The sequence below is a fragment of the Rhipicephalus microplus genome, chromosome 8, assembly GCF_043290135.1.
Source record: "Rhipicephalus microplus isolate Deutch F79 chromosome 8, USDA_Rmic, whole genome shotgun sequence".
Classification (NCBI taxonomy): Eukaryota; Metazoa; Arthropoda; class Arachnida; order Ixodida; family Ixodidae; genus Rhipicephalus; species Rhipicephalus microplus.
Genome location: NC_134707.1, coordinates 38,717,091 through 38,789,179, shown reverse-complemented (window position 1 = coordinate 38,789,179; position 72,089 = coordinate 38,717,091). Strand labels below are relative to the sequence as shown.

The window sequence follows — 72,089 nt, the reverse complement described above, 5'->3', positions numbered from 1 at the left end:
AAGACTGGCTTTGAGTAACTACCGAAAGGGCAAAAATGAAATAAGGAGGGAGGCATTTTACGATAATTCAAGGGGAAGCGCTTTACTGTTTGAAGCGAGATCGGGTTGCCTTAGAACGTGTAGTTATAAAGCAAGATTCAGTAAAGAAGAAGAACAATGCACATGCTGCGGGAAAGATAAGGAAACGGCGGAGCATGTTCCGATTGAATGTGGAGATATCCACCCAGGTGTACGTTTGGGCACGAGCCTACAGGAAGCCTTGGGTTTTAGGGACAACAATGGAAAGCTGAACACGCCTGCGATTGAAATAAGTAAGAGACGGTTAGAGTATTGGTGGCAGAAAATTAGAGAGAAAGGACAAAAATAAATATTGGAAAAATAAAATATGAACAGTGTGCCGTAAACGGCAGAGAACTTAAGCTGAAAATTTACCTTTTTTCCATTAAGATAGAATTTATCGAAGTAGAGGCATTAGGCCAACATAAAAAAAGAAAAAAGGTTTTTTTTTTGTCGAGCCTGGTGGCATACTTGTCACCACCCCGTTATAAAGGGGACGCTCATAGCATCCATTCAAGTGAAGGTGCAGCGTTGGGCGAAGGGGCGTTCTAGAATACGGCGGTCAGTATTGTCTGGGTAGCGCATCAGCGCGAAATGCAGCATGTTGCATTTTGCGCCGGTTGTCATCGAGCCGCGCCAACGGACGCTGGTCGCGCCGGTCACGCCTAGCGTCGAACTATAGAGTGCTCATATTTTGCTAACGTAGCACTGCTGTGCCCAGCGTGCGCGCATGTCAACAATACATTGGGGTATATTGGGCCCATCATTATGCTCTCGCGGCCGTTTTGCTAGCTCCACATATACCACATTTGGTGTTACGGGACGTCAATGAATGACGAAAGTATATGACTGGTGGAGACATGATAATCTTCACACACGTGTCATGTAAGAACATGACAACACACCACGCTCATAACGTGCTCGCGGTCGTTTCACTAGTTCCACATACACTAAACTTGGTATCACGTGACATGAATAGATGACTAAGGTAAACTACACATCAAAACATGATAATCATGACACGCAAGTCATATACGGCATTATTTACCTCCACCTCGACACGTTGGGCTGATTTTAAAAAGACATATCAACATTTCTCATTCGTGCTTCGCATATCATCGATTCGCACTCTATGTTGGTTCTGCCAATTTTTTTCTGTATCGCTCTCATTTGGAAAAAAACTTATAATTTTGAGGAACCAACAGTGACTTTCGTTAAAAAAATGAACAAACTGATAACAATAATGACTGCTCGAATCCCAAAAGCAGATTTGTCCATGCTATCCCCAAACTAAATGTTCCTGAAGGAGTTTCTGCAATATCTGACAAAATGGGAAGAACACGCAAAGACCACAGTTGGTGGCTTCATAGGTGCAACTACTGCGGAGGGTCTCTGAGTGACCATTGAAAACTCATTGAACTTAGTCTCGTACCTTAAGAACATCGGTTTCAAGTACACACTCACAGCAAATTTGAGTCACGACAGACTTGAGAATCTGTTTGGGATTGTCAGACAGTCTGCGGGAACCAATGACTGTCCAACTGCAGCACAATTTTTAGTGATAGTTAGTTCACTGGCATTTTACAACATTGTAAAACCACATAAATTAGGAAATTGTGCCCCAGAAGTTATCACTGCTCTGGCTTCACTTCCTGAGGTACAGACGGAAAGCAAGATTGCTGTACTCGGTAATTTGTTTGATGGAGGAATGTTTGGTGATGCTGAAAATGCACTGGAAGGTTTAGCTTTGCGCAGTATCAGTTCATCAGACTATTCATCTTCTTTGATGGCAAAAAGCCATGGAATGCTTATTTATTATGTGGCAGGGTACACGGTAAAAAAGATCCTAAGGAAGACTTCCTGTAATGAGTGTATAATGCTGCTCTCTGTGGAAAACGCGATGCTCTGGAAAATGATGATGCTTCTGAATTCACATCAAATTTTGACAATGGAGGTTTATGTACACTTCAGGCACTCTTAAGGATATTATAGCTGTCCTTGAGAACAGCTTCACGACATTTTTCAGCGTAAATAAGCTACACTAGCAAAGCGTTTTTGACTTTACCGATTTTATTATGCAGGTACAGGTGCCTGCACTAGCCTGCACAGAGCATGCACAGCAAATTACTTCCCTAATAGTAAAATTTTACATTCTTTTAAGGCTGCGCTTTTTTGTGAAGGCCTTAAACAATGAGAAAACAGCAAAAAAGAGCAACAAAAGCATTTGAAATTGCAAAAAATGCAAATAATTTTTCTACCTGTGCAATTTTTTGCGTTTATTTGCTTTCATAGCCACTTTTGTTCCCGCGCTTTAGTTTGTTTTGATGCTCGTGCCATTAATTTTTATAAAAAAAAGTTAACTGGCTCTTTCAGTGTCAACTGGTTCCATGCCACCTGAGAAACAACCTACACACAGTACCATGCATTCCTTTGATAAATGAGCCTGGGCAAAGCAAGCCTTTGCGATAGAAAACGTGTGAGAACGTGTTAATCGAACCACTTAGTATTTGCCAAGGGCGAAATTGCGCTGCAGGAAAAGAAATAATCCAAGAAATTGTCAAGCTGAACGCGCGCCCGCCCTTCGGTGACACGTAGCTGGTCGGCGGAGCGCCGCTCCCCAGCATTGATGGATGGATGAATGGATATGGCTGTACCGATTACATCGGGCGGTGACTAGGGCCACCATGCCGTAATACTTATTGAAACAAAAACAAGATTTATTTTTTCCTTTAAATAGTGAGGTTAAGGATTCTTCCTTTGCAGAGAAGGGTTTAATTTTCACTCGTGCCTTGACTTTAGCCACCAATCAGATAACCTCCTTCTAGTTAATTCTACCCGCTTAAAGTCTATTTTGCCCTCCCTGCCCCTAAACCCTAGTGCTTTGAAAAACTGTGCGCCATCATCCTGAACGATAGGGTGAAGCCCTTTACAGAACATTATCAAATGTTCGGCAGTTTCTTCTTCCTCTCCACACGCACTGCATACCGTGTCTACCTCTTCGTATTTGGCCCGATTTGTTTCGGTTCGCATGAGGACTGCTCGAAGCGCCACCACCCGTGTCATTCGATAAGCGTGCTCTCTCTCCACGGTGGAAGGCAGACTAGCCAGTACTCTAGGGACCCTAGCTGGGATTAACATTTATTGCATTCAAACCTTTATACTTTGGAGCCAGTCAGTTAGACATGGCCACTGTGCCACTGTGTCCGCGCTGCAATAAGTTATTCAGGCAAGCGGAAGAATACGTAGCTACTAGCACCGCAGGAAGAATACAATTTTTTATCCCCCTTCTTCTTTCTAGCTTTTATCTCTGGCTCTTCTGATTCATTTGCCCTTCTCACTTTTTTATGTAGGTTACGTCTGGTCCTTCTTTCATTTCTGTTTTTGTTTGAAAGCACTGTATTTCAGTATTATTTACAAGGTACAGTGTGACCAATCCCCTCGTCGATATGAGCCAAGGTCTCGTACTGGCAGACTTGGTGGTTTAGGTTGTCTTCGAGGGACTATTGGGCAGCTGCCCACTCGTGATAAGTTCACGTGCTACGTGACACCACACAGGCTCATAAAAGAGTGTGCCGAACTCGCCGCTATGGCTACAGATGATGCTGACTGACACACCCACGTTTCAATTGACATATATACCCAATGAAGTGGCTGGGAGGATAGCCACCATGGTGGATCAGTGGTAGAGCATCGAACGAGTTCTTCAAAGGTGGCAGGCTGGGTTCCTGTCCTAGGCAAGTTATCTTTTCACCCACTTTTCTTTCTTCACATTTACCTTACAATTCAGTCTGACTACCTCTCCTAGATGGCTTCGGTGTTAGTAAACAAACTGGCTCGCGCCGAACGGCCTACCCTAGCAGACTTCCGGTTCGCCACTTCTGGTAATGCTTCTTCAATGGTCCCGGCTGTGTTTTCGTGGTATGTATGAGTTTGCTGCTCTATTATTTATCGCGCATTTCTTAGGATATATTTTGTGCCACGTCTAGCGGTCACATTAAGAACTCGATGTAGTGCACGGCAGTTGCAGGTGTGGGCATTGCTGCAGGTAACACGGTTCGCGTGGCTGAAGGGAGCCCCACTAAATATCCGCCGTGGCGTTCCAATGAGCGCAGCCCTCTCAACCGTGTTACCCCTGGCAGTGGCCGCGCCTGCAGGAGCAGCTTGTCAGCGAACTTAATGGGGCCAGCTGGTTCGGCATGTTGATGTGGGTGTGCCTTGAAGACGCGGACAGAGAAATTGACAGCGCACACCTGCGTTTTCCTTTTCCGCGTCTTCAAAGCGCACCCACATCGTCTTCATGCAGGAGAGGAATTGCCTGACCCGTAGTGAAGTTGTTCAATTCATCTATTCGACTATAACTGAAAACCTTCCTTCTGTCAAACCCCGAACATATTTGTGTTTTTGTTCAAGCACACAACCTCAAGATAAAACGCTTATTTTCGTGCCTGTGTCACGCCAGGCACTCTTTATAAAGATTATTGGCGTTACGAATTCCTCGCAATTCGAAGTGTTCGTGTGGCCGAGAAAATATAAAAAGTACTGGTTGTGTGATGACATCAACCGAGGCTTGGTCACGCGAACTATTATGGTTTACTCACAAGTAAGCTATTCATAAATCAAACTTTAAAGTTGAACCCACCTAAGCCATGTTCACACCGAAACATAAATGAGCTAAAATGCAGCGATAATAATTAGCGGAAAAAGACAGGTGATTAGTCACTTCCTAGCACGGATGAGTGCCTACTCACTGGCGTCACCTTCAAAAAAATTAAATCATATGCAACGACAACGAAACGTGGACACCACGACGTATACAGTGCGGCGATTCATCTAGAGCTTGACTACTTTGTGCCCCATGTTGGTTCAAACAGTGTGTATCGTTATTATTGTTCAAGCTATACGAGCAACACCTTTGCAATACATTTTTAGTATTCGCTTTCACGTTTTGTTACCCATTTAATACGTCAGTACACGTATCAGCCACGAGCGGAAGATGACAGCGACTGATGTGTTCCCGGTGACCGGGACCTTCGACCAATCTAGAGTTTGAGTATCGTCTCTGTGCCATTAATGTGCAGCCAGCTTTACATTGCCTTTAATGAAGTAAGAAGAACAAGCCTACGCGCTCTTAACGGGAATTCAGTTTTCTCTCGTGATCAAAACAGAACGTCTTGACTAGCACATAAAACGAGTTCAGGCTTTCAGACTGCATCCTGGCACAATAAAGTTGTGCCCGGGTTGCGAGCGCTCCATCGGAATAATTTTATCCGCATAAAATATCGAAACACAAGCAGCCGCAGCCAACAACAAACGCTAAAATCACGCAAGAACAAGCTAAACCGAATGTTTCCGGGGGTGGTTTTCTGGTGAACGCACAATGTTGCCAGATAGATAGATAGATAGATAAATAGATAGATAGATAGATAGATAGATAGATAGATAGATAGATAGATAGATAGATAGATAGATAGATAGATAGATAGATAGATAGATAGATAGATAGATAGATAGATAGATAGATAGATAGATAGATAGATAGACAGACAGACAGACAGACAGACAGACAGACAGATAGATAGATAGATAGATAGATAGATAGATAGATAGATAGATAGATAGATAGATAGATAGATAGATAGATAGATAGATAGATAGATAGATAGATAGATAGATAGATAGATAGATAGATAGATAGATAGATAGATAGATAGATAGATAGATAGATAGATAGATAGATAGATAGATAGATAGATAGATAGATAGATAGATAGATAGATAGATATGTCGGGTTTAACGTCCCAAAACATCAAAATGATTATGAGAGACGCTGTAGTGGAGGGCTCCGGAAATTTCGACCCTTTACACTCTAAAAAAAAGGGAGCGAGAATGGAGAAACGGGCTCCGTTCCTCCTTCGGCGCAGCGACTTCCTCCCTTTCGGGCGCTTTACCCGTCGCGCCCTCTCGCGGCAAGGACCAAAGGAGCAACGTTCCTCCTTCAGCGTTCAAGTTACTCCTCAATCACGGGGGTCTTGCTCGCGCGCATGCGCACGCCAAGCCTATAGCCGGCCGCGGCCATTCTCGAGCGATTGCTTTTACCTAAGATTGTTGTAAGCAATGCAGGAGTGACGTTTTCTTTTGTTTTATTAGTATAGAGTAAAAGCCTCTCTTTTTTGATCGTCAGGCACTCGCACGATGCTCCGCACACTTCCATGTGTGTCTCGTGTTGTTTCATACTACCAATTTGTCACGAATACAAGGAGCTCTGCTTCCCAAGCAGTCTTGCTTTATCGATTACCTTAGAGTGTAAAAAAAATAATGATTTTTTTCGGTGTCGACATACTTGGTAAGCCCTCGCATTTTTAGTTTCGCACGGCACCAACAGCACTCATGAATTCAACGAGGCGCGTAAAAAAGCATCACACTTATTTTTTGAATAGTGTAGGAAACCTGATACCACTCTACAGTCCATGCGTGAAAGTACGATCATATACAATTGATAGAGTTATACGTGCCACTACCACCATATGGATGTTCTTTGCAGTTTACCCCCATTCGAATACGGCCGCCGTGGCCGGAAGTCGAACCTGCGGCCATCAGCATAGTCACACGACACCCAATAAGGCTAGGCTACCACGGCAGGTGAAAGCACAAAGGGAAGCAGGCTGCGAAGTTTCACCGAACGTTTATTCGCCAGACTAGATTACAACCATCAGAAACTTATTAAACATCATCATAACTAAACTTTTTTGTGAAAAGTGAACCAAGGACTTCTGTAGGTTAAACCAAATTCTCAATCGCATTTGTTTTGAATTGCCCATGCCAGCACTGCTTGAGAAGTAGGAAGGAATTATGCACGCGAGCAGTATGTCTTTCTCGTCCATGATTCTCCTTTGTCGTGAGAAACTCAACACAAAATGCACTTCTAGTAGCAACTGTGCACAGCAAGTAAGTACTAACGCTCACTCACCTTTGTGAAAAAAGTATTCCGAATCTAGAGTAATAACCACCACAGCCACAGCGCTTACAACAAAATTGTGGCACGCACTATGATTGCAAGTTTACACGCAAGGCCAATCGCGAGACGCGTCTGAAGCAGAAACGCATGCAGGCACAACATTCTATAAAGTTACAGTAAACTTGCGCACTGCAGCGATAGGTCCTCCACTCAAGTATGAGAGCTGCTGCGACGCCAACAGCCACTGTCATAGCTCACGAAAAAATACCGTCGGATGCGAGGTCATCGCTTATTTATCTCGCAAGACCCGCGTTGTAACGTACGTATACACTGCTAGGACGGTCGTTACCGCATCAAAAACATTGTCATTGAAGGGCTAGTGGTGTACTATATCCATGGCTAACGGTCACACTTGTGGTACGCACGTAAAAAGAATATAAGCAAACGTTAAGACGAAACAACTAAACGAGGTCGACGTGACCACAGAACACCTACCACGACGGAGACAAAGTTAGGTCTGCATGCTGCGCCCTCTCCAAGTAACAAGAAGAAAAAAAACGTGACCTCCGAAATGGCTAACGCGCGGCAAGTGTTTGCACTCTCAGAGGCTTCAAGAAAAAAAAGTAACTGTGGCAGTGGTCGACAGATGGCGCAGCGTTCGAAACGCCGTGGGCATTTCAAGTACGGCTTGGGGCATCCGCCTTCGTGAAAACCTGATAAGCTCTAGTAATTATTCCTTTCATTATTGTGCAACCATTGATTAACTAGGGTTTCCCTAAGCATCAGATACAATATATTTACGTGTGCGCATGTTGTGGTATTGATAAAAAACGTAAAAAAAGTGTAAGAAAACCTACTTGTAACCTGTGCCACTCAGGTCAGTTGAAATTCATCGCTATATAAGCTGGCGCGCTTTCATAGTAGAGTGTGAGTAAACACGTTATAGTCTGGACACTCTGCGTTCGGCTTCGGTGGGAGACGGACGTGTGATGGCTCGCTCCGTGCGAGGTGCTTCGGCGGCCGCTGCTGGCCGCGGTATTAGGTTCCCTTCTGCACCATCTGATTACCGGTTTGTGTTGCCTACATTGCCGTCGGGTGACAGTATGGAAGAGTGTGTGTTTGTGCACGGGGATTTGGAAAAAAGACCATACCGGTTGGAAGACTTTCGGGCCCTGTTGGAAGAAGTGGGAATCATCAAGGCGATCATTGGCATTGGAGCCTTCCAGATGAATCACATGTGGCTGGCGAAGATGCGAAGCAAGGACGACAAAGAAGCATTACTCAAAACAGGTGGACTCCAAGTCAAGGGTGGCCTCTGTGCTATCATCGACCCTATCCAACATGATGTAACCGTGAAAATCCACTGGGTTGATTTTGCGGTCTCGAATGAGAGCAATCGACAAGCGTTAGGTGAGTTTGGTGAAGTTCTGGAAGCTTCCAACGACAACTGGACCGTCGCTGGCTTTGAACACGCGATATCAACGACGAAAGTGATGCGACTGAAACTGAAGGAAGGCGTGGTGCTAGAAGACTTGCCGCACCTTTTTAAGATTGGAGGGGGCACCGTCCTTCTTGTGGCCTCGAGTCGGGCACCGCTTTGCCTAAGGTGTCACATGCAAGGACATATACGACGAGACTGCCAGACTCCCCGCTGTGGTGTATGCATAGTTTGGTCATGAAAGTCAAGATTGCGTCAGGAGTTATGCCAGAGTTACGAAGACCGTGCTGCCAACAGACGACGCCCAAGATAATCTAATGGACGCCGAAGAGGCTGAGAAGTTGGCCCCTGGCAGCAACGCCGTGGGACCCGACGCCGCGGTTCAGGCAACTGGAGAAGAGACAGGCGACGCGACAACGCAAGATGGCAAAGACTCAACGAAAGAATCCGAGGAGTTGGCCGCAACAGACGGCCAGCAGGACATTCAAGAATCGATGGAGGAAGATATGGGTACCAGTGGCGAGATCGCTACGCCAGAAGCCGGCACAAAGTCTGCGGAAACGACCACGGGACGCGGCAAGCGTTACCGAGTGGAGAGCACGGAACGCAACCTGAAACGCCCGGAGCGTCTGTGGCATCGCGTCACGGGCGCTAGGAGTAAAAAATATGCCCTCGAAACCCGGTCGGCGTCATCGTCGCCGGTTCGGGGACACGATCTAGACGCGTAAGACCCCGGTTTTTCCACTGCACGGTATACGAGACACGGTAAGCGCAGCATTGTAGTTTTCATCGTTGTCATCAACATGGCTAGCATGACTGCGCCTTTACGCATTGGTACGCTGAATGTACGTGGTCTAGGAACGCGTCGCAAACAGTACCAGTTGAAACGCTTGATGCAAGAAAAAGACCTTGACTTGCTCGCGGTCCAGGAGACTAAAGTTAGTACTGAGGACGCGACTGATAGCTTGGTAGCAGAATTTTCATTGGGGTACAATGCGTGTGTGAGCTATGCAGTGGGAGCATCAGCCGGATGTATTATTTTTGTCAAGAACTCTCTTGGTATTGTAGTGGAAGAGGTCAAAAGTTGCCTACATGGGCGTTTTGTTTTGTGTGACTTTTGTTACGGGATCACTAAATTTAGAGTTATCTGTGTATATGCACCTACAAATTCGAGAGACAGATGTTTGTTTTTTCGGGAAATGCAAGCGTACTTTGAATGTCAGAAATGTGTGGTTCTGTTGGGTGACTTCAATTGTGTTTTGACCCAAGAATATTGCACGTATACTGCTAAATTAGGTGATGAAAGCGTTGGGTTGCTTAGAGACAGCCTTAATAAGTACATTTTACATGACGTAGCTCTGTTTGCGATGGGTGGCAGTCGCCAGCACTTCACACATTTTCAAGGTTTGAGTCACGCACGACTAGATCGAGCATATGTTTGTTCTGAGATAGTACCTTTATGTCAGAACTATGACGTTTATGCTGTTTCCTTCAGTGATCATTGCTTAGTTTTGTTTGAGATAGGTAGAAAGTGCAAAAAGAAGTTTGTATGGGAAACATGGAAACTGAATACTAAGATAATTACGCACGAAGGGTTTGTAGATAAGACAAAGAAGGAAATCGAGAATTTTTTCGAAAACGCAGAAAGGAGTGCCACGGAAAGATGGGAATTATTTAAGCAAAAGATAAAAATGAATGCAATAGAGTGTGGTTGCTACATGCAGTACCAAGCTCGAAAACAGGAACGTGAGCTACGGGCAGAGCTAAATGATTTGGTGAATAATGAAGCAGAAAACCCGGGCTTATTCACACATCAACTGCAGGTTGTCAAAAACAAAATTGAATGTCTTGAAGAAGAAAAATATAAAGGCGCAATTATACGAGCAAGAGCTGAGAGATACCTCGTAGGTGAAGCCCCGACAAAGCGAGCCTTGTCAGATGGAAAGGCATATGCTCGAGCTCACGACATACTAGAGATAGAATGGAATGGTAAAATATTGTTACGAGGTTGGTTGCTTCTGAGCGAGATGTATTTGCAGAGTAAAAACTACAGGCAAGAGACACAATGGCTGATTGGCCCAGTCGCGCGCCTGTCAGTCGCACCTCTTCCTTTTCTTCCTCTCCGTAGCAGGACCCCCGGGCGTTGGAGCGCCGTCTCGGCGAGAGTCCGGAGAAGTGCGACAGAAGTAGGGTTTCAAGCGCGAAACATGGACAATGTCAACTAGTGACGAACTTGGTGACGTATTGGAGTGCAATGGCGCTATCTCGTAGGTTACGTCGCTAACTTGACGTAAGACTAGGTAGGGTCCGGCGTATCGGGACAAAAGTTTTTCGGAGAGACCTACACGGCGACACGGTGACCAGAGGAGCACGTGGTCACCTGGGGCAAACGTTATATTTCGATGCCGGTGGTCGTAGCGGGCTTTTTGCATATCCTGTGACCTGGTGAGGCGAGACTGGGCAACTTGACGAGCCATGTGAGCCCGATCAATGGCTTCGCGCGCGTACTCGGAAGGAGATGGCACGAGAGGCAAGGTTGTTTCAAATGGCAATATGGGGTCGCGACCATATAAAAGATAAAAAGGCGAGAATCCCGCAGTGTCATGTCGAGAGGAGTTATATGCGAAGGTCACATAGGCCAACGTTGTATCCCAGTCTCGATGATCATCGGAGACGTACATCGAAAGCATCTCTGTGAGCGTGCGGTTGAGACGTTCAGTTAGGCCATTAGTTTGTGGGTGGTAGGCGGTAGATAGCTTATGGGCTGTAGCACACGATCGAAGGAGGTCATCGACAACTTTGGACAGGAAAGAGCGGCCGCGGTCCGTAAGCAGCTGTCGGGGTGCACCATGGTGTAAGATGACGTCATGAAGAAGAAAATCCGCGACGTCAGTGGCGCAACTGGTTGGCATGGCCTTTGTTATCGCGTAACGGGTCGCATAATCTGTGGCGACGGCAATCCATTTATTTCCTAGTGTCGTCGTCGGAAAAGGGCCAAGAAGGTCGAGTCCCACGCGATGAAATGGTTCAGAGGGGACTTCAATTGGGTGAAGATATCCAGCTGGCAGCAAAGAAGGTCTTTTCCGGCGCTGGCAGAGGTCGCAAGTGGCGACATATCGACGTACGCTGCGGTACAATCCAGGCCAGAAAAATCGACGTCGCACGCGGTCGTATGTGCGGGAAACGCCGAGGTGTCCCGCTGTTGGTGCGTCGTGAAGTTGTTGAAGTATGGCAGGCCGTAGATGACGAGGGATGACAAGCAGAAGCTCAGGGCCTTCAGTGGTGACGTTGCGGCGGTAGAGGATGCCGTCATGCAGCACGAACATACGGGATTCAGCGTCATGGCTGTCAGACTGGATGGCGTCGATGATAGTGCGCAATGACTCATCCCGTCGTTGTTCGATGCGCATATCGCTGACGTCTGTAAACGCCATTACTCTGCTCTCCAGGTCAGGCGCAACGGGATCAGGAGGATCTACCGGATATCGAGAAAGACAGTCTGCGTCCTTGTGCAAACGGCCAGACTTGTAGCTGACGCTAAACGAAAATTCCTGAAGCCTCAGAGCCCAGCGAGCCAGACGTCCAGTCGGGTCCTTCAGAGAAGTCAGCCAACAGAGGGCGTGGTGGTCCGTAACGACAGTGAAAATGCGACCATATAAATATGGCCGAAACTTGGCGACGGCCCAAACTAAAGCTAGACACTCTCTCTCGGTGATGGAATAATTCATCTCCTGGGGAGAAAGCAGGCGACTGGCGTAAGCTATCACGCACTGTCTACCGTGGTGCCGCTGAGCGAGAACTGCGCCGATACCGTGGCCACTGGCGTCGGTGCGAACCTCTGTGGCAGCAGAAGGATTAAAGTGGGCAAGTATGGGGGGCGTAGTTAGGTAGCCGATGAGAGCGGCGAACGCTTGAGCCTGCTCAGGGCCCCATGAGAATGTGGTATCCTTCTTCAGCAAATCTGTCAGTGGCCGGGCAACGTCAGCGAAGTTTTTCACAAAACGGCGAAAGTAGGAACATAAGCCGACGAAGCTACGGACGTCGGATGTAGAACGGGGCACTGGAAAGCTACGGACGACGCGGATCTTTTCGGGATCTGGTTGGACACCATCGGCGTTTACAATATGGCCCAGAATGGCAATCTGACGGTGACCAAATTGACACTTCTTGGAATTGAGTTGTAGCCCAGCTGTTCTGAAGACTGCGAGAATTGCAGCGAGACGGGTCAGGTGGCTATCGAAAGTAGATGAAAAGACTATCACATCGTCTAGGTAACAAAGACAAGTAGACCACTTGTAACCACGCAGGAGAGAGTCCATCATTCGTTCGAATGTGGCAGGGGCGTTACATAGTCCAAAAGGCATGACCTTAAACTGGTATAAACCATCTGGTGTAATGAAGGCCGTCTTCTCGCGGTCCATTTCATCGACAGAAATCTGCCAGTAGCCGGACCGGAGATCTATAGACGAGAAGTATGTAGCCCCGTGTAGGCAGTCCAACGCGTCATCGATGCGTGGTAGCGGGTACACGTCTTTTCGTGTGATCTTGTTTAGGTGGCGATAGTCAACGCAGAAGCGCCATGTACCATCTTTTTTCTTCACAAGGACGACAGGGGAGGCCCAAGGACTACTTGATGGTTCTATGACACCTTTGTTGAGCATTTTGTCCACTTCTGCTTGGATAACTCTACGCTCAGTGGGGGAGACACGATAGGGGCGTCGGCGAATAGGACTGGCGTCACCAGTATTTATACGGTGCTGAACAGTGGATGTTTGCCCTAGAGGTCTGTCGTCGAAAGAAAAAATGTCGGTATATGACGCGAGAAGGCGATGGATGTCATTGGCTTGCGCAGGGTTGAGGTCGGGTGCAATCATCTCCGAGAAACGATCTGGCCGAGAACAGGTGCTGTTCGCTACTGGAGACTGAAGTAAATCAATCTCGGTGGTGAGCGCTGCTATTTCGAATTCGTCAGCATTAGATACGCTGGCCAAGAACATGCCACGAGGAAGCACTTGAGGGCACAAGCTGAAATTGAGAAGTGGAAGCGAGGTACAATTGTCAGTAACAGTCACAAGCGTATGGGGAATGGCAATGTTGCGGCTCAAGAGGACGTCGGCGAGAGGAAGGAGGACATATTGACCATCGGGAACTTGGGGCTGTGCGGTCAAAACGACGAAGGTGGCTGCCTGAGCTGACAGCCGCACATCCTGAAGAGAGCACAGGCGCGGCGGGGCAGTGGGGGGGTCAGCGACTATCTGAGGCAACTCTAGCTGAAGAACGCCTGTAGCACAATCGATCAGAGCAGAATGATTCGACAAGAAGTCCAGGCCTAGGATAATGTCATAAGGGCAGTGGTCAATCACGGCTAAAATGACAGAAGTAGTGTGGTCCTTTATACGTAAGCGGGCAGTGCACAGACCGAGAACCATCGGCGTGCCGCCATCGGCCACACGGAGCATTTGTGCAGCCGCTGGTGTCAGAACTTTCTTTAAACGTGTGCGTAGGCTTGAACTCATGACCGAAATGCTTGCGCCGGTGTCGACAAGTGCTTGTACAGGTTCGCCGTCTACTTTAACGTCTATTACACTTCGTCTGGTGGGAACGGAAAGAGGATTTGCTGCGGAAGTCGTCAATGCAGCACCACCTCCGGGGGCTGCATTTCTCAGTTTTCCGAGACAACGCGGCCGGAAGCCACGGGGGACGAGAAGCGCCGTGGCTGCGGCGAACGGGACGATGGGCGACGTGTTTGCGGCGATCGAGACTGGTGCCCACGTGGTGAAGGCGAGCGGCTGTACCAAGTGTTCCGAGAATGGTCAATGGCATTGGGCTCTTCGGCAGGTGGAAAGGTGCGGGCGGTATCGTCGAAACGGGTCATATTGGTCGTTGCGCGATGTGCCGAGGACCATGTGTTGCGGCAGTAACGGGCAATATGTCCAACGCGGTGGCAGTTGAAACATATAGGGCGGTCATCTGCAGTTCGCCACTCAGCCGGGTTGCGAGTACGTGGAGAAGACCGTCGGTCGGAGAAGGGCATCACGAAAGGGCGTTCGCTGACTCTAGGCGCGGTGACATGGCACACGGAATGCACTCCGATGTTTTCAAGCTCCCGGCGCACGATGGCTTGAACAAGAGGAACAGTAACAGGAGTGGCATCGGTACTGCGCGAATAGAACGCCGAGGGCGCCATAGCTTCCAGTTCACGACGAACAATGCGTGTAAGGTCTCCCGGCGGCGATGCACGTTGTGGTGTTGACTGGTCCTCGCAAGTAGATGTTGCAGCGGTGTTTGGGAGTCGAGCGAATGTTTGTAGAATGCGGCGACTTTTCACTTGCTCGAACTGACGACACTCTTTGATGATCGCGTCTACGGTGGAACAGCCCTTGCACATCAGGAGATTGAACGCGTCGTCGGCAATCCCTTTCAGAACATGTCCCACCTTGTCACCTTCTGTCATGTCGCTTTCGGCCTTTCGGCAGAGGGCCAGCACGTCTTGAATGTAAGCGAGGTATGACTCCGTAGGGGATTGGGCACGGCAGGCCAATTCCTTTTTGGCGGCGATCTTCCGACTGGCGGTTTTGCCAAACACCTCCCGCATCTTTGCTTTGCATTGGTCCCAGCTTGTGAGTTCTTCTTCATTGTTCTCATACCACACCTTGGCCGTGCCTCTCAAATAGAACAGCACATTAGCCAACTGAAGTGTGGGATCCCATCTGTTCGGCACACTCACTCGTTCAAACATGGCCAGCCAATCGTCAACGTCGACGCCATCGGTTCCGCAGAATGTACCGGGATCCTTGAGAGGCGTGAAAACGTACGGTTGCGACGCCATGTTCGTCGGAGACGCTGACGTTGACGCGGAGGGCTGAGCATTGGCCATGGCTGGAAGGGCGATGCGACGTCCGCTGCGGAGCTCCGTTGCCTGATGGTTACCCAGCACCTCTCACCAATATGTTACGAGGTTGGTTGCTTCTGAGCGAGATGTATTTGCAGAGTAAAAACTACAGGCAAGAGACACAATGGCTGATTGGCCCAGTCGCGCGCCTGTCAGTCGCACCTCTTCCTTTTCTTCCTCTCCGTAGCAATATTGAAAGAACATAAAGATATTATGAAAGCTTTTGAAAACTATTATCAGGACTTGTTTGCTTATCGCGAACCAAAGGAGCCGGGTTTTGTAGATGAGTTCTTGATAGAAATGCCGACACTTAATGCTGAGGACACAAATTTATTGGAAATGTCTATTAGTATAGGGGAAATTGAGAAGGCTATCGATGATCTCGGCATGGGCAAATCACCTGGTCCAGATGGCATTAATGCCGCCTTTTACAAGGCGTTCAAGGAGGATATGGCCGCCGCATTGCATGAGGTTTTTTGAGAGTCTTTAGATCGTGGAGCTTTGCCTCCATCGTTTAATCGAGCGCACACCGTGCTGATTCCTAAAGGGAAAGAGCAACATGTTTTACGCAAAGTGACAGGATACAGGCCAATCACGCTAACAAACGTAGATTATAAGGTGTTTATGAAAGTTCTGGCTAGGAGGTTGCAAGGAGTTATATACAAGTTGGTCGGGTCACATCAGACTTGCGGCATCAAGCGTAGGAGCATATTCACGAATATTCATGTTGCCAGGAGCATTTTGGAGTATTGTGACGCTGCGCTTCTAAAAGTAGCTATGTTGCAAATTGATCTAGCCAAGGCTTTGGACATGGTTCCACACAATATACTCTTCATGCTAGCTGAGTACGTTGGTCTTGGTGCGATCATATGTAAAGGTATTAAATTGGCATATAAAAATTCAACCACAAATTTAATTGTAAATAGAGAACTCTCACAGCGCATACAAGTACTTTCCTCCGTGCGCCAGGGGTGTCCTTTAAGTCCTTTGCTCTTCGCTCTATTTTTGGAACCATTGTGTCAGAAAGTGATTCACCATGCAGGGTTTAATGGTTTCAGGTTGCAGTCATGTGAAGTGCGTGTTTTGGCATACGCCGACGATATTGCCTTTTTTGCAGTTGATAGAGAGAGTGTCACTTCATTATTAAAAATCACTCAAAGGTTTTGTGACACGAGTGGAAGTTTAATGAACAAAGGAAAAAAGCATTGGTTTATGGCATGGTAATTGGGACCTTACGCCCAGTTCTTTTGGAAATATTCAGTGGCTCACGACGCCTAGTCGTTACCTTGGGGTACCATTGGACAGGTATCAAGACAGTGAAGCTTCTTGGCTTGAAAAGGCTGAAGAATTGCGCGCGACCGCTGAAGGATGGGGCGGTCGTGGCTTATCAATTTTCTCTCGGTCAGCTCTATGCAACGTATTTCTGGCTGCTAAAATTATGTACCTTTTGCAAGTACTTAGTTGTAAGCGTAAAACCATTCACAAAGTCCACAGGATATTCGCCACGTTCATCTGGAGCTCTACGTGGGAGAGAACATCTAGAACGAACTTGTTTCGGCGAGTTAAGCAAGGAGGGCTGTCTCTGTGCCATCTGTTTCTTAAGTAATATCACGTTTCCTGCTCATTAGAGACCAGAGAGACTCTTTTTTACGTTCTTTATTTCAAACAACGCTGTTACACCACACGCCTGACTTCTTTGTATCTTCAGACAGGCGAGAACGACACACCTTGTCACCGTTCTTGCGCGAAGTTGTGTTCTCATATCGTTTCTTAAGGGCGAGGTTTTCGATAGATTACCTAACTAATGTGAAAAGAAAGCGCCTTATGAAAGACCTAATACAGAATGTTTTTCCTGTGCTCCTGTACCGTTCAAGGTATGAAAAATCATATGGTCATGACATACTAAAGCGAGTGAAAAACATGTGTATACCACCCAATGTGAAAACCTTCTTTTTTAAACTTCATACGGGAACCTTGCCAGTAAAAACGTGGCTTGAAGAGAGAGAGATGTATGTGCCATGGGGAAGCAGCTGTCTCATGTGTAACAAGCCTGAGACCATTGAACATGTGTTTATTGATTGTAAGAACGCCATTTTCTTTTGGGACATTTTACAGAGAACTTTAAAAAAAGATTTACCTCTTACTTCATATGGAATTCGTTTTTTGCCTTGTGATAGTTCTGTGCAAAATTTGGATGTTATATTTGTACTTGGTCTTCATTCGGTTTGACGTAGTATGCTATCGTGCAGACACTGTGATGTGAGAGTTCTATCCGTTAATGAGTGTTTCGTGGAAGCTGTTATAAAAGTGCGAGATGTGTATAAGACCACCGACTGTAATGAAGATGTAATATCTTTGTTTGACGCGTTGTCAGGCATGAAACACGTGTAATAGTGATTGTCATATTAGCTTGACCTGTAGTCAAGAAGGCAATAAAGAAAAAAAAAGTAAACACGTTATAGTCTGGGTCGTTGCTGTGGGTGGTTGATTGTGCTCTTGTTGCGTACTTGTTAGCGTATACGCTAGTGTACTTGTTGCGTACTATCTGTGTACTATGTGACCATGTGTGCATGTGTAGCTATATGGATTGCATCAGCACATAATAGGCTTTCGGTGTCCGTAAGTGGTCTTGAATGGGTTGATGCGTAAACAATCCACAAGAAAGCTGTGATAATGGGTAATGATAAACAAATGCGGCAGTCAACTTTTTTAAATTTTGTTCCCCTCCAGATGGCGCCACCTACCACCTACTTCATTGCTATGACGCTCTCACACCTCCAGCTACTTATATATCGTTGAACATCTATCTATGAAAGCTGCACTACGGATTTGGAATGGTTTCGCTGCGATCGAGTGTACGGTTTGGAGGCACATCTCGCCACCTGCGGACCCGTAAGCGCATGGATAACGTCGCTACACTATGTGAATCTGCGAGAAATAAATACAGCAAGCCTAGCATGCACTCTTCAGGTGAGGGCTCTGCAAAAACCGTGTCTTTCGGAGTGAACGTGGCTTCGCTGACCGAACGAAACGTACTTGCTCCATCGTTCTCTTTCGCGATGTGTTCACCGCCACAGGTTCGTCTGCTTGTTTTTATAATGATTTCGTGCAATATCAAGCTCAGCGGGACCGTTTCTTGTAACTTTCAGTGCCGTTTACTCCTTACCAGTCGAGAATCGTTGCATTTGCTAAGCCTACTCGCTTCACCGGGGGGCAGCCATGTTGATTTTCATAAGGAGGAACGTGTTTCTCCGTGGATGAGGGAGCAACGTTTCTCTATTTGAAGACGAACATTGGGGACATCGCCGTTCTTCCCTAAATGGAGAGTACGTCACTCCATTTTTTTAAGAGTGTAGGGTTGTTTAACGTGCACCCAAATCTGAACACATGGGCATAGAGCATTTCCGCCTCTATCGCAAATGCAGCCGCCGCGCCGGGATTTGATCCCGCGACCTGCGGGTTAGTAGCCAAGTACCTTAGCCACTACACCACCTCGGCGGGGCCAATGTTGCCAGAGACCGGCAGGCTCATGCGAAACCGTCTATACTTTCTTTGGCATTATTGGCTGCTAGATCTTATTCATATTGTGTCAGAACACGGAAAAACGAGCCTTTAAGTATACACTTCTTTCCCTTATTCATTATCGAGGGTCTAGTCCTGGCAGAGTTTGTGCCTTAGGTTGTATACGAAAGACTATCGGTCAGCTGCCAGCTCGTAATAACTTCACGTGCCACGTGACGCCACACAGGCTCACAAAAAGTGTGTGTGTGTGTGTGTGTGTGTGTGTGTGTGTGTGTGTGTGTGTGTGTGTGTGTGTGTGTGTGTGTGTGTGTGTGTGTGTGTGTGTGTGTGTGTTAGTAAAACGTGTGAAAGTACAATAGAAATGTTAGTCTGTGGCTTGAGTAAATCTTAGCACACGTACGAAAAGTCACATTGCAATGTGTTTTAATGTGATCTATCAGACCTTAGAACTGTGTCAGGCTTTTACCAATGAACCGAGTCCCGGCCCATTGAACATTATCGTAGTGATCGACTCCGGTGAGATCTGTTCCAGCGGGTACACGTTTAAACCACCACTGCAGCAATAATCCCGCCGCCGAGCTAACTTACAACGCACACGGCCGAGATTCCTGTGCAAATTTTCAGAGTGCCAAAGCCTTGACAAGCACCGCGACACGTTTTCCCTTGTTCAGACGTTATTTAGTGCAAAAGCGCCCAGGAATGATAGTGTGATGGTTGCACCACTTAGTTTCTAAATAATGTCAGCCCAAAGTGACGGAAAAAAAAATATGGGTAAGTGGCGTTGGGGGGGGGGGGGGGGGGGGCGGGGGTTCGTGCGAGAAATTTCGTTCGGGAGCGGGGTTGAACTCTTCCACCCTCCCCTTGATATGCCACGGCTGCATCTATTCAGCTGGTGAAATAGAAAGGCGAGGTGGTGGGTTGGTAGGTAGGGTGAGAACAGAGAGTAGCTGCCCAGACATAAAAATGAAAGAGGCGGATGCTGGCAGTTGTTACCTGAGAATGCAGCAAACGCGAAGGTGAGCGGTGTCAGCAGGGCTGGCTTGTAAGCGTTAATGTGCTTTATGGTCTTCTTTCTCTCCAGGGGATAAACTCATTTCGCTTCGCTGATTTGTATCGAGAGTTGTGACAGCATCGTGACGTGGGAGAATAGGAACCGGAAACAAAATTGCGCTGCTCACCGGGATCCACCCTTAAGCGGTCATTGAAAGGGGCAGTTCATCACATGAACGCATCGACACGAGCTTCCCTGGTAAATTGATTTAGTTTCTCTTTTTGTGTCTTATTATAGAAAAATTAAAAGCACATATGCGTCACGATGCTACTTATGGGCTGTAGCGACGGCGGCATGGTTACTCCCCGGCATTGAGTGGCGGCACAAGCGGAGTGTGCAATAGCGGGTGGGTCAAACACACAAGTCCAACGCAGAATTATTTCGGTCATAGTGCCAGTTTCAGATGAGGCAGCAAGTTTGGTACATATGAGATATATATGGTTGACTGTGCATGATGGCTGACACACCCCAGATTCCTGAGACGCCCTACTCCACAGATCGAACCTCAACGCCCGACATGACAACATTACTCAAGCCCTTGTTGCTGCCGTATCTCTTGAGATTACAGTCGACGGACACTGGTGACAGAATTCTTTCTCTTGGGATAATTCAGACATGATACTTTCTCTTATTTTATAATGTAGTTTTTTTAGGCGCGAAGCTGCCTTGGGTCGAGCAATATTCCTTGTTCGTCGGCGTAACACGCTTGGCACATACCCACTTTAGATCGGCTATGTGCTACAAGGAATGCGAGTTGTGAGATGGCTGTACTTGTAGCGTCCACTAGATGGACGCACAGACATACGCATGGACAGATGTCCAGACAAACTAGCAGATGGTCCAATGAATAGATGGACGTATGGACGCATGAAGAGACGGACAGACGAATGGATGGACGCACGAACGTACGGATGGATGGACGCACGCACGCACAGATGGACGGACCCACGGATGGACAGACGGATGGACGTACGCTCGGAGGGACGAATGAATGAACGCATGGACAGACGGACGGACGCACTTATGGACGTATGGATGGTCGCGCGGATGGGCGGAAGCAAGAACGAACGGACAGACAGGCTGAAGGCCGCTTCGCTCCACTCATCATCATGCACTCCGTGGATATGCTGTGATTTTTTGTGTACGCTACGTGCTTGTAAGGGGAAAAGTAGTGAGCTGACAAACCAGGCGAGAAAAGGACGGGCATACTGGTGAATAGATAATGCGATATCTTCATCACCATCAGCCTGACTACGTCCACTTCATGACAAAGGCCTCTCCCATGTTCCGCCAGTTAAGTTTGTCCTGTGCTTACTGCTGCCAATTTATACCCATAAATTTCTTATTCTCACCTGCCCACTTGACCATCTCTCCCACTAACCCGTTCGCCTTCTCTGGGAATCCAGTAATTTCCCCTAATGACCAGCGGTTATCCTGCCAACGCGCTACATGCACAGCACATGTCCATTTCCTCCGCTTGATTTCAACTATGATATCCTAAACCCCCGTTTGCTCCCTAATCCACTCTGCTCTCTTCTTGTATCTTAAGGTTACACCTACCATTTTTCTTTGAATTTTCCGCTGCGCCGCCTGCCCTCAATTTAAGCTGAACCCTCTTTGTAAGTCTCCAGGTTCCTCCTCCGTAGCTAAGTACCGAGAAGAGGCAGCTGTTATATTTGTTCCTCTTGAGGGATAGTGGCAATCTACCAGTCATAATTTGAGAGTGCTTGCCAAATGTGCTACACCCCATTCTCATTGCTCCAGTTACTTCAACCTCATGGTTCAGCTCCGCGGTTAGTACCTGTCCTAAGTAGACAGAGTCTTTGACAACTTCAACTGCAGTATTACATATCTCGAAGCGCCGCTCTCTTCCGAGGTTGTACATTACTTTGGTTTTCTGCAGATTAATTTTTAGACCCATTTTTCCACTCTCCTCGTCTGACTCCATAATCATGAGTTGCAATTCATCCCCTAAGTTACTCAGAGAGAGAGATAGCTCTTTATTGAAAAGCAGAGAATTTAGCCGTCATGTGTTTGTCACTGACTTGCTACTCTGCATGGGGAAAGGGATTGGGGACTGAAAGGCAGAAGAGAGAGAGAAAAAATATTAAGAAATAGAATGGCAAGAAAAAAGTAAATATACACATTTTTATCTCGCTTGGGCGGGGACGTGTGCTGACAGCATGGCTTCAGTTTTCAAGGTGCCCCAACAGTTTGTCTGGCTGACTGATATTGTCTAAATACGTGAATAAAAGTTTCATTGCTTGCCTCTGTTGCGTGGAGCTGGAGAAAGGGCCCAGGACGCAAAAAACTGAAAAATTTTTTTGGGTTAACAGATGCATGCAGTGTTCATAGAGCGCACGCTCATCGCCATACGCTCGGCACTCAAACATGATATGTTTTACAGTTTCTATGGAGCCACAGTTATTGCAGTATGGACTGTGTACCTGACGGAATCGATACCATAAATTGTTTCCATACGCACTGTTCAGCCGGAGACGGCGATAGAGAGTTTCCAGGTGTTGAGAGATTCGGGATGAGAGTCAAGTCCTCATATGTGGGTCGATAGAGTGGAGGAAGGCATGATGATGTGTCGGGAAGTTCCATAGTCTCTTCTTTTCTTCGGAAGCAAAACTTTTAGCGAGCTGGGAAGCATCTGATTTAGTGAAGTAGGTTCGCGTGTAATTTTGCTTTTGAAGTCCTTTGCAGGCCGATTCATTTGCTTCTTCATTGACCAGTATACCGCAATGAGCTGGTATCTATTTAAATGTGATAGTGTGACCAGCGATAATAGCCAAGCGGTGTGCGTATGCTATATCAAATGAAATCGGAAGAATATTTGTTCTTTTTAGGAGGCTGAATAGTATTTCTAGAGCTCCCTTAAAGTCGGTAAAGATCACCCATCGGTTCGGCGTTTCACAAAGGATGTAGAGGACTGGTTCTTTAATTCCATGAAGTACTGCTGTTGTTGATGATGTCCTGCGTTGTAGCCGATAGCATAGACTTTGTCCTGTAGAGGGCCACATGACGAGATCTCCTGAGTAGTTGAGGCGTCAGTATAAACATGAAAATATTGAGTGTAATGCTGGGCTAAAGAGAAGAGAGTACTCTGTAGCAGTGAGGTCTGTGCAATACGTCTTTTAGCTTCATTGATTCCTGGGATACACTCTTTAGTATCAAGAGGTGAAAGTGTCCGCGGAATGAATCTTGGAGACATCAACTTCTTCGGCTGTCTGATAGCAGTAAGTTGCTGCATTTGCACAGCTTGGCGGAATGCTGAATTGCTGTGGATGAGATGTATACGGCATACAAAATGCTTCTTTCATGTATGACATGGCGGAAATGAGTGCGCAATATTTCTTGAGTGCAGATGGCATCTAGCGGAAGACGTTCTGCTTCCGCTTCAGTTCCCGAGCCTGATGAGCTTTTCGGAAGACCTAGACAGATTCGTAGGCAATTGTTTTGTGCGCCCTCTAAAGTGCTCTTGTTTGTTGGTGATAATCAGTGAGGCACCGGTAGGCAATAAAGCAAGATTCCTTCAATATACGCTTTCTCAAGCAGGACCATTGATCGGCACTTGCATCCCCTCGTGTTCATGCTGCAGCTTTTCTGGCTCGAAGTTTCTTCACCTGAGGAGACCGGGAAAAACTTGTGTCGATGACTATTCCAAGAAATCGCTGAGACCGTACATAGGTCAGTGGCTGGCCCCCGAAGAGGTGGGGTACTTGGTCATTTTCTTCCTCGTGAATGCCTAACTGTGCTCTTTTCTTGGGAAAAGCGCATACGCCGTGGCGCCAAATACGCGGAGAGGTTCTGCAAAGCCTTTTGAAGGCATTTTTTGGTAACAAAACGCGAACTTGAAGCACTCCAGATACAGATATCATCGGCGTAATTTGTGATGTGCACTCCTCACTGCAATATCCTTGTTATTTGTATCAGGGTGATGTTGAAAAGGAGTGGACTGAGCACTGCACCATGGGGTACGCCCTCCTCTACTGCGTAGAACTGTGTGGAACTGTTTGGAGTGCACATATTTATCTTCCGTTCCTTCAAATAGCTTTCAAGCTATTTATACAGTCTTCCTTTAAGGCCAAGACTGACCATGGCTGCCAGAATGGCATGTTGAAAGACAGAGTCAAAAGCTGCTTTGATGTCGAGAAAGATAGCTATTCGAATGCGTCCAACAAAGAGGTCCTCTTCAAGTGAAAAGACGACGGTGATGACACTATCGATAGCTGATCTGCCTTGATGGAATCCGTTCAATTCATGAGGAAATTTGTCGTGGCTTTCTAAAAACCAAGTCTTTCGTTTATGAATCATCCGCTCCATGAGATTGCCAACGCAACTCAGCAGGGTAACAGGTCCGAAAGAGGCGTAGCTTGTTGGCTGCTTTGGAGGTTTCAAAATGGGCACTATTTTAGCGAGTTTCCATTCTAAGAGAACCTCGGAAGACAGCCTTGAAGAGTTATAATATTCTAGGAGTCGTAGGCGGGACGTGTAGGGTAACTTTGCGATGGCTTCATAGCTTATTTCGTCGTGACCGGGTGCAGTGTGCCCGTTTGATTCGCTGATTGCGCTGTTCAGTTCTTCAATAGTGAATGGCAAATCCAATGCTGGCACTGTCTCTCGTGAGAAGTAAGACTTGTTGTTTGCGGAAGAGCTCCAGAGTATTGAAGTTGATAATAATAGTGTGCAGCATCCTTCTGACAGCTCTTTCCGGGGTTTCTGTTCATGAAGAGCAAGTGCGGTGAAATGGTGAAACTGTTGGAGTGGTGTTCGCATGCCTCTAAAGACCCACCATATTTTGGCTACTGGTTGATGAACGTACAGTGTGGAGCAAAAGTCGCGCCATCGTTGCCAGCTACGTTTGTCCAGGTAACGCCGGATGTGACGTTGTGTCCGACGGCACGCTCGAAGGTCTTCAAGACACTTTGTGTGCAATACTTTCCTTTCAGCTCGCCTGTGAATATCAAACACAGTTTTTCAAACTCTTCATCGTTTGACGGAAATCTGTAATTCTTAGCTGAGTGACGTGTGCATGCTTTTAGGCAATGAGACATCGTAGTGAGTAATTCTTCGTCCTTCGTGGCAGCAGGAATTCCTTTGCTAGCGGCGTCTTTGAATGCATGTCAATCAGTACATCTTGTAATTAATTTCTTTCATGACATCTTCGCACCAACAGCTGATATCATGATTGGGTAATGATCACTTCCCCGTGTTTCCAAGTCAGTGCACCAGTGAAAGTTACGGGCAACTGAGCTTGCTGCCAAGGTGACGTCGATGCTACTGGTAGTCGAAAAGCCTCGTAGTTGTGTGATGCTGCCGTCATCCAGAGGTTCAGGGGAATGTTTTGAGAGTAGTTCTGCGAGCTTGGCTCCCCGCGCACAAGTATGTGAGCTGCCCCAAATTTTATTGTGGGCATTGTTAGTGTTCGCAAATGATGTGTGGAGAAGGTGTTCATGAAATCAAATGTTTAAGTCTTGAAGCATCGACAGGCTTGCCTGGTTCCAGGTATACTCCAATAAGTGTTTATTTTTGTTTACCGATTGTTGTGACGGCGTACACATATTTATTGTCGTTGTGGGGTGGGATGTAGATCTCGGAGGCCGGAATATCTCTGCGAATGCCTGAGTAATCTGCTGATATGGCCAAGGCGTTTTGAATGATGAAAATAATACCCGTTTATTCTGAAATGTGGTCTGATTCGTGATTCAGAGATTATGATGAAAGGGAATTGGTACGCTCGCACCAGCTCTAGGCAATCCGAAAGCTTTGAGCGAAGCCCTCGAGCGTTCCACTGGAATATGGTGCATGTGCTAAATATTTTATGTATTGTCAGTTTAGGTGGCGATGTCGTTGGGAAAGCCATGATTGCTACTGTGAAGAAATACGCCCCTCCAGTGCGTGGGACGTTGACACCAGGGGCTCCATTGCAAAGATTGCTTCTACCTCTGGAAGACTTCTTGACGAGGGATTTGCGCCAACAAGGGCTTTGAACGCTGCACACAACATAGGAATCAGTATGCGTGTTACATCTTGACAGGTGTTTCCGTGTTGCTGTCTCTCGGAGATCTCCTTGTCGTTTTGCGGCGACTGAGACTGGTGATGGTAGTGCTGGCTTGGTGGGTCTTCTGAGGTATGTTGCGATGATTTTGATGAAGACGACAAGCGCATAAATTTCTCACGTTTCTTTTTAGTAACATGTGCCTACATGTTAGCAGATGTCTTTTGGCTTTCTGTCGGTTGTTCCTGGGATGCATACTCGTGAATACCACATCAGGGTTAGCCGGTTGTTCGTTCCGCTTTGGTGGTTTCCCTTGTGCTTGCTCCAACGTGCGTGCAAGTGTAGCAGCCATCTTTTTTATGTATCCTCCATATAAGTCCGGGTGTGGGCCACCGTAGTTTGAACATTTAGGTTGTGCTATTCACGTGCATTCCTTGTGCGAGTGAGGCCCAGCACACACTTTGCAGCGCACCTTACCTGTCCAGTGTCTCGATATGTGGCCATGCCTCTGACATTTGTAACACTGTGTAGCTGCCCCAACGTATTCGGCAACTGGTTAACTACAGAAGCCAAGCGTAACTCTTTCAGGTAGCGTTGAATCCTTGCTAAATTCTAAGATGACAGATCGACGACGTACTTCTTTGACTTTTCCTCCCTCTTCGGGTGTGAAGGTGGTCAGCCTCCTCGCTGAAACGACTCCTTGATACCGTAGATAGTCTTGTAGTTCATCATTTGAGTTTCTCAGAGTGGCATCTTGTATTTTTCCATAGTTCGCTATGTATGAGTACGGAACTCAGACTTCTACAGCTACGCCAGCCAGTTCAGTCACAGTGAGCAAACGGTTTGCAGCGGGTAGCGTTGACACTGTAACCACCAAGCTTCTATCCTTGTTGAAGCGATGGTTGAGAACTTTCTCTAGAGGCAACGTTACAACCACTGATGCCACACTGTTGGGTTTAACCTTCCACTTCCATAAGCTTCCGCCTTCCATGGTAGGTCGGAAGACGACAGGAACGCCAGTACCTCTTATTTTTGTAGGTTACAACCGTAAAGGGGACTTTGTTTATATGCTCTCCATTTTCCTCCGAAGGATCAGAGCTGTCCCTGCTCATCGTGCCGTCACTTGTTTAGGTGGTCATAGTCTGCAGTTCCCTCCACTGATGCTGCAGGAGTAGTACTTGCCACCGCTGCCATGGATGCGGCATCGAGTGCATCTGGTGGTGATGTTCCGCGTCATGGTGGGTACGGCGCAGCGCTTGGAAGTCCGCTTCACGTGTTTCTCCAGATGGACTGGAGCCTCTAGGTCGTTTCGGGTATGATGAGAAGGCCAGGAAAGCGATATAGACTGTCAGACTGAGAAGAATATTGAAAAAAATAGGAACTGGCCTAGCACAGCTGATGCATTAGAACTTCTTCGTCTTCATTAATTAACCAACATGAGTTACTCAGCAATGCAACGTCATCGGCGAAACGCAGATTACTAAAGTACTCTCCATTAACTCTTATGCCTATCTGTCCCCATTCTAGGAATCTGAAAACCTCCTGTAAGCACGCGATAAATAGCATTCGGGAGATTTTATCCCACTGCCTTACACCCTTCTTCATTGGTATTCTGTTGCTTTCTTTATGAAGCCCTGGGGTAACAGTCGATCTCCTGTAGACTTCTTCCAAGATGTTGATATATGCTTCATTGACGCCCTGATTCCACAGTGTCTTCATCACTGCTGATATTTCTACCGAACCAAACGCCTTCTCGTAACCAATGAATGCTATATATAGTGGTTGGCTATATTTTGAGCATTTCTCAATTACCTGATTGACAGTATGAATGTAGTCGATTGTTCATTAGCGTGTTCTAAATCCTCCTCGTTCGTTTGTTTGATTGAATACTGATGCTTTTATAACTCTGTTAGGAATCGCCTTTGTAAATAGCTTGTATACTACGGAGATCAAGCTGATCGGCCTGTTATTCTTCAAGTCCTTCCTATCTCATTTCTTACGTATGAAGATGATGTTAGCATTCTTCCAAGATTCTTGTTCTTTTCCCACCAGGAGACATCTCGCAAATAGGGTGGCTAGTTTTTCTAACACAATCTGCCTGCTATATTTAAGCAGATTTGATGTTACCTGATCCTCACCAGCAGCTTTGCCTCTTTGCATGCTCCCTGAGGCTTTTCGAATTTCTTCTATCATTACTGATGGGGTGCCATCTAGGTTACTCCTAGTTCTTATAGCAAGAAGGTCGTGGTTGTCCCGGCTACTGTACAGATCTCTGTAAAACTGCTCCTCTATTTTACCTATCCTATTCGCATTGGTAGTTATTTTGCCTTGTTTGTCTGTTGGTGCATACATCCAATTTTAGCCTATCCATACGGAATGCAACTGCCCATAAATTAAAGTGAAGACGGTGCTCACGCAATTGTTTTTTGTGAACAAAATTCAAGTACTAAACCTTTTATTTGAGAACATGTCAGTTGAAATAGGTGAGGGTTCGAAAAACACCAAAACTTGGAACTAATGCATTTTGAGAACCTGTTTATTGCTGCCAGATTGTGCCAGATTTCAGGAACAGAGATGTATTATCCCCAGTAACAATTATATCTTCCAACCGATCTAGCCATCGGCCCTGGACATTTGCAGTTTATAGGACACCACTCGTGTCTACAAGTCTGTAAGTACAGTAAAACGATGTTGCAAAGAAATGACCATCCATCACTGTGACGTGCCCAAAATATGAGAATCTATACGTGATGCATATTGAAATTTTTATATTCATCATTCGGCTGATAGTTCATCGTTACAAGCATAACTGTGAAGGATTTATCGTCCATACATAAGCAACAACTACATATACGCTGCTTAAGTAGTAACTTAGTACGTAGGTGAAAAATATATAGCCTTGGAACAATGTCAGCATAAGTAATCTGTACGAGGTGTCAATACGCCAATGTGCAAGCAAGATCAAGTGAGTATTTCAAACTCTTTCTCAAGAAACCTTGGCATTCACACCTACGAATATCCTGTCGACATTTCATTTCTGTGACTATGGCAAAAGAAACATAATTGTTGTTTGCCGTAGCTCATTTCTGTGAGCTTTGTGAATTTCACAATAAAGAAAACTGTCATCATACCTCTTCGCAGTTATACAAACTATTCCTAATTTTGATAGTTTTATGGGCACACCTTTCTGCATCGCATTTCTCACGGCTTCATAATAGTCCTGGTTAGAACTTATTCTATTCGCCAGAATTCAGGATGACACGATGTGTTCGTATTTGAGGTAAATCCTACAATTTGCTGGAAAAATAAACTCCAAACACATCAGACAAATATAAAACAAGTTCTCGAATACTGACCTATCATGTGCATCTTATCTGCAAGCATGGTTTGCAGGTCAGGTCTTCTATTTTTTGACATCCTGTTTATTATCTCAAATGGTTACCCCAGCTTCTATAGAGGGAAATAGTGACTATGCGGTGTTTATGTCTCACAGGAATTGTACTATACGAGCGCTGTCAATTTTACACGAACCAGTACTCGAGTGTCGGAAAGCCATATACATATAAATGTCCACGTTGACGGCAGTGTAAGGTAATCAAATTGTGACCGGAATTCGAGATGTCGTAATACAGTGAAATTCCAATACTAATCGTTCAATCATTGAACAAAGCCTGTGGGGATAGCACGGCTACAAGTACGCATGATAACGTTTCAGCGCAATATCGTGAATTACAATGTGCAATAACAGATTTCGCTTATCACATGTACCTCTACAAAAAGTGTTGTTACCTAATGGAGCAAATATAAATATGCAAAATCTCCATGGTACTTAACTTGTTTTCGCATGGGCATTAACAGTTTAACCACATTTAACAAGCGTGCTTTATATTCCTACAGAATCACTCGAGAGATGTCATCCTTGGCATAAGGCATTGACTTCTTAGGCGACGGTGGTGCAGTCGTCTAGCAGCTGTTTGAGCTGATAGTGTTCTCCTGATGAAAGATACTAGCGTACACACCATAATAAGAAAGCTCGCATTGCATAAGCTTGATGGTCAAACCATATTTTACCAGCACTACACCGCTGCACTTCATGTTCTGACTTGGAAGTCAAGAGATATACATGACCTCATCGAGTGTGTGCCATGCCTGGTTGCAAGCTCTGAGCGTCATGTGAAAGAAGCGCTTGGCTGAGCTGTGTAAATTTATCATAGGAGTGATCCTCAACAGTTCAGCCATAAGTACAAGTACGTGAACGCAGGCACTCAGGCTTAAATGTGGAAACCACAAAAAAGTGCATCCTCATAAATTCTACAGTGCCTACTTTAAGCATATGTGCTCCTGAACTAGTATAAAGTGTCAACCCGAGTCGTCATTAAGATAAGAACTTCTTTAGTAATACAAAGAGTGCTTCTCACCGACATCATCTATTCATCATAACACTGTAACTAAGCACCGCAACTTGACTGAATGATACGCCCATGCACTTCATCAGAGCCCGAACTGAGTTTCTGATCATGAACACCAGACCATGAAACTAAAAATAGAAAAAAGGCTGCATGAATAAATTATGTGGTCATTCGTATGTCTTCAGGCTTCATCTGCAGTATTTGATGGGAAATGAGCGAGTGAAATAACTTTATTACGTCTCCATTAGACGCTAGAGAACTCAACGTTACCTGGCTATGCCCACTCAGACACGGTCAAGTTAATCCTGACAGCCCTCGCGTGGGCCCGCTGGACGACCAGGATTTTAGAGGTGAGGTCTTGGGCCATACTCAGCTCTCTCAATTACTCTTGTTGGAAAGGGGGACCGTCAAAGGTACAGCGCCACAGAACAGGCAAAAAATCCGCATAACCACCCCATAAGGGACAATCAGGGCTTGAAAACGATTCGTGGTATATTGTGTGCAGTGCCGCAGGGCTCGGTTAGGGTCTTCGTTGGAGCAGTATGAAAGTAACAGCTTAGGCCCTACACAGTGATGAGTGTAGCAGGGACAGCACTTTTCTTGAGAGATAATGCTTACATATCTCGTTGTGCGTGCAGAGGCTTGGATCGCCCAGGACATGACGCGTTACCCAGCACACGGTTAATCAAACCTCTTGCAGCCGAATGCACCTCCTCGTTTGCAGTGATTATATCACCCTCAATTAGTCTAAGGTGGACAGAAAACCAGACAATGAGTGATTTTTGAGGTCATTGGCTTTTTTAAGGATCATTAGGGCCTGAGGAACACAATACCCATTCGCAGAAGGAAAAAAATGTGGTTCCACGGAAACAAGCTTGGTTTGAAAAAAACTTCGAAGAAAGATGAGCACCAAATAATTCTCGTTTATGAAACTTGAAGCCTAGTACTGAGAAATTGAAGTAAACGGGAGGGATAGACAAACCACCTTCAATACTCCGAATGGCCTATTCGAACTGAAAGTCTTGCTGGGAACCTGTGACGTTTCAACTAATAATGAATGCGATAATGTTGGGCCTAACACGACATCCTTGACTCGTATTTTCGGATGACTAAAGAAATAGTCAACTCCTTACAATGCGGTCAAAAGAACGTGGTGTGCCGACTTTGAGGTCGTTTTGGCTATAAGCCTCTCAGCGGCTACAATTGTACTTCAACTTATGGGGTGCGTGACACACCATGTGGTTTTTTAAATAGCTTCAAACTCAGTTTGCACACAAGTGCATGGTTTCTGATTTGAGAGGCAGGGTTCATTTAACTTATTGTTTTGCGCTTTGCCGCCAAGCATCACTTTGTGGGAGACACTACCATGCTAAGCAATCGTCTGACGTGCCGCGCATCATGCAGGACGTACGTAAGGTGTATTTTTTGCCTAAAACGAATACTACCAAAAAGCAAAGTGCGCACGCCTTTTTGGTGTAGCATTTGATTCTTTACATGCAAGAGTTGAAGCTGAATAATTGTAGAATCATTTTGTATTTATTTAGAGGCCATTAGGAATTATTGCGCTAACAGATAAATAGCTATACATCCAGTTATTTCCTTTTTTAAATATAGTTCTGAGTGCTTTGAAATAATGTAATATGATGATGGCACATCTGCAGACAGTGCATCACGATTACCACCTGAAGGCGATAATAAGTGCTTCAAGAAACCCTCCTCAGGATCATCGGCCTTCGACGATTCTTTCCCGACATGGTGCGAATGTCATTTGGACAACCTGACATATTTAGTCATTCGAGGAGCTCCAATTAATGCAGTTTCTGTCTATTTCTACAAATTTTGACGAGCAAGAGGAAATTGCAATTCACGCCGGCGTGGCTTGTTCAAGACTTGACACACTGTTCGTCGAGAGAAATGATGATCTTTAAAGGACGTTCGCTTATACTAGCCGGAAGCTCTTAAAACCAAAACCGACAATTCTACGATTGCTATGGAGTGCTTCAATATCATTTCAGCCACTTCACACTTTTTCCAATAGCTACAAAAGATACCCCTGAAAGTGGTGTGCGACACTATTATGACTTGCGTTGGCTTGTTTGTAAACCTGAAGGACGCTTCCGGTTGGCTTGATTGGTGGAGTCCCAATACACCACTTCTTCACGACACAACCAGATGATAACACACATAAATTCCATCTCTATTTATTAGTCTAGAAGAGTATTCTGCAAGGACATTCAAGAGAGATTGCAAATACCATTTTGCACTATAGTACAATCGTGACATCTGCCGCATATGTCATGGTGGACACAGTACACGAAGTCGATCCTTCTTGTTCTGGCTTGCAATTTAAAGTGCCCATACGCGAAATGTTGCTTGAAATTATGTAGTCTTAGAGAATAGCCTGATTCGCGCCATCTAGTACTGTTGTCTAGAAAATTGAGCCATAAGCAGCGACTTTTAAGACAGTCTCCACCGCGTTAGATAGCAACGCTGGCAAGCACGTAATTACACCTAATCGTTTCGCAACTTTGTTATTTTTAAGACGCAAGTGCACCAATTTCTAATGCTCGTAAATACATTTAAAACATGTAAATACAGGCAAATCGGTTACAGCTTTTATTAAGTGCAAGAAAATTGGGCGTGAATGAGCACGCAAATAGTTGTGTACTCGTTTATCCACGGTACAAGCCGAACGATGATGCGTCTCATAGTTTATCCTTTTACTTGTAAAATATTTGGTCGTTTTACATTTCAAACTTCTCAAATAAAATCAGACATCGAGAAAGATATGTCGTTGACTCAACGAAGAAACTACTGCCAAGATCTGCCAATGTTAACACGTGCGGTATGACTCTCTATACAATGAGGAGGAAAAAGGCTATCGAAATCAGCCTGTAAATGGCAACATGAATAAGAATGGTATGTATATCGCTTTGATTTAGGGAGTCGAGCAACCAAATGAGTTTTATTGTTGGTGGTCGTTATATACGATGATCCCGGCCCGCCCAGAACAAAACTGAGTCATCTGCCTCTGCTGCGCATTGAAGACCAAGAAGGAGTTGTCAAGCGAACAAAAAGTAGAGCATAGTTGGTGGTCTCCTCATTGTTTTAGATGGTTCCGAACCATCTTGCATCACGCTGCGCTGAGCACGGAGCATGGGGTTAGATTGGGTGGGCAGCAAGTGGTTAGGTGCATTGAGTGGGGAAAGTGCACTTTTTCCAGTGCCCTGCCGATACACATGTCCCGGTTTCGCATTTCATTTGACAGGTCGTCATTCAAGTGTCATAAAAGAACTCTATGTGTGCTGCTTTAAATGTCTTACAGATGATCTATTTGAAAAGCTCAAGCGTGTTCCAACAAGCACGCACTTCGGGCTTCAAAACCACTGTTCTTAAACACCCACCTTCACTTCCACCTGAATAAAAATACACCCTACGGAATATTAGTCTTGCTATTTCACATTGATTTTTTTCCTGCCTCAGAATGCACTGGACTTCTGCAACTCGTATTAAGGGCTCTGTAAGTCATGACCTGAATTGCACACATTAGTAAAAAAGCTATACCTCAAGATTGCTAGTTAAATATAAAAATAAAAACGTCTGCCCCAGTCGTTCAGGGACAGATGACTGCTTTAGCACATTTTGGGATTCGGAAGGTAAGTGTTTACATTCGAAAACCTAGTTTCGGTTTTATGTAAACAAGTCCTTTCAGGAGACACAAAATGGAGCTCTTTCTGATTTCTATTGACTGAGTCACAGATTGCACATCTTTGTACGCCTCTTAAAACATTGTGAATTGTACCTTCGTTTTTTCTTCGAAACGTTTTTTATGGATCATTCTCTTCTTGAAAATTATTATTGTAAATTTGTTTCCTACATGCTATTTTATTGACCGATATTCGCATATTTTTGTATATATTCTGATCAGTATTGACAACAGAAGAAACTGCAAATGACATAAATATGTGTTTCTTGATTACAAAAAATGTGTGCGGAAGGCAGCAAATGAAGTTACAGGAGAAATAAATATAATACAACCATTGACTTCATTTATATTCTAGAATATTATGTAGCTGAATCTTCGCGTGTTCACTACTAGATTAGGAATAATAAAAAACTGCGCAGGGCCTTTCTATGTCTCTCTGATCAGCCAGAAAATTTTCTTTTAAATTTGTTGAACACAACAAGTCAATACCAGAGTCAAGCAATAAAAAACGGTACTACTTTGAAACTTCTTTACCTGTTACACGAGATTTGTTTTAACGAAAGTGGCACATCGCGAGTATGTAGAAACTACGTTGTGTTTTTCCACTCCAAAACGCCAAAAATTAGCTAGCTTTAATTGGAACAGGCTTGCAGTATTGTTCTTGAAAAACAAGCTATGACAACAACTTGGATTGTCCTTTGAGTAATTTCGTTGTTATTTTGTAGTGATTATTGCTGTAATTTGTTGTAAGGCATAGGCGTTGACGTTTTGTTCTTCTCCCTAAAAATTAGGAGCACAATTTTCAAGTGTCGTATAACGGGCCTAAAGTGTAAAAGATATTCCACCAGCTTAGACAAAGGTGCTTCAAAGTTCATGTTTATACTCACGTAGTTGCTGCATTCATGAAGGTTAAGAACAGTAATGCGGTGTTTTTTTTCCGAGGCCAAGACATTTGTACTAGAAGACAAAACAATATCTTGAGATATATGTTTTTGCAGCGCCGATGCATTTTGAAATGTCATACAATCTTCACGGGTGCTTTGTATTGTCTAAAAAAAATCACAGCATATCGACGAAGTAAATGGCCATAAGTGGTGCAAAGCAGTCGTCCGTCCTTGGCTCCATCCGTCCGTCAATCCGTCTGTCCGTCCACAGACGAAGGGATAGACAGAGGCATGAAAGTACAGGCAAAAGCACGAACGAACGAACGATCGGACGAACGAACGAACGAACGAACGAACGAACGCATAAATGGACGCTCGGACGAACGGAAAGAACGACGAAAGCAAGAACGGAAGCATAGAGGAACTCACGGACGGACGATTGGACAGACAGAAGCACGCACGGACGCACGGAAAAACAGAAAGACACACGGATTGATGCATGGACGGATGGATAGACGGACAGAAGCACGGACAAACCGATGGACGGAAGGAAGCCTGAACTGACTGACAGATGAATGGACGCACGAACGGATTCACAGATAGATAGATGGACGGACAAAAGCATGGACACACTGACAGACGGAAGCACGAACGAACGAATGCAAGCACAGATGAAAGAATGGACAGGTGAGACGGACGAATGGACTGATGAACGCACGAACAAATGAACGAACGCTTCGCCCCACTCGTCATCATTCACTTTATGGATATGCTGCGAAAGACACTAATGCCATTCAGTTATATAAAGTTATATTATACCCAAGGACATATACACATAACGCCATTTATTGGGCAACTCCTAAACTAGAGCTGGCTTTGTACTTCTGCTACGGAATAAGGAACGACCCACTGCGTAAGGAGCTTCGCCCCTAAAAGCATGGTTTTTGTTTATTGTAATGGAGGAAAAAATGTGAACGATCCCTTATAAAGCCCATAGGCACCGAGTGGCAGATGTTGGGATGACGCCAACCATAACAGCTAAGTAAGTTGTATGGGAATGCACTACTTGCGTTCTGCCAATTTATACATCCTGGTGAAACAAGCTCCTATCAAAACGTTGATTTCACACAGACTTCAAGCTCATCCAAAGGCTACCTACATAAACACCTTGCAGTCGCTAACACTCGCTGTATATAATGAAGAGGAGCAGCTAATCATCCCCAGGAAAATATAAATGGCGTTAGTTTACTGTTGTATTATTCTAGGCACATCAGCAATTCAAAGGTTGTAGATTCAGACGCTGCAGGTGGAATGTTCTCTTCTCGTTATTTTGCTTGTTTCCATTAATATCTTGGTTACATTGTTGCACGTGATAGCGCGATAAATGTCTCCTATACGTTCATTTGCATAATATTCAGCTGGTTAGTCTTATGAAAGTAAAAGCTCCGAAAAAATTTCTTTCATCAACTCTATGTAGCATGCTCAAACACATCGAGGGTGCTTAATGCCACCTTGAATGCTTCCTATGTTGTGCGTAAGAACCATAAAATCACGTCATTGAGAGCATATGAATTTAGCAATGACATTTTCTTTTAAAGGCCCACCCATTATGAACGGCTCATATGAACTTAATCATCATCAGCAGCAGAACCGTTGATAAAATAAGTGCTGCGTAGTTTGGTCTTCACACGCAGGGCCCTTCGCTGATTCGCAAAGGAAAGAAACATGGCGCAGACGCTTAACATCTGTGCGCGCCATGAGCATTCAATTGGTCATCTTCACAACAGGTACAGCACCTTTAGCGGGGAGCACCAAAAGGAACTTTGGTGGCTGTCTGGTCAATGCAACAGCGTGGGAGCTTGTGCATTCTTTTGAACCCATTGCCTGCGAAATGATGCGCCGACAGGTTTCGGAGGCCACGAGCCACCAAAAATGTTTTTGGGGTGGCACCGTTGAAGCGTTTCCGGTGCGCATGCACAGATGGCGCCTGTAAAAAGAGGCCCATTATACATTGAAACGGTCAGCGTTATGATCATAGTCATTGATTTTCTTACAGCACGGTTCAGCCATACACTGAAAACCGAAGGAAGGCGATGCGCTGAAGGCCTAATTACGCAGTCGCACCCTACTCTTCGAGGTGATGCGGCAGCTGCATTTCCGATAGAGGAGAAAATGTTGTAGGCCCGTGTGCTCAGATATGGGTGCACGTTAAAGAACCCCAGCTGGTAGAAATTTCCGGAGCCCTCCACTACGGCGTCTTTCCTAATCACATGTTGGTTTTGGGACGCTAAACACCACATATAAATCAATCTTCGAGGTGAAGCTCAGGCTAATTTTACAGTGGAAGCTCCTAAGAGATGACCACTCGGTTCATGCGCAGTTGGCCGCCGCCGCCGCCACTGGTGTCCGTAACCACATCACGCGAAATTAGGAAAAATCTTAACACCAATGACACAATGGGCCTCGAGCCCTGGTCCGCTGGGTGCTAGCCGAGCATTCTACCACTGAGTCACTCCGGTGCTCGGGACTTGTTGGCAAACTTGCCTTAAGCAGATGGAGCGGTGGATCCGCTCGGCGGACTGCCAGTCTCAGAAATGGACAGCGGCTCGAAGGGGCCCTGGCCAGGCAGGGGAGAACGGGAACTCGCGACCCACAAGCGAGGGGCGCGGGAACCCAAGTATCCCCCGCCAGGTCAGGTTCAACCCCCAAGTTCTTGCCGCAGTGTTTCTAGGACTGCATAGACTAGAACATTAGAAGGGTAGCCGAACATTAGAAGGGAAGCATTAGCTGGCACCTACCCCACGCAGGATCCTGTGAATAAAGTCTTTTCTCTATCTTAGGCGGGTTTCATGTCAAGAAAGCAATCGCGTTAATACGAACTAAAAAGCGTTCAGCGAAAGAACAACCAGTCGTCGCACAATGCGAACAGCGTAACTAGTGGGTCTTCCAATTCTCCTACCTAATATAAAAGCTTCTTCTTGTTCCCCTAATAACTGTGGCACACACCACTTTGGACCATAATACCTCATCGTCGTCATCTACTGCATGAACAATTGGCACAGAATTCCTTGACAGTGTTTAGCGGATGCCACGCTTCTCTGAAGAATGACGAGAAATAGCATACGAAATGCCGGCCTACTACCAAAAAGTTTATTCTTAGTGCCCTAGTGGGTACCAAGCGAGGGTGCTTGCAGTAGTTACCCAATGAGTGTTCAGAAAAGGCTCTGAAAGGCCGCTCTTCTAGCTTTCGCTGTGACTGTGCTGCGCATTCCACGCAGGCCTGGCATTTTTTACAGCTTTTTCAATTTCATTCTTCCACAACGCAATATATGATGCGTTAAGAAGACTTTATCACACTGCATAACATTTATTGAGTGTTTTTTTTCTTGAGCAGGTTGAACAATTAGTTCGGTGATATGGGAAAACACCTGCTTGTTATTCAGGTGGTCTCAGTTGATCCTTAATACGACCTGAAAATTCGGTCCCCTAAAATATGATGATTTTTTTAAAATAAGAACCAATGATGCTGACACCGGGGTTTTAGTGACAGATGATTTTTTAAAGCTATTGCACAAAAGTGATGGAGGCCAGCGCGCTTAGAATCAGCTGCGCCGTTGAAAACTCCAGGTGGCAGAAATGCCCAAGTTCTCTGCTACGTCGTCTTCTGTAGTCTTATCGTGTTTTAGAATGCTCAACCCAAATAATTATTAACATGGTTGACGACGACTAGAAGTTGAAAGCCAGCCAATTCGAGACATAATATGCCATACAGGGAGAACCCAGTCACTTTCAACACATAACGGATCACCGTTAGAGAAATGACTTGGACGTTCACAGTCGACTGCATGCTCCTAAGTCCCCCACATCTTCCTACAAGTTTCCTTCCACTAACGTGGTGTTGCGCGCACTCTGTGATAGGCACGCTTTATCAAAGTGACGATATCATTCCGTGACGTAATGACGAGGTCCCAAATTGTAAGAACCTGTGGTGCTATAATGGTGTCAGAGATAGACGATTGGCCCTTCTTTGTGTCGACTCAGTACAACAGCAGTTTCTAGGTTACCGTAATATCCTTCTCGTGCGCCCCTTCAGACAGAGTGGGTACGTATATTTACTGCGCTCTTGTCAACTGAAATTGTTTTCGAGCATTGTCTGCCATTTTTACTCCCAGCTCGCCTGATGGGATGCCAGAGTAGTCGGCAGGAATTCATCGTGGATGTTACTTCGGCGTTCAACGGGTGCTGTCAAGCAAAATTTCAAGTTCGTTAGTTCAATATTTCCTAAAACATTCCAGGGGTGGTTGAATACTACCCCTGAAACCAAAATAATAAAAATGTAAACTTGCTGCGTGGTCAAGATTGCACGCAGCGAAAGGCAGAGCAGATAGAAAACACCAGGCCTAAACGAAGCACGCAGCACTGATAAAGCGAAACCTGGAGGAGTGGCATTTGTAGAGTTAAAGGCTCTTAGAGCAACAAATGAGAGCGCACATGCATCATACTCACTACGTTATCAACCATTTTCGTCTATAGGAGAAGCGTCTCCAAGGTCATATTCTTCATTGTTAATAAATGCCTGGTAACCGGTACGTACACATGTAGAGAATGGTATGCTCCTTGTTCGTGATGTCATTGACGACGATAAAGAATTAAGCCTGAGTCTTTTATAATGGGCTGGAGTACTCAACTACCCACTCTTCACGAAGTTTGCATTGTGGGACACGTGTTTGTTACTATGCTGTTCTGAAACGTCTTATGACGCACGTTGAAGTGATTCCTTATCCGACATGAATGGAGTCGGCGCAGAGCCAGTTTCAAGCACCACTTTGACTCCGTGGTAGAGAAGTGGGCGGCCACGCAGAGGAGCCGGGTTTGATTTCCCTTTTGTCATCGGTATTTTTTAATCATACAGTTTGTTTCTGATTTCTGATTTGCCCCGCCACGGTGGTCTAGTGGCTAAGTTACTCGGCTGCTGACCCACAGGTCGTGGGATCAAATCCCGGCTGTGGCGCCTGCGTTTCCGATGAAGGTGGAAATGGTGTAGGCCCGTGTACTCAGATTTGGGTGCACGTTAAAGAACCCCAGGTGGTCGAAATTTCCGGAGCCCTCCACTACAGCGTCTCTCATAATCATATGGTGGTTTTGGGACGTTAAACCCCACAAATCAATCAAATCAATCAGTTTGTTTCTGATTTCGTGTGATAGGGCTTTCGGACTTCAGCGGTTGTGGACAACTACGATGCCAGAGTAGACTCTTCTTGTGATCTCAGAACAGCTTGCGCTGTAAAACCGTCATATTTGTGAAGTATTGATATTTTAGCGCTCTCCAGGAATAACTATTTTTACATCGAAAGCTATAAGAAATCACACTAATCCCAAATTTCGGTGCCGTCGTTCTGTCGCTGCCATCGCCAGTGTTTGCGACAACGGTCTTACAAAATGAGGAAACAACTATACGCCTGAAAAGCCTAACGTAAAATTCTGTTTGAACAGGGGTCTTCGGTGGGGCAACTGATTATACTACCATTGTTTTATGCCATTCTTTCTTCCTTATTTTTGGTTGCAAAATAGCAATAGAGAATGACGATAGATTACAATTTGGCTTGATTTTAACGACTTGCTTGCGCAGTACACGTTGCTTTTGAATGGCAGGATTTCACTGTGACTGTGACAGGAGACCAGCAAGACAGTACTTAAGGAAGCTTTTTCGTACTTAGGAAGCTTTTTAAGGAAGCTTTTTCGAGGTAGTAAGAATAATTCGGTTTGTTCCTTCATGGTTGAAAAGGGCTGAAGCCCTGCGCACTGCGATTTGCGTGTGGAGTAGGTCGTTGAATGCTCCGACCTTCTACAAAAGTCTTGGGAATCATTCGTCGTCTTCGTCAACCTCGGCATCAACCAAGTGGGCATATTGCTTTACAACTTTGTAGCTGGTACCACGCTTCTTCAAGGAATGTGTTGTGGTGAAAGGTCAAAATATCTCCGCGACTTGACATAGGGGCAGTAAACACATTCGTCACTGTAACAAGTTTTTATCTGTTATTAAATTCGCTATGCACCATTCATCCAGCGAAGCTGCCTACCTAGATACGGCAGTATCTAATGAAAAGGGAAAATCAAAGACGACGCTGCACCAAAATCTCACTGACAGTCATTATTTCCTACATTCTACTAGTCACCACCCACGACACTGAAAACAAAGTATATTGATTAGGGAAGTGCAGCGTATCAGAAGGCTGTGTAGTGACAACAGCGTTCACACCTACCGCTCAAGAGAACACGAAGCTGAAAGAAATTACCCGTATGACGCCCTAAAGAAGGTCTAAAACGGAGCGCGTAGCTTAAGCAGGAAATCAACACGACTTAAAAGTCTTGCCATAGCCTAGCTAAAACATCCGCTAGCATTCTTAATCAAATATACAGATGCGCTTGCAAACATAAGTAATATTATTCGCAAGTAATGAGCAGTACTAACTAATAAGCGCCTTAGACAGGCGTTTCCTCAAGTGCCAAATGCCGTGTGCCAACCTGATAGGAATGCTAGCGCCTACTAAAGTACACTCTTATTCAAATACCCAGGTAACGCCTCATTCTCATCCAAGATTTAATACATGCAAACGCCGTAAAGGTAACGTTACTGTTGAAAACCCCTAGTTAACATGTACATAACTTAAATCCATATTTACCTGCACTATAGCTCGAATGCAGTCTACATGATCGAATGCTCATATTGTCACAAATTGTACATTGGCGACACAGTACAGTTTGTTGATGTTAGGTTAAAGGGGCATCGCCAGGACAAGGCGAATAAATTACCATAATCAGTGGTACAGCATTTTAGCGTAGCAGCTTACGACTTTGACAACCTCACACTTCACATCCACAAGTTTCTTACAATTCAGCCAGCAGGAATAAACATTTTAAAAGGAACCCTTGAGTCAAAGCCATATGATACACGCACAACAGCATCCGGTAATTCCTAAGTCTGTCTTCAAGAAATTTCTACCATACACCTGTTAAGCAGTGGTTTTTTTCTTCAACTAAGACGCCATGATGACTCCGGGTGTTGATGTCGTCAAATAAAGTCGACCTTTTGTCATGGATAGCTGATTCCAGTCGTCTCGCAATGTCACGCAAGGTGTACAAAAGTCCAGCATCGAAAAACATTTCAGTTGAGTGAGAACATCGAGATAATATGATGTGGGACGCACAGTGGAGCCGTTTTTTTTTGGGGGGGGGGAGGGGGAGTAGTATGGGCACCAAATGGAAACCTTGATTGATGATGATTGATTGATATGTGGGGTTTAACGTTCCAAAACCACTATAAAATAATGAGAGATGCCGTAGTGGAGGGCTCAAGAAATTTAGACCACCTGGGGTTCTTTAACGTGCACCCAAATCTGAGCGTGGGCCTACAACATTTCCGCCTCCATCGGAAATGCAGCCGCCGCAGCCGGGATTCAAACCCGCGCCCTGCGGGTCAGCAGCCGAGTACCTTAGCCACTAGACCACCGCGGTGGGGCCCAAATGGAAACCTTGACCCGATACAAAATAAACAAAAGGTTGTCTGTTTGGGTGTTATGGTTTAGCATTCTGCGGGACATTTTCATCCATACGTCATGCCCGTTTAACTTTCTGTGCAGACCACGTCCCCGTGATGCTTCAGCAACGATGTGCAAACTTTTGACGACACCAACAGCTTTTTCAAAACGACAAAGGCGTTGACGATGGTCTAAGTCAAAATAGTGTGATGGTTAAAGGTCTGACAGCCTGTTAGTTACAATTTTTGCTATTATCGTACGATTGCTCTAGCGTTCTCACCATTTCCTTATTTTTATACATGTCCTAGTTATCATATTTTATGCTCTCTAGAGATGAGCACATTTATAATTTTGTTGTTTTTAGTTAGAACTGCAGGACGAGACAAGGACATACTCTTCTCGTGTGCCAAAAAACTTCATTTTTAAAGGCCGTACATCAATTGTCACGTGGAGAGTTCATAAAAAGGCCATCCTCTAAGTAGCTCGGTGCACAGAAAGTGATTCAGTTGGAATTTTTCAAACCCCGAAATAGCTAGAGACATATCTACAGGTTTTCCAACTCCCTTTATTCCAAGTGCCAGCTAAAAATAATCCACACGCCAATAAAATAATTTGAGTGCCAAGCTATTCACTTCATGCGCGAAACATTTAATCCTAGCGCCAACAAGTTTAATCCAAGCACCAACTCAGTTAGGCCGCATGCCTGAGAGTTTAGTCCAAGTGCCATCATGTTTAATCCAGTTGCCAACAGCAACTCAGGTGCCAGTCAGTTTATTCCTTGCGCCAGAAACACATGGTTTGCCACTTTGGAGAGTGTAAGTGTCGCAATAATGTGAACAAGAAGTGACAGGAAGAACTTTTCCCTCGCCTATACATGCTAGCGCTTATGAAATGAGGTGCAGTGCTGGTTTTTACTAACATTTCACTGTCATAGCTGCAAATAAAAAAACAGTGTATTATCTGCATTTACAGATACCAAATGTATTTGCCCCTTAAAGGCTATGTTACTATATGCTTCATGGCTACAGTTATATTGCGGCTAATCATCACCATCACACATCAACACCATCGCACATGCAGAGACTCATGTCATCTGCTCATCACAACGAATTTCGCTGCTGATTCGCTGAGGCGTTCGCAGTCGTCTACTCAGCCCGGTGAGAACGATGGTGACCGACAGTTGATATTCATCTGTTCTTGAAATCAGAAATAACCATTTAAAAGAACTCAACTCTCACTTACTTGGGTTCACGTGGAATTAGGTCTTTAATAAAAACATCAAAGGAGATACTCCTGTTTATATGTAACAAACGACACTATAGTCTTGCTGAAGCGTGTTTGCTTGAAACACGCGTGTTTCATCGAATACACATGGTTTTGTTTGAATAAAAAGATAACAGCTAATATGAATGTAAAATATTACTTCCATTATCCATATCAGGATCTTGAGTTTATGTCTTAGGTGCACCACAGGCCATCAACTTCTTCGTATCATATTTAATTCGCTTTGCCTTATGAGGATCTCCTAATTTCTTCATTTTGTACCTGCTTTTTACCCGTCCCTGCCTACGGCCATGTTTTTTCATATCTTGGTATGCATTCCGCCACTCCAATAACTATAGTCTGTCCTTCGCATTGCATGACCTTTTCCGGTCGTGTAAAGCTAGACGAATCCAATTATGAGGTTTAGTGATGAACACTAAATAGTCGTTAACATGTTCCTGCTTTTTTTTTCCATTGCCAATAAAATGATTAAGCCCAGGCCAAGCACTCATCTACAAACAATTTTCACATAGCAAAGTATAAAGACGGCTCAAGCAAGTACCGCCAGTATTTTTTTCACAAATACTAGCGGCAACTGTAATTATTAATAATTTTTTATACTTTGGGACTATTATATATTGTAGGAACTGCATTTTAATTGTACTGCCATTTTTACGCCCTGCATTCTGTTTTGCGTACATAAATTAAACTGACTCACAGCTGAATCAAAGCCGTTGGCGATTGGTATAAACGCGATGACCCTTAAATTAAACTCATGGGTACGCGGTCTCATTCAGTTGGCCCTTGAATTAAATACGTTGATGTTTGAATAAAATTTTGGTGGGTGGAATAATTAGCTTGATGCTCAGATTCTTTCAATGGCGTGTGGATTATTTCAGCTGGCACTTAGATGAAGTGAGTAGGAAAACCTGTAGTTTAGAACTTTTTGCCTGGTGAGTAAGTGCATATAAAAAACGGGAATAATTGCGCTACACACGTATAAAACAGACACACACGCGCACCACGCCTGTGTGGGTGTCTGGTTTATACGTCTGTTAAGGTAGACACGTTGTGCTCTTAAGCAAACGAGGCATAGACAACGGAGCAATGTGTCCAGGATATACATCACGGAGAAATAGTGCAATGGCTTTGCCGTTTCACTGTCCCCCACAACTCGCCGTCCTATACCATCGTTACTACGTGACTACGTGAGACAAACAACAAACAGAAAGTAGCCTTAATGAGCATCTACGCGAAAAAAGACACTTCTCTGGACTTAAGAAGGTGCAGAACCAGGCGATTGATGGTGAGTTGGCCGGTTCCATGCCACATTTAGAAACAAAAATGATGATCTTGGATAATACTGAGATTTATTGGGATTTTCGTCCCGAAACCACCATATGGTATGAGAGACGCCGTTGTGGAGGTCTACGGCAATTATGATCCCCTGGGGTTCTTTAACATCCACCGAAGCACACTGGTTGGTCTAAAACATTTTTCTCCCATAAAAAATGTGGTTGCCACGACGAGGTATTGATCCCGCAACCGGCGGGTGAGCCACCAAGTTCCTTAGTCACTAAACTACCACGGCGGGCTATGGGTAATTTCATATACTTCCACTTTTGAACAACAAGCAAAATGTCCTAGGCTTAAACGCGATCAAATTCTTAATCTACCGAAATGCATTCTTTCAAATCTTGTTTCTGTATTCATACTTGCATGTTCCAGAGTCGCAGAGCAATCTCACTACCAAAAATGGTATGAACTAAACAGGCAATAGTGAATTCTTTTTTTTATTTATTAGGAGCGATGCTCCCTGCCACCGCCATGCGCAATCGAAGCGCACGTGAAAAACACGTGGGCTCTAAATCATCTACAGAGCGTACGTAGAGCGCGAATAGTAAAAAAAAAGAAAATTACAAAGCCCCGTAAAGTACCGCTAATAAACTACGCATCAATCACAGCGCATGACAGATGTACAGGTTAACCAGAACAAAATGAAATGATAGGATGGAAGCCGACGGTTCATGATCTGAAGCACATTGCGTCACTCCACCATCATCATCCATTTCACAGATCCACCTTAATATATATTCAGAAGCTTTCGAACGAAATTTAACTCAATCAGCAATAGTTTCGATAAGTACCACTGCCAGTACTTATATTCATACGCTCACTCGAAATGCTTAGATAAATGCCTCTATAGTAGCATGTCACAAAGTGCTTTGCAACATAAGGACGCCACTTCCAAAAAATAAAAGATATTTTTTTCCTTACCTATGGACGAAGATCAGAACAAATACTATTAAAAATATCTTCATGATTGTCCTTGTGGTATGCGAGTTCTGGTTTAGGAAGGAAACATAAGAGCTCAACTTAAGCAGACGCAGAGCGTTGGTAGAGATACACAATAGGTAGAAATGTTTTATTGAAGGGTTCATCATATCATTGTGTAATTATTCTAAGTGTCTGACTTACATTTAGTGTATTTAATGCACTGTTGGTGCTCGGCATAATAAACAAACCATATCTCAATGCCATGAGCCCAAAGCAAAATAGCGATTTTAGCAGGTTCGCTGATCTTTACAAAAGACAGACACTTTTATATATATATATAAGTCACCAGATGAAGCGAACGAGCAAACGAAAAACGATGATTTATTGCCAACGTTACGGCCGGGGACCAGCCATCGTCTGGGCATACGGACCGGCCTTCATCAGGGCACACGTATGCCCTGACGAAGGCCGGTCCCCGGCCGTAACATTGGCAATAAATCATGGTTTTTCATTTGCTCGTTCGCTTCATCTGGTGACTTATAACTAGACCCGAATCCAGGAAGACTTTCAATATATATATATATATATATAAATATATATATATATATATATATATATATATATATATGTGTGTGTGCGTGTGTGTATGTGAGATCTAACAGACAATAATGCAAAGGAAAGTATAGGGGAGCTTATTAGACCGAATTGTACGGTAAATGTGAAGAAAGAAAAGTGGTGGATAAGATAACTTGCCGTGAGCTGGGACGCACGGCAAGTTATTCGAGGGTCATCTTATTCGAAGGTCGCTGGTTCGGTTCCTGCCCACGACAAATTATCTTTTTACCCACTTTTCTTCTTTCACATTTACCTTACAATTCGGTCTAATAACCACCCCTATACTTTCCTTGATATTATTGTCTGTTAGATTTCAATAACATTCTGTGTGTCAAAACACGGGAAAATGAGCCCTTAAGTACACACTTCTATATATATATATATATATATATATATATATATATATATATATATATATATATATATATATATATATATATATATATATATATACCATTACCATGTTCCACCAGTTAACCCTGCTGCCAATTTATGCCCGCAAACTTCTTGATATCATCTGCCCACCTAACCTTCTGTCTCCCCCTAAACCGCTTGCTTTCACTGATAATCCAGTTAGTTATCCTTACTGAACAGCGGTTATCCTGTCTACGCGCTACATGCCCGGCCCATGTCCATTTCTTCTTCTTGATTTCAGCTACGATATACTTAACCCCCGTTTGTTCCCTAATCTACTCTAGTCTCTTCTTGTCTCTCGATGTTACACCTACCATTTTTCTTTCTATTGCTCGCTGTGTCGTCCTCAATTTAAGCTGGACCCTCTTTGTAAGTCTTCAGGTTTGTGCTCCGTACCTAAATACCGGCAAGATACAGCTGTTATATTGTGCTCTCATACTTAATTATTTTTCTGACCACTCCTTCTACCCCTACCTACACTGTAGGGCAGCAAATCGTCCACCTGGTTGAGCTACCTGCCTTTCTTTTGTCTTCCTCTCTTTTTTTCTGTTGCATTTCATTTTCCTGTGTACTTCACAGAGGCATTATTCATGTGCATGAAGATTCACTACAGCTAATAACCAAGTAGCTCGACATGTGTGCGGTCCCACCATAAGATACCAGGTGCTCATCTGTTACTTCGCGTTTTAGAAAAACTAATAGGCCTGAGACGTTCATTTTGTCATTCAGTTTTTTTTTTGTGACGCCGCGCATGCCGTGTTGTGGTTATTTTATCGGCTGTGTGTACACTGGTTCAGCGGGTCGTCTTGGCTCATGGTGACCATTTATTCTGTGATATAAAAGTTCTATGCGTAGTCATTTAGCAAATTAGCATGTTTTTAAGAGGAATAACTCAAGGAATAAACGTTGCAAGTGAGCGCTCGTCCTGTCGACGTTTTTTTACGTTTATGTGCTCGTCATTTTGGCACGGGACAAAATATTTCTGTATATCTTTACTTTTTTATCACTCTACATTTTCCTTTTTCATTTTTTGCGGTCATTTTGTTCTGAATTGTCAACATTGACATCACGTACAAACACAATGACATTACTTTTTCTGGCCGCAGTGTAGCACCACCACAGATCGAACGATATTCGTAGCTCAGACTGCCATTCGAATCTAGTGACATCAACATCTTCAATCTTAATAGTCTGCTCGAACTCCTTAATTTTCCATGTTTCCGAAAGAAAGTTTCCGTATGCTCTGAATAACTTCCCTAATGAAGTTTCCGTATACTCCGTAAAGCCTTCCATAATTCCACATCTTTCCATATTTTCCGTAATAATTTTCCGTATATACCACATGACTTCCGTATATTTCAATATCTTCCATAAGAAATTTTCCGTATGTTTCATAAATTTTTCGTAACCTTCCATATTTGCCTTAAAAAGCTTTCCGTATATGCCATACAACTTCCGTATGCTTCCATAAAAATCCACATCTTTTCCGCAAAGCTCATAAGGAAATCGTACGGAGTCCATATGTTTTCCGTAATATTTCATACGGAACGTTTCAGTAGGGTATACCTTCCTCTCTAGGGATAGTGGCAATCTACCTGTCATAATTTGAGAGTGCTTGCCAAATGTGCTGCGCCCCATTCATATTCTTCTAGTTACTTTGATATCGTGGTTCAGCTAAGCGGTTATTACCTGCCCTAAGTAGACATAGTCTTTTACAACTTGAAGTGCACAATTACCTATCTCGAAGAGTTGTTCTTTTCCGAGGTTATTGTACATTACTTTCGTTTTTTGCAGAATAATTTTAAGACCCACCTTTTTGCTCTCCTTGTCTAACTCCATAATCATGAGTTGCAATTTGTCCCTTGAGTTACTCATTAACTCTTATCTCTAACTGTTCCCATTCTAAGCTTCTGAAAAACTCCTGTAAGCACGCGGTAAATAACATTGGGGAGATTGTGTTCCCCTGCCTTACACCCTTCTTGATTGGTATTCTGTTGCTTTCTTTATGAAGCACTATGGTAGCAGTTGATCACCTGTAGATTTCTTCCAGGATCTTTATATATGCTTCATCGACGACCTGATTCTGCAGTGTCTGCATGACGATTGATATTTCTATTAAATCAAAAGCCTTCTCGTAATTTATGAAGGCTATGTATAGTGGTTGGTTATATTCTGAGCATTTCTCTATTACCTGATTGTCAGTACGAATGTGGTCGATTGTTGAGTAGCCTGTTTGAAATCTCGCTTGTTCCTTTGGTTGATTGAATTCTAATGTTTTCTTAACTCTGTTAGCAATTACTTTTGTAAATACCTTTACACTATGGAGAGCAAGATGATAATCCAGCAATTCTTATGCCCTTGTCATCTTCTTTCTTATGTATTAAGATGATGGTAGCATTCTTCTAAGACTCTGGTACTCTTCCCGTCTGGAGACACCTCGTAAACAGGGTGGCTAGTTTTTCTAACAAAATCTCTCCTCCATCTTTCAGTAGATCGGATGTTACCTGATCCTCACCAGCAGCTTTGCCAATTTGAGCACTCTCTAAAGCTTTCCTGACTTCTTCTGTCATTACTGGTGTGGTGTCATCTGGTTACTGCTAGATACTGTAGTATTAGGGTCGTGGTTGTCCCGACTACTGTACAGATCTCTGTAAAACTCCTCCGCTATTTTAATTATCCTATCAATATTGGTAGTTATTTTGCCTTCTTCGTTCCTTAGTGCAGACATCCAATTTTTCCCTATCCCAAGTTTCCTCTTCACTGCTTTGATGCTTCCTCCGTTTTTCAGAGCATGTTCAATTCTCTCCATGTTATTCCTTCTTACATCGGATGCCTTATGCTTAATAATCAACTTCGAAAGCTCTGACAGTCCTATTCTGTCTGTTGTGCTTGAAACTTTCATGTTTTTATGCTTCCTAATGAGATTCTTCGTTTCCTTGGAAAGATTACCAGTGTCCTGTCTAACTACCCTGCCTTCAGCTTCCACTGCACACTCCGTAATGATACTCGTCAGATAATCATTCATTGTATCTACGCTCAGGTTGGTTTTCTCAATAGGAGCCGAATACCTGTTATGAAGCTAGACTCTGAATTCATCTACTTTCTTTCTCAGTGCTAGCTCATTGATTGGCTTTTCGCGTATCAGTTTCTGTCGTTCCTTCTTCAAGTCTAGGTGAATTCGAGGCTGTCACTGCATCGCAGATGGTTCCTGCATCGTACCCTGCCATTCACTTCCGCATCCTGCACGATGCCTGTGTGTACACTCAGTACAAAGTCTATTTCGTTCTTATTTTCACCATTAGGGCTCCTCTACGTCCACTTACGGTTTCCTCGTTTTCGGTAGAAGGTATTCAAAATCCGTAAATTATTGCGTTCTGCAAATTGTACTAGTAGCTCTCCACTGGCATTTCTAGTACCGATCCCATAACTTCCTACTGCCTGGTCTCCAGCCTTGCTTTTCCCTACCTATGCATTAAAGTCTCCCATAAATATAGTATACTGCGTTTTTGCTTTACTCATTGCCGATTCCCCGTCTTCGTATAATCTTGCTACTGAAGCGTCAGCATGGCTGGATGTACGCGCGTAAGATTGTATCACCTTCATCTTGTATCTCTTATTGAGTAAATTTACGCGACCTACCACCCTTTCATTATTGCTATAGTATTTCTCTATGTTCCCAGCTATGATTCTGTGAAATGAAAACCCCACTCCGAGTTCTCCTCTGTCAGCCAAGCCCCGATAGCAAAGAACATGCCCGTTCTGTAGCACCCTATAGGCCTCAATTGTCCTCCTAACCTAAGTGTGCCCTATTAGATCCCATTTAACACCCCCTAGCTCCTCGAATAGTACAGCTAGACTTGTCTCACTAGATAAGGTTCTAGCATTAAACGTTGCCAATTTCAGGTTCCAATGGCAGCCTGTCCGAATCCTGAGATTCTTAGCACCCTCTGGTGCGTTGCAGATCAGACCACCGCCGTGGTCAGTTGTTTCGCAGCTGCTGGAGACTGAGGGCCGTGAGGTAATTGACGTATGCATATGAAGGTAGTTGCCAGATACTGCACCAGGGTGGCCAATCCTTCTCTGGTGAGAACCCCCCCCCCCTTTAGCTCGGGTCCATGGTTTCGCTACACACTAAACACCTGCTTACGCAGATGCCCCTGTGGACATAAATAAATCAATATATATATATATATATATATATATATATATATATATATATATATATATATATATATATATATATATATATAGTGTGAACGAAACACGATGTTCTAGTACTATTGCCTGCATTGTTGCCAGAGACCAGACTTTTTCAGGCCCTGTGTGTATAGGTCCGTCGATATGGCCTGTGACAAGCATATATAAATGTTCTCAAGAAGGCCGGTCCCCGGCCAGAACGTAGACAATGAAAGATCCTTTTTAGTTCCCTCGTCCATTTCACTTGAGCACCTATATTACTACCGAATCCGGGAAGACCTTCAAGATATATGACTATGCCATGGTGGTCATTGCACGTCTAATAATATTTTTAATTAATGTAGTCCCCTGTTGAATACGTAGCTAGCAGGCTGTACTGGACAGCTTATAGGTGATGTCCCGGTAGTCGGTAAGCCTGGCCAGTGAACCTTGGCTGCAGTATAACGAATGTCCAACACTGATTAAAAGATTGTTGTTATGTATACGTAGCAAGTAATGTGTGAAGTTTAAAGTACTAAAAGCAGATTGTATTATAAAGAAAGATGTACTAGGAGGCTCCTAAATTTTAGCCATTCTGGTGTTCTTTAACGTGATGTGTCATCGCACAGCACACGGGCCTCCTGTCTCTTTTGCTTCCCCCAAAATGCGATCACCCTGATCCCGATTTCACTGAAACATGCTCAGCTTACTCCAAAGACACAGCTGATTTCTGAACATGAGAAAGCATCTCAAATATATATAAAAGTTTTTCCTACGACCGTCGTAACGTTGCACCGTCAGTTTCAACAGGAATATCAGGTGTATAATCAGCTACATGCTTTGCCTTACTTCAAAGTTAACACCACTCTAAACACATGTAGACTACGTTACGGCCCATGTATACAACATTGGCCACAACGCCAGCTCAATCGTGAATACAGAACAATTGTTTAGCATGAGCTAACACCTGCTTAGTTGATACAGCTACCGATATCCATTCAAGACGTCGCAGGATGTGGACTGTAAGTAGTAAACATAATTTTGTTATTGGCAGCAAATAATATTTCAGTGGACTACCAAGAATAACCCCCTCCCTTTTTTGATTTTGACTACCTGACGTCGTGCCACTTCGTTCTCTTGAAGAAACTGCCGTGCGGGTGCACGAAGTATCACATTCTACAGGGTTAGAATGAATTCGTCGTCGCCCTAGTAGGTATTTTTGTGTGTGTGTGTGCGTAATTGGGACCCATTGAAAAGAAAGTGTCCATCCGCATCATATTTTCAGCCAGATGATTATCATAATAGCTTCAACTGACAATAATCTCTTTAAGCTCTATAAACGAGGTTTTCGAAACCGCTCGTAATTAAGCTCTATTTTTTTCTTCGTGTAAGATTGAAAATAAGTTTTCATATTAGGTCAATAATCACTCCTCTGTTTATTTTCCCAACGTTTCAATTTTTCTTTACGGGGTCCCGAGGACTCGAATGCAACCAAATGAAACTTGTGTTCAACGTAGCTCTGACGCCAGGACAGCGCTGTAGGCTCCTTTTGCTCCTTTGGTGTGATGCGCATGCGCGGATAAAACTTAATACGACGCAGCAAAGCTTTAAATCGCAACGCTCTGGTGAACTACAACAAGCCTGCCTTTGTGACAGCGTGACTGCCATGTCGCACGTACAATAACCATGCATTAGGTCACTGTACACATGACAATTGATAAAGTACCTCCTAAATTCATGCAAACTGAAGGCCTTACCAAAGGCGTATATTATGTACACACAAAGACCTCTACGACAAGCCTGCCTTTGTGATATCGCGACGACCATGTCGCGCATACAAGCACCATGAGATTGTTGTACACATGAGAAATGATTGAGTACATCCTAAATTCATGCACAATGAAGGCCTTGCCAAAGGCATATATTATGTACACACACAGACCTCATGCATTCTGCCTATCAACTTGTGTTCACCGCTATAAAAAAGAACTGGCTAATGAAGGCGAGAAATTTCTATGTTATTATATAAGGCATGTACCCGTCAATATTTAGGCAATAATGTGATGTATAGAAATGATATACCATACTCTAGTGAAGCGTTCCAGTTTCGGCGACTTGAGATTCAAGGCATGTATAGTCCTACAACGTGTGTTACAATACCAAAAGATATGTCCTCTCAGAACAAAATGTTAGGCTTGTGATTACAGTAGCGTGTGAGGAAATAACGGAGCAACGATTCGCATCAGACAGGTTCAGAAGTCTTATGTACCAGTATATATAACAAAGCGACATAGGTTTTGTGATGATCACAAGCTAGAGCTTATTTTTCAAAATAGTGTCACGGTGTTTGCTCTGGTTCTATTCTAGGTATTGGCCTTGCTGATTCCGGGAAATCTCTGTCTGTAAATCTGGTTATATTTCAGCTGTCGGCTTTGTTGACACTATGAATCTCTTATGTGTCAGTGCGTTTCTTACTCGTCTTTTTTTTTCAGAAAACTTTTTTAGACAGCACTTTCAAATAATCCCTCTACATCTGACCTTCTCCCATAATCTAAGTAGATTCACAAAGCAGTGAAAATTGTTCACAGGCTTTTGAATATAAGCCCAAATTTTATTTCTAGCTCAAATATAATTGTCGAATGTGGTGCTTTTTCAAATCCTGCATTACCGACAATATGTTTTTCTTCCTTGTTAAATTCCTTGTTAAATGTTGTCTACTTAAAGATGTTCGTACATTAAAATACTATAGAGCATTGTAACGAGCTAAACACTGACGCTCTGATGCTGTCATGGTTAGAGATGTGCATTGAAAACGTCACGTGTTCTCTGCTTCTGTGAGACAAAAACAAAAGTTACGGATGGACATGCTGTAAACCAGGCCAAAATAAACTTACTTACTCAATAAAATGAATGACATCACCCTGTTCAGCAAACAGATTTTAAAAGAACCATTGTCAGAATACTTATACACCAAAAAAAGAATAGTGGTGTCATCAATTGCCCACTAAAGAAATATATTTCTATGCAAGTAACTGCACCACCTTTTTTTATAACATAGGTTTTCTTTCCCTGCTCACACTCTTCAGAATAGGCCAACACTAAATCTGTGCCTGCTGTGGATGATGCTAGGTGGTTTGGTGTATTTTTCTGTGTACTTTTATTGCAAGAAAGATTTTTAGCTAACAGCTACAATTGTGTTCTGTGAAATCTCGCTCAATCGCCATTGTCGCACCATTTTCTGTTATGGTTAGCGGATGGAAGGAAGGCGAAACATTTAGTCCTGAAAGACATGATTAGCACTCAGTAGGCATCTCCAGCGTTGGCCCCATCAGGCTAAGCCTCACCACCGCATCGTAGGGTTTCGGGATGGCCTGAAGTTGATCATTGTTGGGGCTTCTGATGGTGGAGCCCGACTGACCTCGGTATTCACAAATGCTCCTCAACTCGAACTTCGTCTTTCACTTGGCTGAGTTGAGCAGAGCACAGTGTACCGACTGAAAATTAAGCTGCGTTTCTCAAGAATCGCTGCAGATTATCGCTGATATCCAGTGACGTTCTCTTCATAGAGACTGGGCTCCCAACTACTTCAAGTCAAGGTGAAGCACCGAGTGAAGGAACGTCCAACAATATGGGGATGAGACTTCTACTTTCCTTCTTACTAACGCAAATATTGTTTTTCCAAAACTGAAATGTTTCGTGGCCATGTGGCTCCACCATAATCATATATTTTTCACTTTACAAGGTCCTTCTACTCCTCCAGACCATATGCTGTGTTAGGGTTGCGTGTTACGCCCAAGGCCATTCAAGCCTTCCGTCATGTACTGTTCTCGTGCTACAGACAAGGCCATATGAAATCCTCCTGCCACTGCCCAGGCAAAGATGAAACAATAGAAGTTACACTATCACCATTAATTCAGTGGGGCCTCTCAAAAACAACGATCGTGCCAGGAATTCACCACTGCACTGTAAGAAGCATGTTGTGAGTATAAGAACGCTTGCCGCCATTGTGATCGACAATCAGCAAAACCATCATTTAAGGAAGCATCAAACCAACTGGGCACTTCCAACCACTATGCTCTTCTTGCTTCAACGGATGAGGATTCTGCGCTTCGAATGAAGTCACCTTCCAAACAGGATACACTATCATACAGTGCAGCTGTTGAAGCACCCCACTTAAAACCTTGGCTTTCAACGCCATTGTCACAATACACCATGCCAGAGGAGGACTCTACTGATACATCTAGCTAGAAAACATATATTTATCTTCGCTTGGCTAATTTCTAGATATAAATTCAACATAAAGAAAAACGCCGTGCACAGATTCCCCGGTTAGGTCAGAGTTCAGAACCGCCGCCGTCATCATCAACGACTGAAATGACACACACGCGAAATTGAACACCTGCAACGCCGACGTCACCAAATGAGCTCCTTTGCTTCGTGGCCCAACAGGCCAGTCATTCTACAATGTCCTCAGAAGGCATTACACAGAGGAACTGTCGTCGCATCTCTGGGAAGGTTAGAGAACTTCGTCAACGCTTAGGATATGGGAAGGTACATGTTTGGGCGTTGCTGCTTCAAGAAATCAACGCTTTGTCACAAATTGCAGGATTATCAGCGTACTCCTCCCCATCTATCATTGATCGCAGAAGCTCGACACCCATCGTACCACTTGATAAGGTTGGTGCATACGTTCGGAATACGTTTCCTAAGCCACGTAGAGATCTTTCTCGGTGACGCACACTGTAAAAAGAAGGGTTGGCAGTGTTTGTACGTCTACCGAGAAATGTTCTAATTGTGTCTTACAACGCTCGCCCTTATAGCGGCAGCGTGGCTTGCGTCAGCCTTTGTTGGATGTCTGATCTCCGCCATTGTTATCCTGGACGACAAATATTAGTGGCTGGTGGTTTTAATGCACCACACCACTTGGGGATATGCTACAAGTACGCGGTTGTGCGTGTGTATTAACAGCTTCAAAGACAACAATTTTGCCTTTTTATTTATGTACCTCTACATACTCGGTGGCGCGAGCGGCAGCCTATGCTATCGCAATCGCCAGATTTATTCTGGTGGCTTGGAAGCATGTCGATAACTTGGGCATATCAACCGAATTGTTAGAGCAGCGACTTGTTATGCAAGTTCTCTGGTCGTGTTCATCGTCTCTGTTGAGTTGTGGACGGTGTTCGCTACCGATTCCCCATCTGAAGCCATAACTGATAGAACCTCCATCGGTTCAACTTTGCAGGGTAGTGACCGTAACTACAGGCACGTCTTGGTATGGCGTATATCGACCAATCGCAAATTTACAGCTCCTTCGTCTTCAGGCTGCATGCCGACAAGCAGAAGTTGCGTTGGAGCGAGATTCAGCTTCAACTATGGCGCGAATATAGTTCAGTGCCGTACAGCGGTAGCTCGTCGTCATAAACGCCCTTTAGAACGATGCCATTGGCTGGATTGGTGCGCTTCCCTCGGGCCTTCATTGTCAAATGCGTCAATATGGAGGATATTTCGAGCAACGATATGAGGTCACCGTCCCCTTGATCCTGCGACGTCGGCCATGCTGGCAACTGGCAAGACTTCATCCACTTTTACATTTTCAGCTGCCACTTTGACACACCACCTCCTCCATTTACTGCACAAGCATTACTTCCCTACGTATGCAGGTACTGTACCTTCACTATAAGTTGTAGACGGCAATTCAAGCGCCTAATACGATGCCCAAGTTTATGGCAGCCGTAGACAAGGCCAGATCCACAGTGCACCGGGGCCTGGTAGACCCTCATTATTAACGCTATAAAAACACAAAATGAAACTTTCTTGTACATCTCCTGGACACAGTTAACGAGGCGTGGGCAGGTAGCATTTTCCCAGGTACATGGCGCCCCGCGGAGATGCTTGCTTTTCCGAAGCCAGGAAAAGCTTCCGATAATATCGCTGATCTGAGGCCTATATATTTAAGATCAACTCTGCACAAGCTGATGGGGCGATTGCTTCCGAATCATCCTTCATGATGGCTCGAACGGTACTCCTGGTACCATTATGAGCAAATTGGATTCCGCCCCAGTTGGACACTGAAGATGGGCTGGGACACCTGCATTCTATGGTGCTCGTAGGAGGTTGCTCTCGCCGTACTCCAACATTATTGGCTATGGACAATTGAAAAGCTTATGACCATGTCAGAAATGAAGCAATAGCTGAAATATTACCTTGCCTTGGCCTTCCGAGACGCGCGTGCACCTTCATAGAAGCCTTCTTCGGTCACCGAACATTCTCTATCCGCTTGCTTTGGCTTGCAGTCCTGTTCGCGTTCCATCGTGGTGTGGTGGTTCGCGTTCCATCATGGTGGCGCTTGTTCTTTTCAGCATTGCCCTTCTCCCACTTGCGTGGCGATGGCCGGCAGTATCTGACATTTACTTCTTGATGTATGGCGACGATATTACTGAGTGGATGGTCCACCGAGATGTCGCTCGTCAAGAACAGGGACTTCAAGCTACCTTAGATGTTACCAGTGCTTAATGTGGCCATATCGGCTTAAAATTATTCAATGAAATAAACAGCGTTCATGACCGTTGGAAACAAGTGTGAGCACAATGCACTTTCGAGCTGACCTATTTGCCTGCCCTTCAATCTTGAAAGTGTACAGGAGGTCTCAAGTATTCGCATATTGTGGGTCAGGATTGCTGAGATTGGTTCTACGTCTACATGGGTCAAGATCGCAAAGCAACGTAAGGAGGAAACAATTCATCTCATTCGTCGGATTGGTGTAAATCCGGGTGGTGCACGCACCACAATGGCATGCCATCTTAGCAAGGCTGTTCTTCACCACGCCTTGTGTACCAAGCCTAGTTTCACAATCTAACATGAGCAGAATGAGCACGTCTCGAAAGTATTTATCACGAAGCTATGTGTGCGATCACTGCGCTTTCGCGGATTACGATAATTCGGACTTCGCAAACATAATCAGGACTGAACGCTATTGATGAATTGGTACATCAGCGTGGTTCGGCACGCACACCGGAACTGACAATATTTCCAACCGTTGCAGCGTTAGCTCGATACACGGGATTCAGAGTACTAATTCCAACTGTTACGATCACTACTGCTCTATGGCAGAATATACAGCTCACGAACAAGCCTCTTGGCCGTCCTCATCAGCTGATTGCTCGCCAGGTCACGGCGATGGTCCCCAGTCTTCATCGCACCAACAACACGCCCGGTATCTTTGTATGGCATGCCAACGCCAGCATCAACTTGGTTCGTTCTTTAAATTGATTTGTGGTTTGTAAGGAACGTGTGTGTCATGAACAAACATACCAACAGAGTGCGAAAATACCATTTCGAAGCTTTCACTTTTTTAATACAGAAAACGAAAGCACGATTTTCTCTGTCTGCTACGAAAACTTCTTATGCCAATGAAATGCAGACACGCGCGCAGTTTGCCTTACGTGCATGTTCATAATTTCAGGTAGGTCACACTGATATGTACAATACAACTACAGCACACATTACATTTAGGTAGGGGTTTGGTACAGAAATTCCAAATTTAATTATTTTGAATGCTCTATTGGTACATGGGATTCATAGGTGGTACATGGGAGTGGTACATGACTACCTATTGAACGATGCAACTGCACTGCAGCTGTGCAGGATGTCATCATACTCTTCAAAGTGCTCCAGCTATCAAAATCTATGCTTTTACACGTGCACAATGAACCGAATAACAAATTCACTAGAACTCACCCTCTACTTCTTGGTCACGTGTGCTCTGTTGGGGATGCGGAGTACTTGATCGTGCGGTGCCTAGTCCTTCGCCACTACTGTAAAATACAAAAAAATATTTGATGACAACAATCACAGGACGTATTCCCGAAACTCACTTACGAAAAAGTTTTTGCGCAATAGAAAGTTTGTTGCGTAAGTCAATTCACGAAACAAAAAAAACGTCGTAAGAGGTCATCGTTCTCACATCGGCCGCTGCAATAAAGCGCACTGCGATTGCCCGAGAACTTGTCAAAACGGTCGACTAAGATGGGTGGTGTTTTCAAACCAGCGGCATCTTCTTTCATTTCTTTGTCGTTCCACTGAATTCAGAAGTGCACCCATGCAATAAGTGTCAGAAAGTTTTCATGGAGATGTTTTTTTAGAGTAGAGGTGTTTATATTTATTTTGAAGCTTTTAATGCCTGCACGAAGTCTGTTTCAGAATAATCAGCATGGTGGCGTCTATGATTAGTACCGGCCAAGCATCTTACAGCATCGCAACCAAAGCTGAATTCGAGGCTACGTGTTGATGTGCAGTACATTTGATGACTAGTTGATGCACATTTAAGCGAGGCCACGTGTCAGCCTGTACATTCAAGCGCGCTGCTCGGCCAGTGCGCCCCCGCTAGCACCCGAGCACGTGCGGCCGGCTATATATCTATTTAGATGGACGGTATACTGCGAAAGTTAGGCCAGCACGTGCTATGACCAAGCTAATTATGCTAAGTCGTTATAATACCGAGGTAATAACGCTACATCTTAAGAAGACCGTGCTGATGAAGCCATGTTAAGCTAGTTCTGGGCAAACTAAGGCATGCTAGTTGATGAGCTAGCTTAACCATGCTAAATATTGTGACGTTCGTCAGGAGCACGCTAAGTAAAACCATGCTAATTAGCCCTTAATATTATTACGACAATTAGTATCTAGCTAATCAAGATTACGTTTAATAGCTTCGTACTGATTCCGGCCTTGCCAATTGCGCCCAAGATAATTGCCTTTTATTTGAAGCCTTCCTAATAAAGACAAGACAGCTCAGTGTAAGGGTCATTGAGCCTCTGTCAATTAGTTCAAAAAAACTTAAGACAGAGCTTAAGTGGTCCTCATTTCGAAGCCAATCACGCACATGAGTAGACGACCAACTGTAAATGCTGCAAGAAGCTCGGTTATAGCAAGCCCCTCCATGGCTCCTGCTTTCCACAAGTAATGTAAGCTCACAGAATTATTTTACATGAAAAAATGCTGCCGCTTAGTGTTGACCGCATCAAACCTTTGACAGTCGCACCGGCACCATCGCAGTCCTGAGTTGAACACGGGCCTGCTCAAAATCAACGAGTTTCTAACCGAGTTCACGCGACAATCAGTTCGAATGACAGACGCCCGCGGTGAAGATCGGGTATGCCCACCACTTGCTCTTGCCGAGAAGTAGTATTCACGTCGAGTGACACGATTTATCTATGCCGCAGGTCGAGGGATAGAATCCCGACTGCGGCGGCTGCATTTCCAATGGAGGCGGAAATGCTGTAGGCACGTGTGCTCAGATTTAGGTGCACGTTAAAGAACCTCAGGTGGTCAAAATTTTCGGAGCCCTTCACTACAGCGTCTCTCATAATTATATGGTGGATGTGTGACTTCAAACTCCACATATCAATCAATCAATCAAGGATTTATGTATAAGCTTGATTGCGCAGACTATGCACACAAGCACGTAGAAGTGAAAGTGGGGTCCCCACGTGGCTACGATGTTTCGAATTCTATTTCACCGTGGTCACGACATATCCAATCAAAGCCGCATTGCTGCCATGATGCAAGCTCCCCTGGAGACCACCTGTGCTTATATTTATCGGCAATATTTGATGCCGCTGCCTTCGACAGGGCAAATTTCCATGCTGAAGGTGGAACGAAAGAACATATCTGAAAGAGGACAAACGCCCACGGACACGCCTGTGGGAGGCCGGTGTTGAGTTGGCAAAAAGACAGTGCGGCAATCACGCTGACGTTGCTGCACTATTAAAATGTTGACTGAGTGGCGACGCTGACGCGTTCGCTTATGGTGTTTCTTTGATAACCACCGCAAGTGTCCCACGTGCGTTTCCAACGCCATGCGCGTTTCGGTAGCCATTTTTATCAATGCTGCTATCACGTGTTTCGCGCTGTCTTCAGGCCTTGGCCGCCACAGAGCAAGCTCCCCTGGTGACCAACTGGGCTTCCAAGACACTCACATTTTTGTAGCCATTTTTGCCAATGCTGCTATCACGTGTTCCGCACTGTCTTCATGTTATGGCCGCCGCAGAGCGAGCTCGAAGCAAACTCGTCTGCCCGCGAAGCTCGAGCCGTCCTGCATATATAGCACCCCTAGACAATACCTCGGTAAGAATACTCGGTAAGTTATATGTGCCAGTGAGAGCCCGTGAACGTCAACCTTTCCACTGGCCCTCAGAAAAAGCAAAGATTTCACCTGTGCCTTGCTTTGTATATAGTTGTAGGCCAGTACTGGCTAACTACAGGTTTTTTAGTTCGTCTGGCCATCGTTTTGCATGGAACTACAGCCTTGACAACCGCTTCTATTGGCCAGTTCTTACACTATCTCAATGGGTGTGTATGCCTGGCCAGCCTTTCATTGCTATGTCATCGGCAGCTTCCAGTCTGCAGTTGTTCTTTGCCTGTTGGGCCCTGAGCACACTTGGTCCCTGATGACACTGATGGCTACTAAATGCTGGCGTCGGCGAGTTGACTTTGCGGAACTGAATTCGTTGCTATTTATGTAGTACTATAACGTGTGCAATTTTTCAGCCCAGCCCATGTTATATTTTTTTATCAACCATGAAAAAATACTACTATTGTTATATACATACATATTTTATGGATAGGAGCGCAAATACATCAGCAGTTTTTTTGTAATTTTATACAAGCAAGTTCTTGTTTGATTATTAATTTGGGCCTGTGTATTTAATATGTTTGATAGTTGGAAAGGTAATGTGAATATATTTTCCAGGAGCCAGGTTACAATGAAGGAATTAGGTATTTTGAAAAATTATTTCTATATATGATTACCGCTGTGGTAGCACAATACTTCATTAGGACATATATATTGCGGTATGTAAATCCTACACGGGGCTTCAGTTTGTCTCAAAGTGATTATAGCAGATGTCATCGCTTTGATAAAGTGATATCTTTGTCAAATAAGTATTAGAAGGGAGTGCTTTTAATGATTGTTTTTGAATATACTGTTTTTGGCCTTTCACAGATTGCAGAGTTTGTTAAGGTCCTGTGATGCATCGGTTGCACGCACTAGCACATCAAGCCTCCACATGACTTGGAGCACCTGTACAAAAATAGGAAGAACACGTGTTCCCTAAATGTGCAAGTCTATGTCACTGCTGGGACTGTGATCATTCAGCGGACCTGGAAGTGGCCTGGAAGCATGCATGGCAGCCTTATCTGGAAGGACTGCGATCTGCCTGGGAGCTTCAAAGGCACAAAACTGCCTAACGGCTGGTTGCAAGCTTAGTTTTTTTTAAATACATATGAATAAGTAAACACCACTTACATTGCACAAATAGAGAACCCAAGCATTGTTTCTTGCAGTAGATACCTGTATTATTGTCACACATAACGCTTATTGAACATTAATAGAAGTAAATCGCGAGAAAATTGAGAATGTTGAAAGTGGAAAGCCTGCAGCTTTTGAGTGAAACTCCACTCATCGGAGGCTGAAAAGCTCTTGCTTTTGAACAAGCACAAATACTTTGAATCTTTATTGAGCTCTCGAGCTTGTGACTCACTCTGTGGATCAAGTGCTATGGAAGTAAATAGCAACTGGGTGAAAATTGCCTGGCTATAACAACTTGCAAGGAGAAAGACCTGCCGTACAAGCCTCAGACGACATAGGGCAGATAGCTGCATCTTTTATTTAATGTAGCTTTTTCTCTCAGTGCTGTGGCATGTTGCGTTTCAGCCGAACGGGTTCACCACGATTGCATAGTGATATATTTTTTTCTACAAGTTCTATCTTACTTAAGTACGCATTATTCATCTTTAAAGGTGACGTTCGGTGTGCCTCAAAGCCATGGCTCCTCATCTTCCTGTCTCTGGCTAGCCTACTTGAGCAGCAATAAGGTGCAGCCAGCACCAATGCAAGCCGAGTCATGGAGCGCTCCTTTGGTGTTCTGTGCCGGACACAGCATATCTATCCAGCAAGACACTGACATCAATAATAATGGTGAGTGTTGGTGGCACCCACAGGAGCCTGTTGTGTTCGTTGCGTATGATTGTTTCCCCTCATTAAGTGCATTTTTGAAAGGTCTTCTTCGTTTGGAATAATAAATGTGAGATACAAGCACAGTCATATTCCACAAGTTTTCTGTGTCTTCTAGACTGCCCATTATCTCATATATGATGCCCACTTTCTCCATTATGCTGTATGATGAGCTGGCTATGTTAGCTAGCTTTCATGTTATGAACATTAGTTGTTCTCTTGTAACGCAGTCTAACTTGTGTTTTCTAGTGGACTTATTTGTGGTCGCCTTCTCACACCTAGTGTAAAGTCGAAATAGGAAATGCTTCCTTGACTTATGCCTGGCAGAAGTTTTATGCCTTCATATGCAACAACGTTGTTTTGCACTTGTATTATAATAAAATATATTTTCAGTCTTCACTGTGTATGTTTGTGCTGAGACTTCCTTTCGTTTTATTGTTTCTGCGTACTTGTCATCGACTTCTGAAAACACGGGATCTGTAAATATGAACACATATTTAACAACTGTACACTTTTGCATGTAGCGTAGTTAAACGATCATCTGTATTTTTCCAAGTTCAAGCAGTAACAAGGAATCATGTGTTCCACGGTCATGTACAGTGTATCCCGAACACAGCACAGCAACATGTAGACAGCGACTGCCAGTGACTGTGTTCTCCTGCTCAATGTTCACGACCGCAGAAAGAGCACATTGTGATGTCTGAATCAGTTTGAGTTGTATACGTAGTAACATTCTGTGCAGCTGCAGTTCAATTTCTTAGCAGTGTATTGTTCAGCAGTTCCTTTGTGCTTGAGCATTCCAAAATAATTAAATTTTGCATGGGAGTTACCAAACTAGGACACTAATTTATATGCTGCTGTTGTGAGCAAATGAATTTGAGCTGAACTTTTTAATAAGCATGCTAATCAAAGTGCCTGTGTGTCTCTGAATTTCACTGCCATAAATCACAGCACCCACGGTAGGCGATGGTAATTTGTTTACATTCTTTGTAGTACACGAAGTAAAGCCATGGATGCGGTAATCTTGTACTTAGTCGATATAATCCTTCAATATACACTCATTTGTATAGCACCCATGATGTCTTGTGTGTACAAGCTCCCCAAAGTGCTTCTTTCTGGGTTATTTTATTTGGGAGAAAGAGGATCATCGCCCCTTCTTGTATATTCAGCACCAGGTTTTAGGGCTTGTGTGATGTTATTCCACTGCCCTGCCGTTCTTCAACAGTCTACTTCTCTGTTTTTACTGTGTAAGTGTAACTTTTTTAATGTACTCTTTGCTCGGATAGGTTTGTTCATAATGTTATTGCGTACTATGCAAATCTATGCAGCTTTCTTCATATTAGAATTAAAAGTGTTTATTTTAATTTATATATAGCTATAGCATGCATTTACTTATCTATCTCTTGGTGCCTATGCAATTGTTTAGCCCTACAAGGGTACTGGTACACCCTAATATTGATGCTGGTATCTTAAGGAGAAATGCTACTCGAAGACACTTTTTAATATTCACCGTATAACAATGAAACTTGAACTGTTTTTGGAACTTTTTATGTTAATTTCAAATATAGAATTAGTTTTCTTGCCAGTTGCCTACTTTCAGCTCTGTGTATTGACTGAGTGAAAACCTTGACCCTCTTGCCCCCCCCCCCCTCTTCTCACCCCTAACTTCCGTAGTTTTTTACCATTCATAGTTCATAATGTGATTTTGCGGCCACGTTTGTGCCACATACCGTCGTACATAAAGGCAATGTCGTCCCCACTAAGCTTCTTCACTGTAAGCTCCTTCGACCACGCATGATTGACACTGACATCATCCATTGCCGCGTCACGAACTTTCCGCCTGATGGCTGTGAATGACTTTTGACGCATTGGCTTTTGCAAGCCTACAAGTGCCGCAGATCGGACCAGCTGCTCGTAGCCTATTCTTAAAGAGCGCGGCGTCGCAACGGCTTTCACGCGCAAGCAATGGCTTGTTTCATTCATAACGGAGATAAACACACGAGAAAATTATTGTTCAGCTGCGCTGCTCGACAAGACAGGAACCGCGCAAATAGGCTTCAGAGCACATACAGGCGCGCAGCGGCCAATGGCGGTCCTTGATCCATACCACGTGATAAGTCAGTCGTGGCACTCAAAAAGCGCGCTAAAGCATGCTTCTTTTTACTATTTGTTGTGCCGCATCAGTGAGGGAAACTGTCATTATTTGAAGAGTGAGGCTCGACTCTTCGCCTCTTGCGATCGACGATGGCAAGCAGTGGCGCATTATCGGCGGCAAGGTGCTCGAAGACTGCACCCTTTGGGCCTTTTAACAGGCACCTTGTGCTTTATAGACGCAATCTTAAAGCACTTCTAGTCAAGTCTCGACATGTATTTATTTTTTCAGAACATTAGAGACACTAATCTCATCAAAACAGGAGAAAATAAAAAAGGTAGTTTTCAAGAAAGCTCGCGTTTTTCAACCCGCATCTTTCCTTGAAACTATTTTGTTAGTGGAAGTAACAATGTGTTTATAACCATTATTACTATTCTCAGATGAGCTGTGAAAACTATATGGAAATGTATTTGCATTTTTTGAACTATGTGAAGGTAAATTCTACTTGTGTGCAAGCTACTTGTGTGCGGTGACGTTGAGATGAATCCCGGACCCTTTTCGGATGTATCCGACAGTCTTTCCGCGAAAGATAGTACTCATGAAATGTTAAAGCGAATTTCGGAGGGCCAGAAGGTGTTGACTTCCGAAGTGGATGCTTTACGAACTCAGCAGGATGGTATGCAGAGATGGTATGCAGGATGGTATGCAGAGACTTGTCTGTGCGAATCAGTCAACTAGAAAAAAGGGTAGACAAGGTGGATAATGTTGAACGAAAGGTTTGCTTCCTTCAAGAAAAAATTACTGACTTGGAAGACAGAAGTAGGCGTTCAAATCTTATTGTTTTTGGCAACAAGGAAAATTCCTCGGAAACCACCGAAACATTAAGGAGGGACATTTTAACTGATCTTTTTGCCAATAAACTTCAAGTACCATGTCGTTCTGTCGGTAGAATTCATAGAATAGGAAAGCCGGGCAGCCAACGTCCAGTTATCGTGTTCTTTCAGGACTACAACGAGAAAGAAAAAATCTTAAAGAACGCGCACAAACTCAAAGGTTTTGACGTATCAATACAGAACGACTATTCGAAAGAGACTCTCAGGAAAAGAAAGCTTTTGTGGGAGAGCGCAAAGTCTGAAAAAGGCCAGGGAAAGAAGGTAACCCTCAATTACAACAAATTTCGTGTAGGCCGAGATACGTACAAATGGGACGATGCAAAGAACGCGAGGGTTAAAATAACCAGCCAAAAAATCCGCCCACCCAGTCCCTGAATCGTGGCTCCTGTTGATAAAGAACTACGAATTTTGAACTTGAACGCTCGTAGTATTGTCAACAAGGCGCAGAAATTAGAAGCGCTGATTTTGGGCTACAATACACATGTGGTTGTTCTAACCGAGACTTGGTTGCGGCCTGAAATTTGCGATGAGGACGTATTTCCGCCGTCATATCGGGCATATCGACGAGATAGAGCTTTTAGAGGAGGCGGTTTTGCTATCCTTGTCAGACACGATATAAAATCTTTTCTATTACATCAGATTCAAGACCACGCAAGTGTCATTGAAAAATTTTCTTTTTGGGGACGATCATTCGCCGTTCTTGCAGTTTATCGCGCACCCGATTCGCCACCCGATTTCTTTCGGTCACTTTACGATTACATGAACACATGCAGGCATGATAAGTCAATACTAACAGGCGATTTCAACTTGCCAGGAATAGATTGGAGCTCTCCTTTTCTGAACACAAAAAACTATGAGCATGCATCGTACCTCTTTGATATTATGATAAGCCAAAACATGCATCAAACTGTTACCCAACCGACACGGGTGCATGGCGCAAGTGCATCCTTGCTTGACCTGGTTTTTATAACGTGATCGATTGAACTTTTTGCTGTATCGGTCGACCCTGGCTTTTCTGATCACTACATGGTTTATTTTTCTTGTCCCATGCAGGCTGTTTGCGCTACGCGCCATGCCAAATCAATTACTGTGAAAGACTTTTCGCGCGCAAATGACGAGAGTGTTTTGGACCTCCTCGATCTTTCCCTCAGCAGCTTTCAAGGAACTGACCCTGAAGTATTGTGGAACAAATTCAAAGAAATATGCCTGCATTGTCAAGATACTTTTATTCCTAGCAAAGCAAAAAAACGCGCAAATCAAATACTTGGATTATGCGAGATGTCTTGCACATGAAAAGGAAACTAAAGCGGCTTAAACGCAAGGGTGCTCCACGCAATATTACTCTTTCTGCCCAGGACACACTGAACGAGACTGTGAGGATAGCTAAGTTTAGATACTTTCAGGATACTCTACCCAACTTTATTACGTCTGCACCACAAAAATTTTGGAACTTTTTGAGCAAAAAGACCAATTGTAATGAAGAAATAACACATGAAGGAGAAACTATTGTCGACAAGAAAACTATTGCCAATCATTTCAATTTGTACTTCCATAACGTTTTTTCTGCCTATAAAAAGCCACTGCACCGATTTTCTCGAAGTAATGACGACGTTCCAGATATTTTATCTTTACCGGTATTGTTTCGTTGCTCCTCAATTTGAAAACTAAAACTTCAACCGGTCCTGACCAAATTCCCGACACTTTTTACGACGATATGCCGAGATGCTATCGGAATTTCTTATAATTATTTTCCGCGCTTCCATCCGTTCTGGCCGCTTGCCTCGTGACTGGAGAGTGGGACGCATTGCTCCAGTGCACAAAAAGGGTGATAAAGATTTGGTGCCAAACTATCGTCATATTTCTATAATGTCTTCGTCTTGCAAAGTGCTTGAACATATCATAGCTAAATTTATTATAACGTTTCTTAATGAAAACAACATACTTTCGGATTTCCGCATGGTTTCAGAAAAGGGTTTTCCACAGAAACTCAGTCACTATCTGTTGTGCACAGTTTTTCACAAATTTTAGATAAGGCAGGTCAAGTTGATGTCATCTTCTTGGATTTCACGAAGGCATTCTATCTTGTTCCTCATGATAAGCTTATTCAAAAACTGGAATCGATTGGCCTTCCAGATTTTATAATTTCCTGGATTTCTTCCTATTAGGGGCGAAGCTCCTTAGGGCGTGGGCTGTGCGTCCCCTGTATGTAGCCACCTCTCGTTTAGTTCTTGCAGTGTTCACTAGATGGCGGTACTTGTATTTGATGATGAAAAGATGCAAGATGTTATAAACTAGACGGCGGCACTTGTAGTTGATGATGAAAGATGCGAGATGTTATAAAATAGGAATGATGTCACATATGGCAGGTGTCATTGGTGGAAGGCAATCGTTCGATTTAGTGCAGCGACGTACGCTAGGGGGGAGCATTGTAATAAAATCGAGTGGGCAAGATGTACGAAAGATTCATGGTTTACCAGGTTTTCCTCCAGAGCTTCGCCCACTCATCATCATTCACTTCGTGGATATGGCGGCATTTTTTGTCTGACCGCGTTCAGTTTGTAAGCATTGCTGGTAATTGCTCTGACCCGCTCCCTGTAACTTCTGGGCTTCCCCAAGAGAGTGTACTTGGGCCTTTATTATTTTTAATTTCTAATAATGACATTGTTGATACTGTTTCTTCGCTGATTCAGATCAGACTGTTTGCTGATGATTGTGTGCTGTTTAATGAAATAACTTCCTATGATGACTAGGTCTTGCTAAACACTAACCTCCAAAATATCTTTGCATGGTGCGAGCAATGGGAGATGAGGTTAAACACAGACAAAACCGTCTTCATGCGAGTAACCAACAAAAAAAATATTTTACTATTTACATATCAATCCGCTACCCAGACACTAGCTGAGGTTGTTGAGTATAAGTACCTTGGTGTCACTCTAACAAACGACCTCAGCTGGAATAAGCACATCTCTAATAATTGCGCAATCCTCTTTCCGTAAACTTGGTTTTTTGAAACACAAACTAAAGCATGCTCTTTCTACTGAAAAAAAACTAACTTATTTGACTGTTATACGCCCCTCATTTGAATATGCCCCAATCGTCTGGGACCCATACACAAAAAGAAACATTGAGGCTCTCGAACTAATCCAACGCAAAGCGGTACGTTTTATTTACTCCAAGTACCGAAGAACTGATTCCCCCACGAACCTTATGAAAGAAAACAGTATACCCACACTTGAAAAACGTCGTCAAATTCACAGGCTCAAATTTCTTTTTCTTTTAAATAACAACAAGCTGTCAGTAAACCATGATATGTATCTGAAACCGCTTACGACAAGACAAACCCGGCATCGACAAACTCATTCATTAACACCGTATTTCGCCAGAACAAACATTTTCGAATACTCGTTCTTTCCTCGAACCATAAACGACTGGAACTGCCTACCTCAATCGTTAACCAGCTCTGTAGAGGCACTTGAGTGTATTTAACTATGACCTATGTTTTTGTATCTTTTGTATATGATGTATCTTTTTTGTTTTTGCTGTTTACACCTGTGTGCAATGTTATGATATTTGCCCCTCCTGCTGGGGCCCTTAAATGGGTCTGCAGTATTTTGTAAGTAAGTAAGTAAGTAAGTAAGTAAGTAAGTAAGTAAGTAAGTAAGTAAGTAAGTAAGTAAGTAAATGTTCTTATGTTCTTTGTTTCATACAAATGACAGATAATCACTTTGTAGTGGCATAGTATTAGTTCTTATTTTACACTTGTGTGCTGAGCAACATTGCAGTTGAGGCCAGCAACAAGACATACATGCAGTGCACTGGAGCATCACCTCACATACTTAGTGTACAGTCTTTTTCCACCAGTGAACTGAATTTCTTTCAGACTAATAGACAGCTGTATGAGGACTGTGCAGAACTGCAATTTTCGAAGCCTTTTTGAGGAGTGTTTTTGAAAACGAAGTGGGGCCTGTCAATATACAAACTGTTTGTACCGAGGAGCTTAGTTGCTTAGGATCGTATTATTCAAGTATTGGTCTAGAATTTCTTTACGCTGTGCTGACTTTTCAGCCCAACTGTACTAGCATGATTTGTTACTGTATTGTGAATGAACCTAGCTATGTAAATATGAAGAGTAATATTGCAGACATGTATCAAATTGTGATGCACAGCCCTTTTCTTTGCGCCCCGCCGCGGTGGTCTAGTGGCTAAGGTGTTCGGCTGCTGACCCGCAGGTCGCGGGTTCGAATCCCGGCTGCGGCGGCTGCATTTCCGATGGAGGCGGAAATGTTGTAGGCCCGTGTGCTCAGATTTCGGTGCACGTTAAGGAACCCCAAGTGGTCGAAATTTCCGGAGCCCTCCACTACGGCGTCTCTCATAATCAAATGGTGGTTTTGGGACGTTAAACCCCACATATCAATCTATCAACCTTTTCTTTGCCATGACATTGTCAAGGACTTTCTTCTTGTGTTTCTTATAAAAACTGCTTGTCACTGGGCAGCAGCAGAAACTACGCATCAATCTTTTTCAAGGTGGTTCGATAAACACTGAGTTCAGACATAACAGTGCTGGGGTATTTTTCTCGTAAGGTACTTTCTGTATATTCAAAATGAGTGTATTATTATTGTTGTTTTATAGCCGTTCATGTTAATATTTACACCTCAGTGAGTGTATGTATGTATGTATATGTATGTATGTACGTACGTATGTATGAATGTATGTATGTATGTATGTATGTATGTACGTAGGTATGTGTGTGTATGTATGTATGTATGTACCTTTTAAATGAGAATCGGTTTATCATTGATTAGTAAAATTGGTAATGATTTTCCTGCATTTCTTTCTAGTTCGTTTTCTTCTGAGCCATTTTACTTTTCAATTTGTTTTTACCGCCTATAAGAAAATATAAACTTACACAAAATATGTGCATTTGAAGCAGTTCTTTCATTTGCCAACGAATAGTCATGAGAAAGAAATGAAAACAACCAGCAAAGATTAGTTTGGAGCATAGCATAGCATAGCAGAGCTACACGTCATATTTTGTACACATTGCGTTGGTCGAATATGTCGATTTCGACATCAATTTCAATCAGAATAAACAAGCTATCACCTGTGGTTGTATATGCGCGTGATATTTACGCGTATCTATGCACCTGTGGGCAATTACTAATAAAGGCACAAACCTAGTAAAGCTTAATGCACGGATTTTGACCATGCATCCTTATTCTCTACTTGAACTGTTGTTAATAAAAAGTAAACTTCGGTTTAAAAGTTTATTGTAGTAACCAGAAGCAGAGTATCTCTCTATGACGCAAATCAATTTGCCATTGTTCTGTTCGGCTGTGGACAATCAGGTACTTTCTCAGCAGAAGTCGATTAGCTGCTATATTTTTGTAACCATTGACATCGGCATTACACTGAAGCTCCCAACATTTCAGGTAGTGAGAGAGAAGACACAAACTCATCACTCTGTTTGTGTGCTCCCTATCTGTCCGTGCTCTTTTGCCTTGCTGCATGTAATGATTCCCACCAAATTAGCACGAAAACGTATCCAAAGACAGTCAGTCAATTGGCTGCAAGCGATCAGCTCGCTGTATGTCAAGACTTTTTCAAAACATCCTGATGGCTGACCTTTGGTTGAATATCCAAACACGTGAAAAGTAATATACCAGCTATGATATTGGTATTTCGGCACTGGGCACTCTTGCGATCGCAGAGGAAGGAGGGGGAATATATAAACCCTGAATTATGTAATTTAGGAAGGAGCACGGCACAGTGCTTTTGGATCAAAAGAGGAGCAAAAAAAAAAGAGTGTGAAAGCCACCTTCTCAAGACATGAGGTCCCACCGCCAAGCAGAATCTCAAGCCGTGCAACCTTTAAAAAAGAAAGTAGTCG

At 44.1% G+C, this 72,089-nt stretch overlaps 1 protein-coding gene and 1 pseudogene across 3 annotated transcripts; one reads left to right on the top strand and one right to left on the bottom strand.

The window, feature by feature from the left end:
• The first annotated feature begins 1,189 nt into the window (after positions 1-1,189).
• LOC142768243 (uncharacterized) lies at positions 1,190-2,285 on the top strand (annotated as a pseudogene).
• A 26,152-nt stretch (positions 2,286-28,437) lies between these two features.
• On the bottom strand, positions 28,438-53,465 carry LOC119185128 (uncharacterized). Of its 3 annotated transcripts, none has more exons than XM_075870449.1 (5): positions 53,284-53,465; positions 45,997-46,064; positions 36,715-36,905; positions 34,922-34,991; positions 28,438-28,588 (listed from the first exon to the last, which is right to left on the bottom strand). In XM_075870449.1, exons 1-5 carry the CDS (start codon positions 53,284-53,286, stop codon positions 28,561-28,563), a joined length of 360 nt encoding a protein of 119 aa, XP_075726564.1. In that variant the 5' UTR covers positions 53,287-53,465; the 3' UTR covers positions 28,438-28,560. The 3 variants fall into 3 exon arrangements, 2 of the variants coding, with proteins under 2 accessions (XP_075726564.1, XP_075726565.1); XM_075870450.1 differs by having other exon boundaries at positions 53,289-53,465; XR_012885301.1 differs by lacking the exon at positions 36,715-36,905 and having other exon boundaries at positions 53,289-53,465.
• Positions 53,466-72,089: the final 18,624 nt, after the last annotated feature.

What these genes read in the sequence shown, in the direction of transcription:
- LOC119185128 (XM_075870449.1), bottom strand. An exon ending in GTTCTGATCTTCGTCCATAG is followed by an intron (nt 36,906 to 45,996) that starts GTAAGGAAAAAA and finishes CTCTTTTTACAG; the next exon opens with GCGCCATCTGTGCATGCGCA. An exon ending in TTTGGTGCTCCCCGCTAAAG is followed by an intron (nt 34,992 to 36,714) that starts GTGCTGTACCTG and finishes TTTGTCTTCTAG; the next exon opens with TACAAATGTCTTGGCCTCGG.